This window comes from Aulonocara sp. 'chitande type north' Nkhata Bay, linkage group LG11 (assembly GCF_057382095.1).
Source record: "Aulonocara sp. 'chitande type north' Nkhata Bay isolate Kocher_YH1m ecotype deep benthic linkage group LG11, A_spYH_male_GT1.1, whole genome shotgun sequence".
NCBI lineage: Eukaryota > Metazoa > Chordata > Actinopteri > Cichliformes > Cichlidae > Aulonocara > Aulonocara sp. 'chitande type north' Nkhata Bay.
In genome coordinates this window covers 13,626,401-13,697,374 of record NC_141354.1, presented here as the reverse complement: position 1 = coordinate 13,697,374, position 70,974 = coordinate 13,626,401, and the positions used below count along the sequence as shown (strand labels likewise).

General features: G+C 41.2%; 4 protein-coding genes across 7 annotated transcripts in view; 1 reads left to right on the top strand and 3 right to left on the bottom strand.

The window, feature by feature from the left end:
- The window catches only part of LOC147318612 (uncharacterized), a 4,237-nt gene extending 3,542 nt beyond the window's left edge, over positions 1-695 (bottom strand). The window contains exon 1 of the mRNA XM_086310654.1: positions 1-695. This exon is cut by the window's left edge and continues 354 nt beyond it. The gene's annotated coding sequence lies outside the window, so the exon portion shown is untranslated.
- A 128-nt stretch (positions 696-823) lies between these two features.
- On the bottom strand, positions 824-11,504 carry tbc1d31 (TBC1 domain family, member 31). 2 transcript variants are annotated; one of them, XM_086310651.1, is made up of 23 exons: positions 11,107-11,504; positions 9,054-9,194; positions 8,739-8,854; positions 8,243-8,421; positions 7,912-8,063; positions 7,670-7,829; positions 7,232-7,432; positions 6,936-7,109; positions 6,769-6,863; positions 6,544-6,690; positions 5,936-6,069; positions 5,554-5,687; positions 5,256-5,435; positions 4,930-5,162; positions 4,736-4,808; positions 4,516-4,595; positions 4,289-4,424; positions 3,560-3,634; positions 3,076-3,204; positions 2,807-2,962; positions 1,984-2,053; positions 1,732-1,902; positions 824-1,476 (listed from the first exon to the last, which is right to left on the bottom strand). In XM_086310651.1, exons 1-23 carry the CDS (start codon positions 11,175-11,177, stop codon positions 1,328-1,330), a joined length of 3,156 nt encoding a protein of 1,051 aa, XP_086166777.1. In that variant the 5' UTR covers positions 11,178-11,504; the 3' UTR covers positions 824-1,327. The 2 variants fall into 2 exon arrangements, with proteins under 2 accessions (XP_086166777.1, XP_086166779.1); XM_086310653.1 differs by having other exon boundaries at positions 6,769-6,848.
- A 1,153-nt stretch (positions 11,505-12,657) lies between these two features.
- On the top strand, positions 12,658-18,985 carry derl1 (derlin 1). The gene is made up of 8 exons (XM_086310650.1): positions 12,658-13,006; positions 14,421-14,532; positions 14,645-14,709; positions 15,346-15,372; positions 15,908-16,003; positions 16,176-16,228; positions 16,346-16,456; positions 17,567-18,985. The coding sequence occupies exons 1-8, from the start codon at positions 12,854-12,856 to the stop codon at positions 17,706-17,708; spliced, it is 759 nt and encodes a 252-aa protein (XP_086166776.1). The 5' UTR covers positions 12,658-12,853; the 3' UTR covers positions 17,709-18,985.
- Positions 18,986-21,203: 2,218 nt separating this feature from the next.
- zhx2a (zinc fingers and homeoboxes 2a) lies at positions 21,204-47,367 on the bottom strand. Of its 3 annotated transcripts, none has more exons than XM_086310648.1 (14): positions 46,950-47,367; positions 45,334-45,386; positions 30,846-31,325; positions 29,912-30,628; positions 29,109-29,321; positions 28,771-29,034; positions 28,420-28,635; positions 27,945-28,029; positions 26,899-27,084; positions 24,658-25,061; positions 22,877-23,123; positions 22,587-22,743; positions 22,115-22,234; positions 21,204-21,518 (listed from the first exon to the last, which is right to left on the bottom strand). In XM_086310648.1, the coding sequence occupies exons 3-13, from the start codon at positions 30,942-30,944 to the stop codon at positions 22,117-22,119; spliced, it is 2,706 nt and encodes a 901-aa protein (XP_086166774.1). In that variant the 5' UTR covers positions 30,945-31,325; positions 45,334-45,386; positions 46,950-47,367; the 3' UTR covers positions 21,204-21,518; positions 22,115-22,116. The 3 variants fall into 3 exon arrangements, with proteins under 3 accessions (XP_086166774.1, XP_086166775.1, XP_086166773.1); XM_086310649.1 differs by lacking the exon at positions 45,334-45,386 and adding an exon at positions 34,864-35,024; XM_086310647.1 differs by lacking the exon at positions 45,334-45,386.
- Between the last annotated feature and the right edge of the window lie 23,607 nt (positions 47,368-70,974).

Sequence of the window (70,974 nt, the reverse complement as noted above, 5' to 3'; positions counted from 1 at the left end):
ATCAGTTTCTCTAAGAGAGATCTACTGATTCAGACATGCAGACAGGTAAAGAGAGAAAGGTAGATCCACCCCTGCTGAGGGCAAGATGGTTTCCTAAAACATAATGAGAAGTGACAGGTGAAAAGTGAGTCAGTCAGACTGTGGGTGTAAGACAGTGACCTTCAAGTGTGTAACTGTGAAGGTAAAGATAAAGAAATTTACAGGAAATGATGCAAAGATAGAATAAAAATATTAGCCTGTAAAATTTGAGACATCATTCAAAGAAATTCTGCTTTTAGATGTGATTCTGTGGCTCCAATACCTCCCTGTTTGTGCTTTTGTTTGTTAATTAACTTTGGCAGTGACAACAGGGCAGTGCATGCTTTGCAGTTTCCTTCCCATGGCCTGTGACAGAGTGATGCAGAAGAACAGGTGAGCACAGATAAAACATGGGTGGAGAGATAGAAAGCAGTGAGTGACAGGAATGGAGATCGCTGCCAGTTCAGCTCATGTCAAATAACACCTGGATGCTCACAAGACCAAAAGTGATGACAGTTAATGCCACACCCAGACAGTGAGAAGAGGCCCATAGGTCAGTGTTTTTGCACTTCTGCTTTGGTAGAGTCTAATCTCTAACTCTAATCAAATCATAAATCCTCTCATCTAAATTATAACCCAACCTAAATGCATTCTGAATACAGAAAAGTGTGACTGCAGATATTTAAATTAAAGTTTGTTTTTTAAAAATACATGACTCTGATAAAGAAAGTCATAATGACACAAAGATCAATGCAGATTTTTAAATGTTTTTATGCAAATAGATTTTAAATAAAGCAAATACAAAATACATTAAAGTAAAAAAGGACTCATGTAAGAACTGCACATCTGTTAAAAACATGACAGCAAATTTAAACAGTTTATTCTTCACTATGGACTCTGCAGAAGAAGCGTGTGAGTCCGTTACACACAGTACCGAGAGTATGTCAGATGGTCTTACACACTGCTTAAAGAAAAATAGTCAAAGCTGGTTTTTGAGAGAACCACCCAAACATTACAGGTTGATGCGAGCAACAATGTGCACATGACATGAAGCACAAACAAAGCCAGAAACTGAAATAAACTGTTTCTGTTCTCGACTTGTGTTTTGCTAAAACATGAGTTTTCATGAGGATGAAGAGTGGAAGCTGTTTGACTGCATTTGTACTTTAAGGTGGAGGGATGGATGGCAAAAACATTCTTTGGAAGCAGTTAGCTCATCGGTCTGATTCACTGTCCGTCTGTTCCAGAGGTCTCGAGATAAGAATATGTTTCTGTGACTCTGTGAAGCCAGAGTTTGAGGGAGTTGTGGTCACTGGGAGGACAGTGTGTGGACAGACTGTGAGGAGGCAGAGCTGCCCTCTTTGGCTCTTGCTGCCAGCTTCTGTCTCAGTTCTCTGATTTCCTTCAGCAGTTCTCTCTCACTGCTGTCCAGCTGGGCCCGACCTCGGTCCAGTGAGACTGACAGGAAAAGAAAGAAAGGATTACTGATACAAAAACACATTTGACAAAGGAGGATAGAAGGAAGGCAGCTTCACAGTTTGTAGTTGTGCTCCAACACTTGACAGATTAGTAACAGATTATTATAATCAGATTATAATCGTGCGGTGGTTACAATAGATCATTACTTGAAATACTACCCAGCTTTGGTAAACCGATGGGGAAATACATTTTGCCACTTAATTTTTAAAAAACATGGTGATAACAAGGACTTACAGTTGGTGGAGGTGCTCTCTGAGGGTGAGCTGCTGTTCAGACACAACACCTGACTTCCTGCTGGTCTCGCAGTGGTGAAGGAGTTAGTCCTGACAGGAGTGACGGCACCGTGTCTGTGTAGAGGGTCTCTACTCAAACACGGTGACCTTATCCTCGTCTGCCCCTCACCATCTGATAAACAATAAATACACTGAGATGAGTCTGAATAATAGACTGTGTGTGTGTCTGTGTGTGGCAGTGAGGCGGTAATACCTGTAAATGCTGAAGGGCATGGTTGGTGATGATCCTGTAGCAGAGCTCTGAGAGTCATCACCTCATCCCACTGCAAATTAACAAGCAGTCATTCTTTAAATGAACAATGCTCACATTACATCAGATGATGATGATAACAATCAACTGGGATCACAAAGATTTGTCTTAAGGTCTCACATAAAAGCCCAATAAAAACTCATATATTCTGTCACTTTTCAAGCCGACACATAATAAAAATCAGGGCTGCAGCAAACAGTTATTTTAGTAATCAAGAATTCCACTGGTTATAAATAATATATAAGCACTCTCAAGTACAGTAATGTCAAATAAAGCATACATGCAATCTAAACTAAGGCATAAAATAAAATTCCCATTACTCTATTTTCTTGAAGGGGGGACTTTCTGACATTAGGAGGCAAAAAGAGACTGGATAGATTTGGTGTGTGCTCGTGTGCCCTGTGCTGTGATACCAAGTCATTGTTATGATGTTTTTAATAATAATTCAGTGTCCAGCCTAACAGCCCAAGGTCAGTGGCTTTTTACTGGTATATGTACATTTTATCGGGCTTTATAAAAATCTTTTATTTTTATTTTATGTTTTTTTTTATTTTACTTTATAGAATTATAATCTAAAACAAAATATTTTATTTCTCTATAAATCTGAAAAACAAAAGCCTTGAAATAAATATGGTCTAGTACACCCCATGCCGCCCCTCCCCCATTAATCAGTACTTCAAGTTTTACTCAAGTTTGTAACACAAGTGTATGTACTTCTTAAATGCAGAATGTCTGTATTTTTGCCAGCTCTGCATGTTGTTCTCACCTTCCTTCCTGCCACATCTCCCACAGTGTCCGTCTCTGTCAGTCCCTCTCTCGTCCTGTCCTGCCCAGAGTCCGCCTGCTGCAGGCGTTCCCTCACCTCCCTCCAGTCTGACTCCAGGCCCAGCTGACGTGCCCCTCCGAGGAACTCCTCCCGGCTCTGTGTGTGTGTTTGTGGAGAAATATGATTTAGGTGACTCTACTGCTCCTGTTGAAAAGCCAGATGGACACACGACTTCATGTTTGACAATTACACTGGAATTTGTAACTAGCCTGCATGTCTTCCTCAGCGTTACGCAGCAGCTCTGTGCAACTCTTTCCCTCTCTTTCCGCCGGCCTCGTTCTCCTCTCCACTTGCTCCTCGTCCTCTCGTCCTGCACGCTCCTGCTCTTTCAATAAACGCTGGGACAGTGGTGGAAAAACCATGAAAGAAAAGCAGCAAAACTGATTAGACAGTGGAACTTTTAATAACAGTCACAGTGCTGGGAATTATATAAACATCTGTGAAACCACATTTCACAAGACTTTACCCAAAGCGTAACAGGTCTCATGCTTGAGTGATCTTAATTGAGCATTTAACTGGAAGCTGTAACTGTTTTGGCTATAACCAAAACTTGGTTCGTGAAACACATTTTACTTAGAAATTGTTTTCCAGGTTAATGAGAGTCACTATTGGAAAGAAATGTACTAACACAAAGGGAAGAAGTGCAGAGTGAAGGAGGTGAGGCTGGTAGGGAGTCAGGAGGGTGTTTGTCACCTGTTCAAGTTGTTTCCTTTGAACCTCCATCTCCATCTGTCTGACCTCGAGATCCTGGACTGCTGCAGCTGTCTCCTGGTCATAAAGAGTCATTTGCAGCACAAAATATCAACAAGCACATAAATCTCTGTGACAATACACTGAGTCATTTTGGTGTTCCGGTCCATTACAGGATTTATAATGTGCTAAACTTCCACTATATGAACCAGATTACTAACATAGTGAAGTGTACACATACACATCTAAACATTAACATCCATCCGCTTATCCTTTTCAGGGTCGCGGGGGGTGCTGGAGCCTATCCCAGCTGTCATAGGGCGAGAGGCGGGGTACACCCTGGACAGGTCACCAGTCTGTCACAGGGCTAACACACCTATGGGCAATTTGGATTTATCAATTAACAATTTGGATTTATCAATTAACAATTTGGATTTATCAATTAACAATTTGGATTTATCAATTAACTTGGACTGTGGGAGGAAGCCGGAGTACCCGGGGAGAACCCACGCAAACACGAGGAGAACATGCAAACTCCACACAGAAAGACCCTGCTGGCCTGATGGTGGGATTGAACTCAGGACCTTCTTGCTGTGCGGCAACAGTGCTAACCACTGTGCCACCGTGCTGCCACGTGCTAAACATTACCATCCACAATACACAGAAGAGATAAATCATTGAAACTTGAAATCTACCAGTATATATGTTTTATGTGTAACTTGCTGCATTTACCTTCCTGCTGATCTCCTGGTCTAGTCTTTGTAACTGTGAGGCTCTCAGGTCCTGCTGGTGTTTGAGAAAGCGTCTTCTGGTTGTGTCCAGCAGCTCTAACTCCTTCACCTTGAGCTCTCTCTTCATGGCGGCCAACCTGAACAACACAGCACAGTGTCACCAACCCATTCTCTGAACTCCCGTCATTCATTTAAGTCATACTTCATTTTCAAAGGTGCAACGTGTACTTTGCCCTCTGCTGTGTCAGTCTCTCCTCTTCCTGTGACAGAATGTTTCTGCGCTGTTCTTCTGCTTTCTGCAGCAGCTCCTAAAACAGATTCAATTAAAACAGTAAAAACTGATTCCCTTTATTTCCACTTTATTTTAAGTGTTTGTTTGTGTTGAACGCCGCACAGTCTGAGGATTACAGTAATATACTCCTTTCAGAATTCGGAAAAATTAATCTACCTGTTGTGCATAAAAGGCCTCCTCTTCAGCCTGGCGACGTAAAAAATCTGCACGCATTGCTGACACCTCCTGCCTGAACACACACTTACATGTTATGCCTTCTTCCTCCCTCCTTATATTAAGTTTTAATATTTACTATTACAAAAAACTTTTTTTTTCTTTCTTTCTTTATTATTGTTTTGTTTTAATCTCACCTCTCTCTGAGATACTCCATCTCCTGCAGTCGTATCTTCTCCTTCTCCCTGCTTTGGTATTCCACTATGAATTCTGGGTAATGATTGAACACAGGGTACTGGCCTTTGGTCAGTGGTGTAAAGTCAGAGAGCATGGCCCTGGGATGGATGTCAGCTGGTGTGCTGCTCATGAGTCGGTAGGCCTCCTTTACCATTGCTCCAACATCCATGTTGTTACGATGGTGGAAGAAATACTACAGAAGAGGAGAGACAGAAAAGTTCATTATGTGTCAAAATTTGTGTTCTCCTGGATTAGATTAGATGAGAAAAAATGATGGGAAAAGTACCTCAAAGTCTTGCTTCTGTGAGCAGAGGAGGAGAGGCTCACGGCAACAGATGATGTAAGCCACACAGGCCATCAGCAGAAATGATGGATGGTTGGAGAAAATGTTGTCAAACAGTTTCAGCCACTCATCCCGAGTCAGAACCTCTGAGAAGAAGGTCTCCAGCAGGGGCCACACGAAGAGCTAGAGCAAGCGGGGAGAAGTGTCATAAAAGTGCAGAGAACGTGTGATCCCACTGAGCGCGTGCAATTTTATGGCACATTATCTGACAGCCTCTCTGTGGTTCTGCAGCTTCTGTTACCTGCGAAGTAACGCCACAGTCCACCAGGTGCTGCAGCAGCTCCTTGTCATGATGAGCCAGGACATTCTCTGCCATGTTCAGGATATTCAGTGGAGGGTTGGGGAAATACTCAAACCAGTGCTGGCACCAGTTCACTGCACAACCAAACAACTGAATCAGCAGAGATTCCTGTGAAAGGTTCAGGTTGACTAAAAGAAAAGAGGACTTTTGCATTTGGATCAAATTTATATAGCAATCAGAAGTGTCTGTACACTCTAAGCAGCAGTGTATTTTGACCTCATGCTTGTAGCAGTACCATTCTCAGACTGATCAAGTTTTCAAATGTTTGCCGATGTAATATTGCAAAAACACACAGCGATGATGGAGCTCTGTAAGAAAATACCTATGACAGTGGCCACCACTTCGAAGCAGAGCATCGGATTGTTCTGGAAGAGCTTGACAAAAGGAAAAGCTACCAGAGGAAGGTATTCCACCTCTCCAAAGATGGCTGCCCAGTGAGCTAAAGCAGACAACACCCTGTGAAGAAGACAAAACAAGCAGTCACAATGTTTTTGGGTCCAACTATGCTGTATGCTCATTAAACATACAAATCTGGCGGTGGTGGTTCTTGAGTTAACCCATTAGTGCCCTTTTACACACGGAGGAAAAGTTCCTGTTAAGGTTTCAACATCGAGTCTTCTATAGTTTTCTTGACAGTAAAACTGGGTCAAGATGGACTGAGAGACACCAACACTTGTGTAAGTTTTTGAATTGCCTTTTTGTCCTGTCTCGCACTCTCTTTTCTTTCCCCTCACCCCCAACAGGTTGCGGAGGATGGGAGTTTTTCCTTCCCATTGTCGCCAAGTGTTTGCGTGATTGTTAAGGTTTCTTTCAAATAGGTACTCTATCTTTACCCTCCAAAATAAAGCGCCTCGAGGTGACTGTTGTTGTGACCTGGTTCTAAATAATTAACACTGCATTGAATTGGATTATATGCGTGAGTGTGAGCACCTCTGCAGTCCTCTCAGCAGTTTGTGACTTTTGATGGGGTATTTCTCATGCAGAGTGAGGAAGGCTGAATGTAGGCCTTTGTCTGTCAGACTGCTGTATGCTGCATGATTCTCTGGCAGGCACAGCAAGGACCGCCACACAAACATTCTGCAATGCAAATATAGAAAATTACTTATTATTTTTCTACATGCATGCCTAAATCTTCCTGGTGAAAGTTGTGTTTACCTGTATTTAGCTGGGTATTCTCCAAATGCCTTTAGCAGAGCCACCAGTCTCTTCTTATTTAAACCAGCTGGAAGTTCATTCTGTTCACAAAGAAACTAAATTCAAAACAACCCTTTAGCTTACACAGTCATTACATCCACAAAATGATGTGTGTTCTAGCAGTTTACCTCTTTATCCTCAGCTGTAGTCCCAGCAGGAGGTCTAAGGGTCTTCACTTGTGTGCGTCTGCCTGAACTCTTGGTTGGTCTTTGAACAGCCTCTGACCTTACCTTGACCTTTAGGTTTGAAAAGTCCTGATCAGCTTCACCACCAGAGACTACTGCCACCTGAGAGGGAGGCGGCTGTGGAGAGTGCCAGGGTAAAACAAACAATCAAACACACACACGCGCACACACAAAATTTCCAATCAAGACATGTGGTAACTTTTGGTATGAACCCTATTCATCACATTCTTGCTTGTCACCTTGTTTAATTCCTGCGTGAGACTCTGGACGCTGTAGATATTGACGCTTCCATTATCCATGATCGCCACAATGTGTCGGCCGTTAGGGCTTACTGCCACTGTAGTGATGGATTCATCATGGGAACCCACGTGAAAGAGAAGCTTGCATGTGTGAATGTGGATGAACCGCATCACACCATCCTGGCTCAACACACCCAGTGTCTATAAGACATTAAAGTTATAACCAAAAAGGAAACTGAGAAATTCAGAGGAAATGTACAAATTAACAGCATATAGCCATATTAGTTACATGCCAGTTAATTTTCTCTTCAATGTACAAGATATGAGATTATCTTAAAAAAAAATCTACTTGAGGAATAATTTTTGAGAACGTTATTTTTAACATGAAAACAAGAAAACTGGAAAAAACCTAAACCCTTCTGGTAGTGCTGTTTGTACCTGGCTGGCTCCTCCGTCGAAGCTGTCGGGCAGGAATTCCAGCTGTCTGACAGTTCGAACCTGCGTGGGCATCTGAATCACCCTGAGCAGCTGTTTGGTGTCCAGACACCACAGGTGCAGCAGGTTGGAGCGCCCACCTGCTGCAAGGCTCTTACCGTCACTGCCAACACAGCACAAGTATGCATTAGTTAGAGACTTTTGTAAGGGGCTGTTAATGAGTGGCTGTGAGATGAGAGACCCACCGTGTGACAGCAAAGGCCTTGTAGAAGATTCTGGGTCCACAATCGGGAACAGGGAGCTGGTATTTGCAGAAAAGTGTGTCACTCTCCCACGCAAAGATGGAATCATCACTGAAACAGCTGAGGATGGTGTTGCTGAGAGGCAAGAAAAACACCTGCAATGCAAACAACACCTGACGTGGTCAGTCTACAGTGTGGATGTCCATTCATTTATATCAAATTAGTGCGTCTCGACCTATAGCACCTAGAACAAGCTCCAGCTCACCTGCAACCATTAATTGCCTAAGCAGAAGAAAATGGATGGATAGTTTGCAGAGCATGTCTGCATGCTCACCCTCTGTATGCCTACAGACTGCCTGATGTTGAGCTTTCTCTTCCTTTGGAACGTGTCCAGGTCCCAGAGCTGCGCTGTGTCTGAGGATGTGGTGATTGCATAGCGGCCTGAGCTGTGGACGGAGATGGATGAGACTGCTCCCTCGTGACCTCGCATCCAACTCACCAGCTGCTTAGTGTCTATGTAATTAACCAGAACAAGTTAATTTGTAGTTCAAAAGAAGAACCAAATTACACATTTTGGATTAAAATGACCAGCTGCTACTGGGAGAAATGAAAAAACCCGCAGAGTGCTGGCTGGCTGTGGTTACAATAAAGAAAATCCTTTAAAAATTTTTTGTTAAGAATAAAATTACAATTCAATTTTATTTATATAGCGCCAAATCACAACAACAGTCACCTCAAGGCGCTTTATATTGTACGGTAGACCCTACAATAATTCCGTACAATGAACTACAAATGAAAAACTAAGCAGCACTTTATGTGTGAGGACGTACCTTTGTCGAAGCATTTAATAGTGTAGTCAGCCAAAGCCACGAGGAACTCTGTAGTCCTGCGGAGGCTAAATGCCAAAGAAGTGCACGCCTGTCCTGTTTTCTGCACCAGCCGAAATCTATCAATAAAATAAAATCAAATAAATTTCAAAAGCATCAAAGGTTTTAAGACTCCATTCTGAATATATTTAATATTCTAATTCAAAGGAAGAACATTTATGAATCAAACAATCCTGGTTGATAAAAGTAAATCCTAAACAATACAGAATTCTGTACATTTATATACTAAATAACCAAGTGTCCCTCATAGCCACACACCTGTTTCTACTGATGTCAAAAACATAAATGTTGCCATGGTGATCCCCAGCCAGGAAGGAATCACCAGTGGTGTCGAAGGCCACGTGGAGGAAACGCACCGTCTTGGCCTGCTGAGCAGTGCGGACCACAGTCACTAACACACTGAAAAAGGCAAACAAGGCACCTCATCAGAGACAAAATAGTGTCTGAGTGAATCATCGCTGCTCCCTAGTGGTCACCTAGGAAAAGATCTACTACGATCTCTCTGCACCTGTCTGCATTAACCACCTGAGGTCTTACTTACACAGGTGTGGGATATGAGCTATGTTAACATTACCTTAGGAATAGAACAATTTCTCACTGGCACAGATTCTTTATAAAAGAACTGAAATCGAAATCAAATTTCATCTCTGGGCTCCTTGATGGTGGTGTGAGAGAATGTTAGAAAGAAAATGAGTGAATAGATCATTCTTGCATTATTTAATATTTTCTAAAAACAATAACCTAAAAATGAATGATTAGCAACAAGGATTCGACCTAAATGAAAAGAACAAAATTTGCTTGTTACTAAGTATTATACAAATTTTGCATAAATTTCGTTCACAGCAAAATATGATCAACTAGCACGAGACATTCAAAGCATGTTTTCTGTAAGAGAAAGAATTTAACTACATAATTTAACAACCCCAAGATGACATCTGACGACCTCCCATGAACCCTTAATGACGAGTTATGACACGTTAGTCAAAGATGTGGCGTGACGACCATGTGATGTTTCCAGTTTTTTTTCAAGGGCAGCTGCAGAGGCAGAGACCACCCTCTTTAACTTCTGATGCACACTCACTCGTTCTGTTCTACAACCAAATATGACAGGAAGCAACAAAAGACCTCCAAGGTTTTACTCCTAGTAGGGTTTCAAGGAGTAAAGAGTTAAAGGTTTTTGCAACTTGAAAACAGTCACTGTGCGTACTACAAGAAAATATTTTTGTGTTTCTGTGTGTGGAGTGAAACTAGAACTGAAGCAATGTGCAAAGATAAAGCAGTTCAGAAACAGGTATAAAGATAAGGTTTTCGTTAGGTATAAGAAAGAGAGAGATGTTTGAATGTCAATAAATGTCTCTGGTTAATTAGTTAGAATTCCAGGTTTATTCAGATTTTGCAATCAACACACCAAAATTGGAGGTATTTGGATTTTGTATTTCACACAGTGTATGTAAATGCAAGTAAAAGTGAAATTATAAATATGTATATTGTTGTTATTGAGGTTAATATCAATAAAGAGGCAGGATAAACAATAATGGATTTACTGGCAAAGAGTCGGGTTAAATAAGTGTGCACTTCTTCCCACTCTTTTGGATATGTCAACTAAGTCAGCCAAAGTGAAGCAGTGTATTTTGCATGACTTTCTGTGTACTGCTTCCATGTTCAAAAGAAACTGAACTAAACAGCAAACAAATAAATGCCAGGTCTCTCTTGGAAATGAGATTTTTAATCTCAATGAGATTTTTTACCTGGATAAATAAAGGACTAATAATAAATAATTGCCATAGACAATTTCATCCATGTCTCATCCACGGATGTTTGATTGGGGTGAAATTTGGGGTGAGGTCACAGTGCACTAGTCGCAACATTTTTATATTCATGAAGCCAGTCAGAGACTTGTGAAGAAGATTTTCATTTATTTATTCAAAATTTCCTTTAATTTGATTCACATTCAAACATAAATCATTTGTAAATCTGCGATTTGCTAGAACTACAGTTAAAGTTTCATAGTTTTCTAGGATTACTGCTGCCTTAATGAACTAGTAAAACATAACTAATTCTTTGATTGCAATTAGTAAATAAAATAACTCATCACAACAGTAGTAACGAATCAGTATTCGTTATGTAAATACCAACAGACAGCAAAAATACTTAAAGTAAGAGTGCCAAAATACAGCAATCACGGGAATACAGACTGACAACTTAGAGCGCTATGTGTAATAAAGATGCCCCGCATGTAAATGAGTCCGTGCAGCATCAGCTGCTGACAGTCTGAGAAACTAAAGAAGACTTTTGTGAAAATTAAACCTACCTCTTCCCCGGTGTTGGTTTTCGATGCCAGATTTTACCCTCCTCTTTGTTCCCAATGTCCGTCACCTCCATTTTCAAAAAAGTCCACACAGTTCAGGAGGTAAATTTACAAAACACCGCTTGAGTTAACTTAATGTCACTATGATATAGCATGGCTTCCCCGCTAGCAGGTTAGCCGGCTAATCTTTTTACAGGCGGGGTAAACAGCGGCAAATTTAAAAGAGTAACATTGACGAAGTGCGGTAATGAGAGAAACCGTTAATGCCCTCGATTAAGGCTTAGCAATGTAATTCAGATTTAAGTAGTGCCCTAAAGGTTTAGCTGACCCCCTACGAACAGGTTGTATTCACTTGTTATTGTTTTGTTTATTTTATTGGTTGGGTTTAAGAACAGTTATTTTGTCGCCCAAAATTGACGAAATACGGCAGAAGGCGTGGCCAAGGAACATGAACGCGAGGTTTTTTTTCCACCCCTGTAGATTTCTTTTTCCACAAGACCCAGAAAAAAGTGAATATTAAGTAAATTTTTATTTAAAAATAAAATTGAAAAAATAAATACGTGACGTTTATTTATGTATTAGTGTATATTTGTTTATTTTATATATTTATTCATACATTCATCTACATCTACACAATAAAGCTCCGAGTTTTTCAGTTATTCTTTTTATTATCATAAGTTTTCTTATCTCATATGTCAGACCTCCAAAAGCCATTCTAATACTTAAGTATGTAAGTAAAATATCCAAATCCTTCACCCACTTCTTTAAAGGCAGAGTGAAAGATAAAAGGTAAACTCCAGCAACTGAACCCTGAACTGAACTGATAATTAATTACGATTAACTGATCGCCACCACTTTTTAAAAAAGCATTATTTCGTGCCCAGTTCTCTTCTTGTGGTCTGTTTTTAGATCTCCACAGGGGGCTGCGAGAACGGCGTCGTTCGGCACGCCTCTTTGTGTTGCTGGCTGCCTCTGGATGGTCAAGTGAGCGTGTTTGCAAATTTCACAGGAAGTGCAATAAAATGTAAGGCAAACAGGATATTGTTAGATACTGAAAACACATCCGGTTTAAATGGTTAAATTAAGAGCTTTTTATAAACGAATTTGGTCAATATATGTGCAAGCACACACGGGTTGGCATGTATTTACACTTTATCGTCAACTGTGCACATCCTTAATATTATAAATGACCCCACGAACTGATCATACTGCCTAAGGACCTTTGTAACACTTTTACACAGCGCGAACAGGAATGGTTTCTCTAAAATTCTTCATTTTATGTGTGTATCCAATCACAAGTGCTGTTTTCTGCAACAAGCGTTTAACTTTAAAATGAAAGCATTCCAGTACGCTCAAAAATGCGTAATTTTCCATTATTTGCCTCGGATAAACGTAGTTTGTTAATTGGTAATAATAATTTAAATTATATTTTTGATTTTATTTGTCTCTAGTTCAGTAATAGTCATATAGTAAGTAAATTTTTTTGTTTTGTTTTATCCAGTCTGTGGTAACAGTTGTCGAATTGGGTTTTACTTTGGAAAGCTAAACCGGATGTTTCCTTTCTGATGTCAGTGGCTTCATCGTATTTTGAAGCTAGCTCACCGTGATTAGCCACGTCATGTAAACTTAACAGTGGAGCAGTTGTGATATAAAGACAGGAAGCAGTCGCTGATTTGGGAAGGACTTTAGGGAATTGTTAAAGAAGAAATTTTATTTCAGGTCTCAAAGTTGGCAGTAATCCTATGGAAAGATGTCAGATATCGGGGACTGGTTCAGAAGCATCCCTTTCATCACCCGGTACTGGTTTGCTGCCTCCATTGCTGTTCCCCTTATAGGCAAATTGGGATTGGTTGATATCAGGAATCTCTTGCTATTTCCGGAGATGGTCTTCAGCAGATTTCATGTGAGTGTTTCTTGGTTTTTGGTAACTTGTCTGTCTGTTGGATTAGATAGCGGATAAATGCTGAGTTACTGTCTTTTGGAAACTAGGAGTTAGTTAGCAGGTGGCTAGCACTGCTAACTCAGGAGGCCTGAGTGTGGGGCAACCAATGAGAGGGCGAGACGCAGGAGGGTGGGACTTCCGGATGTTGTCAAAATGCTTGGATATGTAGTGACGCTGAAATGTAAACCAAATATGAAAACAAATACATATTTTTTATAATTTAATTACCAGAGAAGTATAGACATGTTTTATTTTAAAGTATTTGTTGTGGAAATATAAGTTAGTTTTAGTGCGCTCTCGTCCACAAGGTGGAGACATGTATTGCAGGGGATGTTATGAAATTAGGCCCTCAGGCACTGTGAAGGCCTCTAAGTGGGTTCGTGCAAGCTTAGGGCATAGGTGTAAATCAGTAATCAAACACAGCTCAGGGCAAAGGGAATCGGTCAGTGTGATCACTTTAAGTGCTGAAAAGTAGCTACCAAGTAATTCACTTCATATCAGTTCTAGTACTTAACTTAGAAGGACATGTCATGATTTCCACCTTCAGTAATTCGAAATGTATCTCACATCTATAGTTAAGGGATAATCTGAAGAATATTAAATATAAATAATTACAGCATTAATACAGTACTTTGCTATGTACTTTGTTTGCAGTGGTATTACTGTGTTTTCTTAAGTGAAGGAATAAGGTTCTTTTCACTGAACAATCCATGCACCTTCTGGAATTATTGGACTTTCTTGCTGTGGATTATTAATCTTAGGACATGTTGATTAAAACCACAGTTAATTTCATTATGTAGGCAGCCTATTGTATGGCTAATGAAAGAAAGCAAAATAAACTGAAATAAAAGTGTAGTGCAGAGTCAGTATACTATATATAACCCCCTGATCTTTATGAGCCTATAAAATGTCAAGTTATAGTTAAGATGGTCACGCAAGCTGTGTGAAAGCATTGAATATGAGACTCTGTTGATTGAAAAGTTATTAACCTTTTGTCAAGTCCCAAACAACAAAATAAGATTTTTTTTTTTTGTTTGACGGCACAAAAACTGGATAATGGTATGATCAGACACTCCTTTAAATTGTAACTGCATCTTGTCTTTTGCCTCCGGATTAATGGGAATTTAACCATTAATTCCCATTAATTTTTTAAATGTGGTATTGATTCAACTTCTTTTACCAATTTTCAAATATTACTGTGAGGAAACACACACTCTGCAGAGGAATACCACACAGGAAGTAATAATTTGCAACCCACATGAGACTTAATGTGTTACAGACTTGGTGGTGAACATCTGGATGTGCAAACAGGCACAGCGACGCTGATGTCTTACTGATTTTTCTGTTGGGTTAATAACTCTTCTGCTTATTTCAGATCTGGAGACCAGTGACAGCCACTCTTTATTTCCCAATAACCCCTAATACCGGCTTCCTGTACCTGGTCAACCTTTATTTCCTCTACCATTACTCCACTCGGCTAGAGACAGGTAAGCTCACCGGCCTAGGCGGTTTATAAACATACAGTGCTCTTTCTAGCATCTTGTTTTCATTTGTGTCATCATCATCATCTTCGTCCTGATTTTCTTTTTCTTATACCAGGGTCATTTGATGGCAGGCCTGCAGACTATATCTTCATGCTTCTCTTCAACTGGATTTGCATAGTTGTATCCTTTCAAACTGGCAATTCCTGTTTTAAAATCTCACATTTTAATCTACCTAACAGGAAATCATTCTTTCATCATCCAGCTACCTCCCTGTTAGCCTGTTTCCCACTCTACCATTCATTCTGACCCCTCCTGCATTTCTCTTTCATCTTCTCTCTGCCTCTCTCTCGTTCGCTGCAGCAGTGTGCCATGTCAGGGTGGCTCTGTGCCAGCGGCCCAGTGTCAGTCTGCCCCTGCAGAGCAGAGAAACCTAATCTAGGTCACATGCAGCACCAGCAGTACACTCGGGCCCACATCTCAGCTCTCTGTCTTCTTGTGAGAGTTCAGCTCAGATTGGGTGTTTGCTGCTCAGACATTTCTCCTTTATATGGGAAAAGCAGCAAAACTCTACCTCATCCAAACAACATGTTCAGTCTTTGTCAGTTCAGCTAAATGGTGAGAACGGTTAAAAAAAAAAAGTGGGGGTCTCCCATGCCAAGGTCAGATGCCTTGCTCAAGTGGAAATGGCAGAGGTGACTGGCAGCTTCCAAAAACTGGTGTAGGGGATTTGAACTGGCAACCTCCCGGTCCCCAGCTGTTCTAATTGTACAGCTCCAGCTGTGATTCTATTGTTGTCGTCCTTGACTCAACCTGCAGATAACCGGGCTGCTGATAAACATGCAGGTGAGCATCTTCCTCGTCTGTCTCTCTCTCTGCATGTAGACTGCTGTAGCGTCTATATAAAGCATTTGTTTACAACTGTCCTTTGAAATCTTAGGAGTGTTTCATAACACAAGACACCCACTTTAAAAAGGAAAGGTTTACATTTTGGAGAAAAAAAATAAACACTGCAGAGACGCTGCCACCTGCTCCTCTAAAGCTTACTAATTTATGCGGCATTTCACAAAGCGTATCCAGACCATTTCTTTCTGCTCCTGGCCAAGAAGTTGCATTAGGAAAAAAATAAAATTGCACAGATTAAAGAGCAGCGCATTAACTATTAGGTGTGCTAGTACCGGTAAGTGGATTTGACTGTCTTTGGACAGAGCCAGGCTGTTGTGTTGTTTGATGGTATGTGACAATGAACTTGTGGTGGTCGTGGGATGACAATGTGCAGAAAAATGAATCAGACTTACATAAACTAGATGTTTTGCAAACGTACTGTAAAAATACTCCTGGCATGTTGATTGTGACTTGCTGGTTTTGTTCATCTTTTCAGCTGCTGATGATCCCGCTGATTATGTCTGTGTTGTACATCTGGGCTCAGTTCAACAAAGACACCGTGGTGTCCTTCTGGTTTGGAACGCAGTTTAAGGTACGCCCATCAAATGTTGAATGCTCTATCTTCTTGTCAGGTTCACGTTTCACAGAAATATCAGAAAGGATAAAATACACATACCAATGACGTAACTGTGACGGTTTATGCTAACTCAGCATAAATAATTCCAGGATTTTTATGAACACAATTTTCTGCTGCTTTGTTCTAGGCTCATTATCTACCTTGGGTCATTCTGGCGTTCAACTTTATCATCGGAGGATCGTAAGTAACAAATTTAGATCAAAGCCTTTAAATCTGTATTCCAGTCTGGGGAATAACTTGTACTAACTGTGTAATGGTGTTCCTGTGAGTAATCTTCCTCTCTTTGTTCTTGTGCAGATTTGTGAATGAACTGACAGGAAACCTGGTGGGCCATCTCTACTTCTTCCTCATGTTCAAATACCCCATGGACCTGGGAGGACGCGCCTTCCTCTCCACGCCAGAGTTCTTGTACGTTTGTGTGCACGCGCAGCATTTCAGAAGCGCCGTTTTAGTGTTTAAGTGTTATCACTGCATTTACTGAAGTGCACTCAGCTTTAAAACAACACTATGGAGCTTTTTATTAACACATCGCCTGTCACAATCCAGAGTTTAAACTCTCATTTATCTCAGTACACTTGGAGAATCTGCTGCTTTAGCCTTACTTTGTGAGAAGACTTAGTTATTGTGGCTCTTACAGAAAATGTGCATTCCTGCCTAATGAGTCAGTTTTACAGTTTACTTCTTTGCAACTCCAAGACTGTTTTATCAGTTAATGTCATGTTGTAATTGTCACTGGTGGCCACACTGATAACTAACAGGCAAAGTTATATAGTCTTTTCAAACCAGCAGCACAAGGGGTAACCACAACTGTAATGACATGGGGTTTGAAAGTGTTTGTTGCTCGTCCTTGCAAGGTGCAATCATGAAGTCATCTGTGGTTTTGGCTCTTTAGAAGAGCTGCACTGCTTCTAGCAAGGCTCCCATATTTAGATCACTCTCTGAAGGTCCTAATCGGACCATGTGCAAGTGAGCATGACTCAGAGACGCTGAAGGAGATTCAGACATGCACACATGGAAATGGCCAGACTGTCACAGAATGATTCAAATGCAGCAGTGGTGTTGGAAACATTGCTGCACTGCCTGAGGAGATGACCACGAAGGGGAGAGTGGTCCTGTTTAAATTGGGTACTGTTTATTTTTAATGATAGGGTTGTATTTCCACAATTATGAAACCCTCTGTTGCTCGGTTAAAATTTCAAACACAAACTGATATCTAAAGTGTCTTTTAAAAGGGTTGATTTTACCTCTGATTTCCCGTCCAATCACTTATTTGAGTCAAATGTTTGCAAATTAATTTCCCAGTGGAGGGGCTGAGGGTCTGCCACAGAATCATGTAACAACAAAGTCAAGGCAGACAACAAATTATCAAAAAACCGATAACACAGATATGTTTGTGTGGTGTAGCTATGGGTGCTTTTGTCACACTTAAAATTTATAATGCTAATTCTTCTCACCAAAACCAAACAGATTTTGTTGCTTGATTGAGTTCAGAGATCACATTTTAACATCTCTCTGCAGGTACCGGTTCTTTCCTAACAGGAGGGGAGGGGTGTCCGGATTTGGAGTCCCTCCGACCAGGAGGCAAGCTCCCCAGGACAATGCAGGGGGACTCGGAGGACGTCACAACTGGGGGCAAGGTTTCCGACTTGGGGGCGAATGAGAGAGAACTGCACTCTCTCAGCTGCCAGAAGAGCTGGGCAGCTGTTCTCAGATTTAAACGCTTGTTTCATTGAATTTGTTCTTGTTGAATCTTGAGACTTTAAATTTAATTCATGGTTAACTTTAGAAGATGCAACAGGATCAAATTTGAGAAGGCACGCATTTCACTGCCCTGCACAGCAGGACCCGGACTCTGGCTGTAGGCTCTGTTCACTAAGTAAAGTCAGCTCTACTTTTACTACTGGAAATGTGTCCATGTTAGGAAGATAGAAAATTAAATTGTTCTCTTTTTTTTGTTTTGGTGATTATTCTTGACTGCCGCGTCTATTTTCTTCTTTCTTTCTCATCTTCTTCTTACCATCCCTCTTCCGCCTTTCTAACCCACCCTGCCATTGGACTGTCAAGATGAGAGATGTTGCAGCTGCACACCAGCACGCTGTGGATTTCAACTCTTGTGTTCCTCCCCCTCCTCCTCTCACTCTCTGTGATGCCATATCAGATTACATTGTAATTACCAATGCACTGGGAGCGTGCTCCCAGCAGTCCCCTCAGCAGAACATGGGCAAAGCTATTTAGAGAGCACTGTCTCCAGGTCTGATTCTACATTGGTGTGAAATGTTTGTGAGCCTCTGTGGCACAGACCTGGATCTTTTACTGATTTCATCTGAAAAAAAAAATATAGGTAAAGATAGGATCCTGCTCTTTTTTTGTAAATATAGCAATTGTTTATTGAAAGGTTGAGTGAGTCAGTGTGTCATTGTCTTACTTATACAGGAGACAACCATTCAGCCAATCAGGTGCCAACAAGACATATTGGAAATCACCTTAATATAATAAAACACACATTTAGCACTCATTGTCAATATTTATCCATCTGGATATTAACTTGGAAATCATTTGTTCCCTAAATATCAGGAAATAGTCGGGGGAAGCAAAGTAACGTTTACAACAGCCACAAGTAGTAAAGTCAAAACTCTTTGTGCAAAAGTCTTGAATTCCTGATTTCTTTATATTTTGCTAGGAAAGTGGGTGCAGTGATTTATTACAATGTGCAAACATACATGGACATGCTGTATTTAATGCCAAAAAAAAAGAGAGTAGTTGTACAGAACAGACTTCAGGGATGGTTCTCCAGACTTCTTGAAAGGATGTTGAGGTGCGGGCTCTGGCTCTGATGGTGTTCCATTGTGTGTGTTTTTTTTTTATCCAGGTATGATTTTACTGCATTTGTAAGTGTTTTTGTGATCATTATGCTGAAAATGGAGTGATTGCCAATCAGATGCTTTCCGTATTCTGTTACATGAGGATCAACGTACGTTTCTGTGTCCATCAATTCTGACAATATCTCCAAAACCACTGGCTGATGTGCAGCTGCACCCCGTGACAGAGCCTCCACCGTCCTTTACAGATGGCTGTACACACTCACTGTTTTACCTCTCTCCATCATGGCAATGAACAGTTTGAACCAGCAATTAATTTCAAATTTGGATTCATCTCTCCATAGGAACAGTTGCCAGATTTTCAGTTCATTTTTTGCGTAATTCTGCATGTCTCTACCTCGTTTGTTTCCCTTCCCTATAAATGGCTTTTTGACAGCCATCCTTCCACGGAGAACATTTCTGATGAGGTTTCAGTGAACAATAGATGGATCAACTGAAGCCTGGTGAATACGTGGTGCTAGGACCAGCACCAAAACCTCATCCCAACTCTGTAGCATGGTGGAGAGAGTACATTTTGTGGCTGCTGGCCTGGAACATTTGCGATCGCCAAGTGAAACAATTCAAAATTTTGCCAGGAAATGTTACAGAAGACTATCAGAGCAGCAGTCAATCAACTGAAGGTACAACAGAATGGTTAAAGAGGGGGAAAAAAACCTGATCTTGATTTAAATTCTGTGGTATGACTTGATGAGGGTTCTTCAGTCAAAACACTCCAGAAATATTGAAGTGAAACAGGTGTGGGTGGGGTGGGGTTCTTCTAAATTCCTTCGCATCTTTGTACACAAGCTACAGCTACAGACATCCTTTCCCCCAGCCCACACAGTGATAGCCCAGTTCATTTCAATGCAAACCCCCTACAGTCAGGCTGTGTTTGCAATTGTGACTTAGATGAAGATTAGACCACATTTTATGAGCACTGAATGCAGAAATTCTGTTAATGCCAAACCTTCACAAAAGGCTTTAAATTTGGTGTGTGTCATTTACACCGGAAGACCAAGGGAAGGCTTTACAGTTGGTTGTGTTTTTATTGAGTTACAGCAGACTGTAAGTAGAAAATGAAAATACAAGCTGTATTTCATACTAGCAAAAAAGAAAAAAACAAAACAAAATTACAGTATCCCAGATACATAACTGAAAGTGAAACTAAAGCAGTAGCAGCAGCAACAGACATTCAGCCAGCACACAGCCATACACCTGCTGTTAAACCGAGGGTTAACTGAACTTTCTTTGACTGCACAAATATTTAATATTTATTATTAAATATTTATTTCTTTTAATCATTCTTGAAAATGAGTACGAAAAAAAAAGTTGAAGTACATGCAAGTATTTCATGACAGCTTTGGGTGCTGTGACATTCCAAATGTCTGTCTGTACAGAAATCAGCTGAACCCGATCTGGCTTTGATCAGAAGAACCTACGTAATCACCAGCGGTGTGCTCACAGATCGCAGCTGAGCAAAGTGGATACCTGACACGGCTCAAGTAAAGGAGCTTTGATTATTGTGTGCCATGCATTAAAAGGTTTTTCAAAAATATGCTTTTGGCGTTTTCAGGCAAGTTTTTAAAAACACTGGACCGCTAAGCTGAAATCCTCAGCCCGGCTGTGCTCTGCCCACTTCTGAGGCCGACGGGAAACGTCTGATAAGAGAGCTGAAAAGGCAGCACGGTGCGATCGAACAGACACTCCGCCCTCCGCTCGGTGGAGTTAATCAGGAACGTGAACATTCTGTACTGTTTCAGTGTCTTGGACATGCCCCGGGTTCTGACGCAGGAGCGAGCCGATGAGGAAAGATAACAGAGTTTAGGATGTACGGAGCGTTCATGCATCCACCCTAATGCGGTTAGTCTTGGTCTGTGGCTGTTTGTGTTCATTCTCTGGTCTCTCAGCGGTGAAGCTGTAGCTGTGTTCAGTTTGCCCAAAAGAAAAAACAAAAAGATACCATCACTCCTTCTACTTCCTTTGCTCTGACACTTCTGAGTGATTTCCATCTTCTCTACTGTAATTCTACAGAGGGCGAGTTAAGGTGCAGAAGACAAGCAAAAAGTTACAAAAAAGTTCCTAACAGTTTTCATTCAGGCGGTCATGACAATATCTATCACTACCACAGGGAAATATGCAAGTGCCATCAAAGTCTACTCATAATGAGTAGTGATTTTCAAAAAATACGTCTGATCTTCAGCAAATGACAGACTATATCATACAGTTTGATCTCAAAGAACAAAACCAAACCGAACATTCCAGGTTTTTGGGACAACAGTTAGCCTTTTTCTTTAAAAAAAACAACAAAAAAAAACAAAAACGTTTTCTCAGGAAAACTGTACAAACTCTAGTAATACAGAAAATATTTACAGGGCTCTTTTTTTTCTTAAAAAACAAAAAACAAAGAGAGCGAGCACTGTAGTAAGAGCAATGCATCAAGTCCAGCTTTGGCACTCCTCTAAATGTCAGGGTCTACGCTTCCATCAAGTGCTTTAATGGTGCAACTCCACAGTCCCCCAGAATGTTGGGATGACATCACAGGCAGACAATGACATCACTGCTTCCATGTTTGGCCATCTCAGGTCGTCGGTGACTCAGCAGTCAGTGATGTACTGTACAGAACCAGAGACAAAGCCTGAATCAATACTTGTGTTACAGTTCTTCCTTTCGTGTTCAAATTAAATGTGTTTCATCTGCTTCCCCAGATTAGAATTCAATATTTTTATGACAGTTTGCTGTTGTGGACATACAGTAGAAACAGAAATCTATTGTCATCTGCTCCCTTTGCTCTGCCTTCTTGTGACTGTAATGATTTGTGTGTGAACATGTAGTCCATCTCCATGCTAATTGATGGTGTCTGCTATCTTTGTGAAGGACCAATCAGAGGTAATTGCACACTAATAACTTCCTGGATAGCCGGAGGCTGCAGCTGTGGCATCTTAAAAAAGGAGCAGTTCACCATTTATTTAAGCCAAGCTTCACTTGGCATGAATAAATCTCTTAGCACGATCCATGTTTCCTATAGGATGGTTGCAGAGGACTGGAACATATCCCAGCATGAGTGAGAGGCAGCGAGACACCATGAAACCTTTGTGGCAGACTTTGAAGGTGCAATGCTTTCACACATCAGTCTTCTGTTTTTACTGCAACAGATTTAAGCTCACACTGCTAACAAATAAAAAGGGCTGTTTCACCCAGTTCAACTCACCATCAACCAGTGACCCTCCCCGGTTGCTCCAAGGTCAGAATGTCCGTGTCAGTTGCCAACCTTTGTCTTTCCGCTCCTCCTTCACCATCCTCCCCCACAGCCAAGGTCACCTTTACCCACCTGGCAAGAAACCAGACTGAAAGTTTGAACACAAACAGACTGCTTCTGGGAACTGGAAATAAAGAAAAGACTTTCTCTTTAAGCTTTGCACTGATGTTTCTAAGAAATGCAGCATAAACCCTTCATGAAAATCAGTAGCTCGGCACCCACAGCTTAGAGTGTCCATATGATGCGGTACTTCTGGACTGCTCTTGGAAAGGTATCTTAAAATAACTCCTCAGATAGGAGTTTAAAATAAATACATAAATAAAAATCAAATATTGGCAGCAAGTTTCTTCTTTTTTTTTTGTTCTGCCTAACATGACTCTGACAATAGAAGATAAAAGACTTTCTTTGCCTCTTCTTCACTCACCTTCCTTTTTCAGTGGCATTTGAGCTGTTCTGGTCCGGCCTGGTCCGGCTCAGGTCGGTCACACCATCTGCCAGTCTGTCTGTCAACCGCTGGACTTTGTCCTGCTCTGGCTGTTTGGACTGTTCTGGAGTAGATACTTTCTCAACAGCCTTGTCCACTGAACACAGAGATGTAGAATTTGGAAAATGAGCAAAAGAAGCACCAAAACAAGCCAAAGAGTTTCAGACTCTACAAAAAAGTAAAGAAAAGAAAAAAAATGACACTACTCTATGTTCTCCTCCAAAACTTACCTTTTACAGCCTTGATTTCCAAGGAAATGCACTTGTTCTTCTCAGAACTCTGACCGTTCTGTTCCTGGCTTGCTTTCTGCTTCTCTGCAACGCCTTGGAAACCTTCCATCCAGTCGAGAGTTTCGCCGTTCTTCAGTGCAGAGCGGTGGTCCTTGAACCAGCGTACAATGTCAGTGCGTCCAAGACTTGTTTGCACCTCCAGCTGACTGTACTCCTCAGGAGATGGCCACTGGGTCCGGCAAAACGTCTGTCATGGCAAGCAACAAAGATATACGTGGAATTCAAAAATTACAAAGCAAAAACAACATGTTTTATTGGGCCTCTGTGCTCTTGCTTCAAGTTAAACAATTAGCAACTAAATAACTTGTCATACAAATATTAACAATTGGCTTATGGATTATTAAAATCTGGAATGCAGTGTTATACATTAAATGACATGTAAAAATTTGTAAAGAGCACCAATAACCAACCAAAACTAACTACAAAAGCCAACTTAAAAATGCTCACCTGAAAGGAACATGTAAATATATTTTATGTACTTTATAACATTATCCAAAATAAAGCGTTCAAAATGACAATGTATTTGTTCCACCCTGGATAACACATGCAGTGCTGGCACACAGGAAATGATGTCAATATCAATCACAGTATGTCCTTTGCCGATTAGTCACATGACCTTTTCCAGCAGAAAAAGGCAGCAGCCTTGACAAGCAGCGGTGAAATCAGCGGGTTACATGTGCAAGGAGCTCTTTTGTAGACGCAGTATTACTTCTTACACTCCTCACCTCCTCTACAGGACATCACCACTTGGATGACAGTCAATCAGCTCAGTATCAGTGGCAATAAAAGTAAAGTTATTCTTATCAAAAGATCAAAAAGCCTCACTTTCCAGAATAAAACCTTTTGTAATCTCTAGTGGATGATTGTCACTCTAATCCCACATGAGTAACGTCTCGTGCTCAGCTTACTTCCACCTTTGTAACATTTCTAGCCTTCGCCCTTTTCTTTCTTTCTCAAGCCTTGGTTCATAGTCCAGTCACCTCATTTGGATTATTCTAACTGCATTCTTTCTGAGGAGTTCTTTTCTGGGACACCAATTGGCTCCAGATGGTAGAGATCTCTACAACAAGTCTACGGACCATATTACGTCCACCCAGCTCACTCGCTCCCCATTTCTTGGAACTTGTTACGATAGCACCTTCGTCAGCTTGACTCCTTGACAGAGTTCAAATATTAGCTGAAATCCCATTTGGTTCATTTACATATGATCCTGTTTTAGATGTTCTATGTTTAATATTTTTGTTATCCTGACCTTTCAATACTGTTCTTGTTGCTTTGTGTTGAAAGGTGCCCACAAATAAAATTTATTATCATTTATTTTTATTATTGCAACTGCCAGCATTTACAGCAGGCATGTGCAGTGTGTTAATGGTTATGCAACATGTTATTAGGTGTTTTCATGTGGAAGATAATATGTGAACAAAGTGCTAAAAATATACGCATGTTATGTGTGAAAAATTTTCTGTTCCAAATTTGCAGAGTACCGTACGTGAAACTCATCTACGGTATTATCTTGCTGTGTGTTACAGAGTCAATAATGTAGATTTTTTCTATATGATAACCATCCACAATGTTTCACTTCTTTAACATCTCACCAACTAACTTAAAATACCTTTTCCTAAAATTAGGTTTACATTAGTTCATGTTTATACTCTGTTGCATATTCTAACACTCTGCTATGTAATCAGCATAAATGGAAATGTGTCTTTATCAACTCTTACCTCCCTGAGGAGGGCGAGGGAGCGGCTGCTGATGGGAGCTGGGCTCGTGGAGGCTGACAGGATGGGAGGATGTGGAGAAGAGGAGCAGGATGACGTGAGGATGGGAGGCGATGCAGATGAGGGTTGGGTCGGAGGCCGAGGGGAGGAAGCGGCAAGCACAGGGGGGGAGGAAGACGAGGAGGAGGAAAGGACAGGCGGATGCGGAGAGGAGCGGAGAGGCTTCCCGTCCTGCTCTCGATGAGAAGCCCCATTAAGCAGCGCACCCGGCCGCTCTATTCTGTCCTCCGTGTTCTTAGCGGCCATTGTGAGTAAAGTCTTCTCCATGTTGTCCCTCAGTGCCCTGCGCTCCGAAAACCAGCAGTCAACCTCTGTCTTGGACAGCCTGGTCTCCTGGGCCAGCTGATCTGCAGGAGAACAATAGGAGTTCAATAGCTCACAGTTTTATTTATTTAAGTTCTTTTTTTTTTTTTTAAACCTTGGAATTTGGTCTGTCTCTGGGGGTCTTAAAAAATGGCCTCATTAAAAATATTCCTGCTATTCCTGCCAACCAGGCACCCACCAGGGACGAGCCCGTAGCTCCTCTGGGGCGGAAGGGAATTAAGTCGCATGCTGTGAACTAGTAAAGACTGAAGAAAATATTACTTTTTTCTTAAAGAAATTTTAACATTTACATCCTAAATTTAGGACCATGATATAGAACATAACTAACTAGTTGGCTAATACCACTTCACTTTTTAACGAGTACATTAAAAGTTCTGTAATTCACAACATTTTTTGACTGACACAGAGCGCTCTGTGCATAATTAACTCCTGATCTCCAAGGCGACTGTCCTATGTCTCTGATCTGCACATCAAAAAATGTGGAGTCAGATGGTTTAACCACCAAGAAATAAAAGAAAAATTACATTCATTACATGACATCAGTTTCTCAGCAAATTTAGAAAGTTTGCAGATAACTTCTTTGGCTGAAGCCTTCAGTGCTCAAATGTTTCTGTCTACTGCAAGATCTGTGATGTGCGGGGGCTGGCCTGGTGTCTTGCTGTGGTGGGAAGGTTGAAGGTCATTTCCTGGCACTGGCCAGAGCGGGTTCGGTGCTGGATGGGGGATGGATCCACCCCAAGGATGGCATCCAATGGGTTCTGCCAGGTTGGCTTTGGACTGGGTGACCTGCAGCTGGTAGACGTATGGAAAAGCATTTTTCTTTTCAGGCCCTATCTAAGAGCTGCGGCTCTCTACCTTGGGTGGTATGGGTTGCTGTGGGACGTGGATCTATAGGGGCCTCTTTTTCTTTCCCGTGGTCTGCCCCCCTCAGTCACGGTGGAGATCAGGTGGGTACCTTGTGGGGCTGGGTCATATTGTGCCACCGCGGTTATGTCCCAGCACCCTGGTTGTGCTGGCTGGTGTCCTTCCTTTACTGGGCTCTGTGTCTGTTCACTTTCCCTCGGCTCATTTTTCTCACTTTTCCTGGGTGGAAATGGGACATGTTATCTGGCCTTTGCTGCGCTCAACAGGGGCACCAAACCGTGGTGGAGAGCTTCCTGCATGTTTCTAGCTCACCACACCAACATGCCAATATCAACTATGGACTAATTTTCACTGTTGATTTTGACCACTTGGTCAGGTCCTCATCACCACTTTCAGTTGAAATATTTAAACTCTGGTGACCTTGATCTTCATAACATAAATCCCTACTCCACCCATTAATGTTTCTTCTTGTTTCTTCATCTCTGCTTGAAAGTTTTGTTCCTGGGTTTCACTGATTTGTCATGAAAGATGCTAGCTAACTAAAATGTAGGTTAATCTTTCAACAAAGCCTGGTGAAGCTCAAAAAGGCCTAATGAGGTATCAGAAGAACACAAGTTGACAGGACAGATGTCTCCACCTGTAGCTGGTGTTACATATAACATGACAGTTTTATATTCATGAGCAGGACACTTGCCAACACTTTCCTGAAGAAACGCGTTTGTATCATTTTGCTACATCCAGCTTTTCTGTGCAACCACTGGAGTTCATCATTACAAACTAGGGGTGTTGCAAGGCAGTGGGCTTTCTGGGCTTGGGCTTATTGTGATATACGTCACTGATGTTTGTGCAGTACTGCCCGGCAAAATTTAAACGACAAGGCTAATGTAAAACACTCCAACTTGACCAACAGCCTTGTTTTTTATTTTTTTAAATACTTTTCCCTATCATGCACACAGCTATTCCCCCCTGTGAGAGAGACTTTGCTGCAGGCTTTACCTAGCTCTGCCTCTGTTGGAGAGCTACTTTTCTGGAAACTCTCCTCCAGCGCCTTCAGCTGCTCCGACGACTTCCCCTTCACCCTCTCTAACAGTGGAAACTGGCTGGGGACCGCTTTCTTTATTGGGGCATCTTTAGGAAGTGGTGTTACCTCTGCTTTGACCAGCACAGGTGGAGGAGGAACACCTTCAAGTACGACAGAAAGAAATATTTACGGACCAAAACATGCTAGGATATTCTTCTAACACAACACATGTGAGTATTATTTCTGGATGATACAGCACAATGCCTAGAAACGATCCTTAAAGGCCAGCTTTAGAGTATAATTTTCTAATTATGGTGATGTAGCCATTGAAATCCACCTTTTAGTACTAAATGTACTTGTTGCACATAGAGAAAAATGTAGTTCTCTTGCCAAAAAGAGGCAGTTTGTAATGACTTGTCCGTTAGCAGATTAGTATCCAGTCTTCAAAGATATCATTTTCAAATTCTGTAGAATATTAGATAATAACAGAAACTCAAACTAATTTAATTTAGGTGAAAATCAGGTCACAGTCACACCAAATGCGAAAAATGAAATCAGACACTGCAAAATAAAGATATAATCTTGTAATTTTTTATTGCTTATAAAGATAATAAAATACACTATTTTAGTAGGCAATGCTTCAAGCTCATGACGGGTCATATGAATTAGGAAAAAGAATTAGTTTCCACTGGATCATCTCCAAACTTTAAAGCAATGTATTAGTCACTGGAGGACATAAGCACTCTGTTTGAGCTCTTTAAAACATCCCCCCTGTACAATATTCTGACTTCACAATGAATGAAAAAGATTAAAATACTACACTAAATTTAAATGTTGACATGAGCACAAATAATCTATGAAAACAATACAGAGGTCAATATTAGGGATTCCCAAAAAACAGACTGACGTCAGTATGTTGTAATAAAAACATCATAAAACACAAGTTTTAGTATAGCACTTGCCCTTCAGTGCTCTTGTTTTTCACATGTTTCCTTATTGCAGCACTAAATACGTCACATACCTTTGAGATTGAGGAGTCTTTGCTCACTGAACCACTTCTTTATCTCTCCTCTGGATAACCCGGTGGTCTCTATCAGCCTGTAAATCTACCACATGACAAGATACATCAAAGTAATAACTACAGTAATTTTCCCCTCAACTGCATGTTTGGAAATGGACATGTACACAGCAGGGATATGGGATATGGAAAGACCAAAGAGGACTACCTCTTCCCCACATCCATGAATCTTCCCAGAAAAGATTCATGGTTGTAGTGAAGGAGGACATGGAGGGTTAGTGTGACTGATCAGGATGCTATGGATAAGTCAGATAGATCCACTGTGGCAACAACTAAAAGGAGCAGCCAAAAGAAGAAGAAAAAAACAAAAAACAAAAGAACCACCTGGGTGTTTGGGGAAAAAACAACAACTAGAAAATACAAGCAGTGATACCTATCACGGTAGCACAAAAAACTTTTCTCACTCGCTTATTCTTACCTCATCTTCCTCAGGGAAAGGGCACTGTGTGTAGCTGGACCTCAGCACAGACAGCTGCTCTGATGTTTTATTGGGGTCAACGGTGAAACTCAGCACTTTAGATGATGCCAGCTTGGATGTGGCCATCGGGGCAAAGATGGTCTGAATGATGGAGGGCCGTTTACTCTCTGTAGCAACCGAAGGAGAGGCTAAGGGTCGTTTGAGCGACTGCGCCACCTGCAGTAATCATGAAAGAACATTTTCCATGCTCAAAGCTAAGGCAAGTTAAAACAGTTTGGTCAAAGGCAAACTTTACCCCTCCCCTGCTTCTGCTGCCTTAAAGACTGCCATTTTCCACCTAGAGCTTTGTACCTGGTTAGCCACTGTGAGTGCCAGTGGTGCACAAGTAACAGTAGAGCCATTGGCTACAGGAGTCAGCACAAGGCTGGTCTGTCCCAGGAGCTGACAGGGCAGGGACTGCAGGACAGAGGCTGCTGGCTGCATGGGTTTGGAGGGCGTGCTTGAGGTGGACTGGTTGGTAGATGATTGGGAGTTGAGCTGAGGAGTAACCACGGTGAAAGTCTGAGGCACGGAGGATATTGTACCATTGAACATTTTCTTCCTCGCTTCTTCCACCTGTCATTGAAAAACAGACATGTTATACATGTCCCACAACCTGATTGGTACAAAAATAAACACAATTCTCCTACCTCCTCAGGTGACCAGCTGATACCCTGTTTGAGCCGCTGTGTGGTGAACCAGACTTTGATCTGCTCCTCTGGATGTTTTGATGCTGCGGTGAGCCACGAGAGCTCAGCCTGTGTTGGGTAGGGGAACTTGTTGAAGGACGAGATCAGCGTCAGGTTGTCGTCCAATGTGGGGTTGTATTTGGTTGTGTTGAGGGGCACTGCAATCTTCGGCACCTAAAAAAAAGAAAGAAAAAAAAAAAGTGCAATGCAACAATGAGATGCCCTCCTAAGAGTAAGCACTTGGTGACAGTGGGAAGGAAAAAAAAAACTCTATTTTAACAGGAAGAAACCTGCAGAAAACTTAATTCGCCATGTAAGCTATTCTGCTTTTATAGACTGCAGATGAAGATCGTGTTTTTTTGCATGCAATGATAAACTGCACAAAATAAACACTTATCCAAATATCACAAAACTAACTGGGTTATTGAGTGCATGGTTGTAACAAAGCATTAACAGCAAAATCTTCCAACTTTTGTATGGTTCTAGCGATATCGCTCTAACTACTATCTACTAAATATGGAGCTAAGCCCAAGAATTAGAGTTAGCATAGTTAGCATAAATTCTTCAGGAGAAAAAGCTAGCCAGGCTACTAAGCTAACTAATAATTATGTTACATCTTGTATAATTTAAAACAATGACTTTATTTTAAAAAAATTGCTTCAAAATAAAGGTTTTAAATGTGAACAGAATGAAGTTAGTTGTTTCCACTCATGTCCAGGTAAGCTAAGCTAATTCCTGCTTACTGTTCCTCCACTTTTTCCTACCTGGGTATAGTTTAGAGGCCGCTGCAGGGAAGGCATGATGTGAGAAAGGCCGTCTGCTTTAAGGAGAGTCGACTCCGGGATGATGACCGTACCATTCACATTGACAGCTGTGATTGGTTTCTTGGTGAGATCCGCAGTTATTTTTCCCAACTGGGAGTCTGTCCGTTTGTTATCCGATGTCATTATTTTTGGCTTACCGATTTTGACTGTGGTGGGTTTGCTCAGTGGCACAGTGCCGAGTTCGTCCCCTTTGCCGGAAATGGCACCAGAAGTGTTGTAAATGACAGCGTTGTTGCTGCACCCCTCTATCGTCTGTTCTAAGATTGTCTGGTTGTTCATTTTTATACGTTTAAATTTAAAGTTGCTCTCCCCTGGGTGGCACCTCTCGTTGTGTTCCGTCAGGGTGTCAAACTTTTTTGTGTTGAAGTTACAGACAGCACACAGGTACAGGGGGTTAAGGATGACATTTGGGTGGTTTGCGTCTACGTGTTCTTTGAAAGTATTCAAATTCTGGGTAGAAAAGGGGCAGTATTTGCACTCATATCCCCCCTGCTGTCTGCGCTGAGGCTTAGAAACGTCTGGTGGCTCAGCTGCTGGTTTGTCAGGAGCCAAAGGAGGGTCAGAGGCCTTTTCCATTACATCCAAGTCCATGGATTGCTCGGGTTGTGTTGAACTGCTATCCATAGGCACCCCTTGGGTATGGTTCTCTGTTGTTGTCTGGCAGGAGAAGGTACAACAGAATTACATTTTTAAATCTGGATATATCAATTTATCATCTGAATCATGCCCACTGAACTCCAAACAAATCTAATTCTTCCTCCCAACAATTATTCAAATATGGATTACTAAAAGTAATTCAACTAAGTACACCATTAAAAAATAAATAAATAAATAAAACAATACTGAAAACCCACATGCTGTTGGCAGAGCCTACCTCCATGTTCTGAGAGTCCTCCACTTCATCATCCAGCTCCACCATTGTCTGCTCTGGTCGGATCATACAGGGAGTGGAGGCCTTACGTCGACTGGACATGTTGGTGGATGGGTTTGTCCCGGTGCTCGTGTTTGGCCAGGGATGCTATAAAGGAGGCTATGGCTGAAGTTCCAGGATGCAGGACTTGTATGCAAAGACCTTCTTAAGGTGCTGAAGTGCAGTCAGGAGGACTGCCTACTAGAAGAATACAGATATAGATCCCGAGGTAGCAAGCACCGGACAACTTGTGAGACTGGGATCAGAGTCCGAGGAACACTCACCCCCCCCAGAGTAAAATTATTGGCTGGAGAAAGGAGGAGGACAGTAGGCGGTGAAAGTCTGGCAGAGATGGGACTCCTGTAGTGTCATGTAGGCTGGGCTCACTGACAGTGTCAGCTCCAGTGCTGGCTGATCTCCTCGGACTGCATGATAGGACGCTACCTAGATGGCAGAAAGTAGAGAAAAAGCAGTGTATTTTTTATATATGTTTAAAAACATATATTTCCCTTTTCTTTGCATGTACTCTACTTCCTAAAACACATCTATGACACTATGATAACTTTAAAGACAAGGAAATCAAAGCTGAGCTAGAATGACATATTTGTATGCAGACAGCAGCATGTTACAGTTATATCAGCAAGGCATGTGTGGCCTAATGTGTCTACATAAGACGCAGGAATATATGAATAACATGAGTCATACCAGCTTTTCACAGGAATGATTTTAAAGAATTACACCAATAAATAAAATGTGTTGGGCTCTAAAATAAAATAAAATAAAATGTTTTTTCTATAATGTACAATATATGCAATGCACCACAAAGTAAGAACCATAAACATTCCCACAACATCAGTTCCCTTTAAACAGACACACACACAAAAAACCAACATGGGAAAGAAGAAACATGAATATTTTTGAGTTGGCACCAAACTGACCCATGTAGGGGTGCAGCACACCACTGTCCAAAGGAGGTAAAGCCAACTGCTGGGCAGTGAGCAAAAATGGCTCAAAGTAAAAAAGGTGGCTGATACATAAGCACAGCAGAAAGCTTACAGGTGGTCAGAGCAGTACAAAGCTGGCCCTCGAAAGACTGGGAAACAGAAAAAGTCCAACAGTGCTTTGGACTTTTCTGGCCAACTACCTTTTAGAAGCTAGGTGAAGTAAACTAGAAGAGCAAACAACACTATACACTGGAAGACTGATGCATAACTCTGTACTTCTTCATTTTAATTCATATACTGCCAAGTTCAACAACCGCTGGGAACTCAACATGCATGCTACATATTAAAAAAAAAAAAAAAAAAACTCAAACAAAGAATCAGATGATCACCTATGAGCAAACATGGCAATGGTGGAGAGAAAGAGGACATCTATTTATCAGGAAGATACCATTCAGAGGGGTGCAGCTGCAACTGGTATGGGGGTTAAGGGATCAAGGGATATTTAAATCCCACATTAAGTCTTGATGAATGAAATATTCAAGTTGAAATCCTTTACTTATAATTTTTTGAGCAGCATAATCATTTTTTCTTCTTTCAACTGCTTCCTTTTAAAGTTGCCACAGAGGATGAAAATCTTATTATTTCTGATCTGCATATTTGATTTGGCAAATATTTTGTACCTCATGCAACCCTCTAATTTACCAGCAGTACACTGGCTCGTGACCTCCTGTGGGTGGGTTGTCTATACTGCAATTTGGATTAATTATTCACTGATCAGACACATCTCCCTGTGCGTGGCTAATGAAAAATGAATATTGGATCAAACAGCAATTCTCTGAAATGGCAACTGAATAAATACAAATATGTGACAAATTAAAAGAAAATCCGAGATACTATACATCAGCGGTCCCCAACCCCCGGGCCTCGGACCGGTACCGGTCCGTGAGAGTTGAGGCTCAGGTGTGAAATGTATGGTTTTCAGGGTTTTTAAAATCGGTTTTCAGCGTTATTTTGTTATCGTTTTTATCGTTAACTCGGTTTTCCTGGGTCTTTTCACGTGTGTTATGAATAAATCTTCTTTTTTTTTGGTACCGGTACTAGTTTTATTTTGTTGCACTTAAAGGCCGGTCCGTGAAAATAATGTCGGGCGCAAAAAAGGTTGGAGGCCGCTGTTATACATTACACCTGTGTTTTATTCCCTGCAACAGTCTCATTCGGTTCAAGGGCTCTCTGTCCATGGGGTTTGTAGCTCCCTGTGTTTAGTCTACAACAGAGCACAAACCTGGTCTTGTCAGGTGTTGTCCCAGCATCGATTCTGCCTCAAGACTCTGGACAGTTTGAGACCAGTGGACCCAAACAACGCCAGTATAATGCCATCCATAACAGCATGACTGGATCCCCTGACTAAAGGAGCTCACGAGTCCAGTTCTCCAATCTGTCACTCAAGCAACATTTATTTAAATCACACAAACCTGCTATTGTTACAGTCTGTCAGTTTCACTTGGCCTTCATAAGTGGCAGATATATTCAACTAGATGAGATGATTTTTATTTTAAGTTCCACAACAGTGCTCCAGTGTTGTCTATTTATGTAGAGTAAAACTTTTAATCATCACACTTTCATCACTGTGACTCGGCAACACGGCCGGTATGCAAATATATGCAGCTGACAGGTCTGCTGCTGTAAGACAAGTTGTCCTGAGAAATATTGACTAATCATTCATAAATCAGATTGTGCTGCCAAGCGTGAACAGAGTGAGAAACCAGAGATAAAGCAGCTTCTGATCCAAATCTTTTAAAGCTGCGAGCTTCTTTATTTGAGTTTTAGTGGAAATGAGAACTTCATAAAGTAGCAGCAGTTACAAAAAGCTGAAGGACTGAGAGAATAGGAAACTTTTCTTGGGTAATATTGTACTGAGTGGGAAGAGAGAGGAAAAAGAAAAGCTTATCTGACTGAAAAAGTCTATTGATATTCTGGAGGCCTCACGCTGAAGCTTCATACTCATATCCACATGAGTAAAAATCAAATGAGTCGATGCAGCAGCGGTGCTCTTCTATCAACCCGCATAAGCACAGAGGACGAGAAAACCTCTTCCAAATATGAATCCCACGTATACAACACCATTTAAATATTTCATACTTCTATTTACCCAGAAGCATCACATGGCAATTTAATCTGGACAGAAGAACGATAAGTAGTATGATTGTACGATGCAGGGCAGAGCAAGAGCAACAATGTGACTTCAGGGTAATCCATCAGCTGCAAATATTAGGCCTGAACTTCGATCATGCGAGAGTCTCACATACTTTTCCTGGATCTCTCCATCAGCTACACATTAATCAAAAGGCGCGATTCCCCTTCAACACGCCATCATTCGCAAGTCCACTCATTGTCCCGAGATATCTCATCCCCTCAAACGACCCACTGAGGTATCATTAAAATGCAGACTCATTACCATGGTGTCGCTATAGCAACTGTGGAGCTGTAGTCAAGTGGCTGCTACATCCTGACGGAGGCTGTATATACACACACACACCACCCAACTGTGTTTGGTGCTTTTAGAGACAAAAACTAAAATCAATTTCAGGCTCAGTGTTTTGACAGTCTGGGAATTTGCAATCCTGCTGGATCCATACACTGGCACATTTCTTGTATTTTTCTGAGCCATTGTGGAAGGTCAAGTACAGTCAGTGGGAAGGAAAAAAAAAGAAAAAAGAAAACCCACTTTCCAGAATATTGACTTCAAGGCATGAGCAGCACTTTGAAGAGAGTTCTCAGTCTTTTCACCATCCAAAAGCAAAGTAAGCAAACTTACAGTATGGCAGACAGTCTTTACACTACTATGTAAATATGGAGCTATTGTATGCCATGTTATTTCTGGCCATTTAACAAAGAGAAATACTATGGCTGAGCTCATTTAACAAAACGGATATAAAAATACTGCAGTTCTGTTTTTGGCTCAGTTTAAAACCTCCTTGGGATGCTTTTTATGTGGGAAAAAAAAACAAACCATTTGAGCCCTCAAGAGCACCACTTACCATCAGTGTCTCTCACTGGCCTTGCCCAAAATCCAGCACTGTAGCACACATCTGGTAGGGCAGAATGGGAGATGCATCTGTCAGCTGCATCTGAAGAGCCACTTCATATGACCCACTGAACCAGTGCCGCCTCACCGGCCTTGAATGCATTTTTTGGATTTCTGCAGTTACAGTGGGGCAAAAAAGTATTTAGTCAGCCACCGATTGTGCAAGTTCCCCACTTAAAATGATGACAGAGGTCAGTAATTTGCACCAGAGGTACACTTCAACTGTGAGAGACAGAATGTGAGAAAAAAAAAATCCATGAATTCACATGGTAGGATTTGTAAAGAATTTATTCGTAAATTAGGGTGGAAAATAAGTATTTGGTCACCTCAAACAAGGAAAATCTCTGGCTCTCACAGACCTGTAACGTCGTCTGTAAAAAGCTTTTCTGTCCCCCACTCGTTACCTGTATGAATGGCACCTGTTTGAACTCATCATCTGTATAAAAGACACCTGTCCACAGCCTCAAACAGTCAGACTCCAAACTCCGCCATGGCCAAGACCAAAGAGCTTTCGAAGGACACCAGGAAAAGTATTGTAGACCTGCACCAGACTGGGAAGAGTGAATCTACAATAGGCAAGCAGCTTGGTGTGAAAAAAATCAACTGTGGGAGCAATCATCAGAAAATGGAAGACATACAAGACCACTGATAATCTCCCTCGATCTGGGGCTCCACGCAAGATCTCATCCCGTGGGGTCAAAATGATCATGAGAACGGTGAGCAAAGATCCCAGAACCACACGGGGGGACCTGGTGAATGACCTGCAGAGAGCTGGGACCAAAGTAACAAAGGTCACCATCAGTAACACACTACAACGGCAGGGAATCAAATCCTGCAGTGCCAGACGTGTTCCGCTGCTGAAGCCAGTGCATGTCCAGGCCCGTCTGAAGTTTGCCAGAGAGCACATGGATGATACAGCAGAGGATTGGGAGAATGTCATGTGGTCAGATGAAACCAAAGTAGAACTTTTTGGTATAAACTCAACTCGTCGTGTTTGGAGGAAGAAGAATACTGAGTTGCATCCCAAGAACACCATACCTACTGTGAAGCATGGGGGTGGAAACATCATGCTATGGGGCTGTTTTTCTGCCAAGGGGACAGGACGACTGATCCGTGTTAAGGACAGAATGAATGGGGCCATGTATCGTGAGATTTTGAGCCAAAACCTCCTTCCATCAGTGAGAACTTTGAAGATGAAACGGGGCTGGGTCTTCCAACATGACAATGATCCAAAACACACCGCCCGGGCAATAAAGGAGTGGCTCCGTAAGAAGCATTTGAAAGTCCTGGAGTGGCCTAGCCAGTCTCCAGACCTCAACCCCATAGAAAATCTGTGGCGGGAGTTGAAAGTCCGTGTTGCTCGGCGACAGCCCCAAAACATCACTGCTCTCGAGAAGATCTGCATGGAGGAATGGGCCAAAATACCAGCTACTGTGTGTGCAAACCTGGTAAAGACCTATAGTAAACGTTTGACCTCTGTTATTGCCAACAAAGGTTATGTTACAAAGTATTGAGTTGTATTTTTGTTATTGACCAAATACTTATTTTCCACCCTGATTTACGAATAAATTCTTTACAAATCCTACCATGTGGATTCATGGATTTTTTTTTCACATTCTGTCTCTCACAGTTGAAGTGTACCTCTGGTGCAAATTACTGACCTCTGTCATCATTTTAAGTGGGGGAACTTGCACAATCGGTGGCTGACTAAATACTTTTTTGCCCCACTGTAGGTGATTGAGGCACAACAGGGCAGAGGGAGCACTGAGCTTAACCCACACAAGCAGGGTGGATGCAAGTTAAACGCTTTCCTTTACGCAACATCTGTATTTGTATGCTATAGCAATTTCTACGCGCCTCAACAATGACTCAGTGCTTTCAACTCGCTGCTCCAAGCTTCTCAAAAATGTTCACCAAGTCACTGAATGACATCAGGAGGAGTTTGCTTCATAAGTCAGTACTACTGAGTCACCGGTTTTATTAAAAAAAAAAAAACAAAAACAAAAAACACGCCGAGAACAAGTTTGACTCAGACACTGCTCAGAATCTGATAGAAGTCCATCATATTACACAACATAAACACAGACCGCACTGCAGTCTGATTTGTTGCAGTCAAGTTAAACATGTGCGTGGACTGTCTCAAACAAAGAGAAAAGCCTGTGTAAATACTGGTGAACACTGAGGAAACACTGGCACAGACAGCCTCTTCCTCTCTCTACTCTGTCATTTTCAGCAGAGGAGGGAGGGGTTGCACTCCCGCTGGCTACTTGGGAGCCCCAAATCCAATGATGGAAAAGACAAGTACGATTAACAGCCACAGTGCTGAAAAACTGTCTAGGTTTATCTAGATACCTTAATAAACTTTTTAATGGATACTCTAAAGTCTCACGCATTAAAAAAAAAAAAAGTATATGTATATATTATCAGGTGTCCTTGAAAAGAATATGAGGCCTTTCCAGAATGATTACTTGGCTCTAAACACCTCAGCTGCAGAGCTGAACGAAATGTGAACTAGTTGGCTGTCTGAGCTTTCGCCATGGCAACTTTCACTTCATACCAAATACCAAAAATGTTAATCACTCCGTACTCAAACTTGGCTACGGCCACAACCCAGGTGAAACCTTCAGTCTCCCACCTGTTTGTTAGTGTGTCTAACCTCATCAGCCAGTCAGCGTCTGTGTGCAGCGTGAGCTCCGAGCTGGAGTCAAACTCCCGACTGTCTGGATGCTCATTAAACTTGTATGAATACTCAGCCTGGCAGCCCCCTTGCCTGCCTGCCTGGCTGCCGTCTGTCTGTCTGTACTTTCCCGTTGTCTAGCTGTCTGTCTGCTTGGTGCATTATATTAGTGGAGCAGTCTTTCTGAAGAAGCAACATTTTAATGCTGCCAGGCAGCGAATACATTTATCATCCCAGGCAGTAATCAGCGTAAGATACACACTGGCATACATACTGAGGAGGACACAGGGGAAATCAATACAAACCCTGCATACCACTGAGCCTGTCTAATGTATGAAGACAGACATCATGATTTAATATGACAGAAACATAACAGTGGTATAAGGCGGGACATCTATCCAAGCGGTAGCGAGAAGGAAACGACAGTGAGCAGATGAGTCACAGCAGCTCTCTCAACTCAACTCCTATTTCTGGACGTCATTAACATAATCTCAAAGTGGGGTAAAGGATAAAAGTGTCTCAAAGGCCGGACTTGGTCAAGCAGGGCAGCCTTCTGTCGCACAAAAACACCTATCAGGAGTATAAAGCCCACGTGCCAGCTTGTCACTACCTATTAAACTGCTAATAATTCATAGCAATGCTTTATTTTTCTAGAAGTTAGCATTTTTTAATGGATAACTTAAAAAACTGCAATGAATCAAAGTTATAAAGCAAAAACTGATCAGGAGTCTTTTGCAAGACCACACTGGGTCTGAAATGTGAAATGGTTAGCATTGACTCATTGCTCTATACAACCTGAACTAAGATTGAGCTAAACAGCTGGTGGATTTCATTGTTAGCAGAGGAGCAAATACGACTGAGGAAATTGATGTTGTAACACATACATAGTACCAGAGTTTTCAGGCATCCAGTCACAAAGGCACATGAATGGCAACCTCTGCGGTTACCGCACTTGAAGCCATGCATGAAGTACAATCCAACCGGGCACACTGTAGCTCTAAAATAACAAGCAGAGGACAAGAAGGCGGCAGAGAAACCAAAAAACTGCAACTGCACCGACTATAAGAGTGACACGACTTTGCTGATACTTTAACACAGGGAAGAAAGAAAAAAAAAAAAAAGACTCCATGGCTCAGTCACACATCTATCACTAAAACGTATTGCACGCACTGCTCTTTTGGCTTTGCTGTATGGGGCGTGCTCCTCTCTCCCCGTCTTGTTTTGAGAGTTTTCCCTCCTGACTGCTTGTTCCAAGAGTCAGCCACTGCAGTGAGGAGGACAATGCGTACGTCTCACTTGTGTGGTTGAGGAGAAGCACCGTCGCCATTAATACAACGTGTCCCAGTTGGGGCGTGTGTGTGCGTGTGCGTGTACATGTGGGGAGGGGAGAAGAGCAGAATTTCGGACCGTCGCAGAATTAATTTAAATCTCATCACGCGGCTCCTCTAGAGCAAAGCGAAGTACTGCACTGTGTTTGAGGGCTTGGTATGTTCTGCATAGCAACAGAGCAGTGCTACTTTTGCTGGGCTGGTATGAAGACTAATGATGAAAATGGTGATTCTGCCAAAAGGGAATGTGGCCCGTCCTATGCTTCTTAAATGGCATTTTATTGTTACATGTGCCATCTTGGAGTCGTGATTAAAATAGTGGTACAAGGACTACTTTTTTCAAATCTACCTGCCCTACTGTACTCTCTAAGCTACTAAAGTTGATGGGACTGAGCAGGAGTTTTCTTTACTAGAATAGATCAATTCACCAAATCCTGATATGACATCTCCAGGAAACTAGGCTCATCATCCCTGTGGTGACCTCATTACAAGTTCCCCATGCAGTACACAGGAAACGCCGTCCAGCAGGCTACACTGCATTTGATCATGAATCCAGTCCTCCATTTAATCTTGTTCACACATTAAAACTGCGCGAGCACACACACCTGTCTCTTCATTGAACACACACAAGAGCACCGTCTCTCACACACACAAAAGGCAGGCTATAAAAATACCCAAGTGTCACCCACTCTGCACCCGATGGTTGTGTTACTATGGTAACACTGTAACCAACAGAAAATGTGCGTGAGTGTGTGCTTGCATCCAAGAGCAGAGATGCTGCAGAGGTCAATCAGTGTCACGACAGCTGCGATGTGAATAATCCAACTCAATGTTGATTTTTTTTTTTTTTTTTTTTTTAAGGAGTTTCGTCTTTGGAAAAAAAAAAAAAAAAAAAGGGGGGGGGGCGCTAGATCCTAAAAAATAAATATATTTGTATGGCATTGGATCCCACATTACTGGACTCTTATGGGATGCATCTTAAACATATGAGTCACACTATGGTGGGCTATCTTAGATTTTGTGTTGCCTGAAGTGTGACAGAAACTGACTTGTAGCCAACACTATTGTGCAACACGTACACAGTCACAACTTACATGTGGGCAGCTATTGCCACTAGGATTTACTTGGGACCCTAGTCCAGGGGACAGTACCTGAGGCCTGCTAAGCTAGTGTAATGTGTGGCAAGGAGACACTTGAATAATGTAAATTCCACTATCATCATATTTGCCATTAGCTAACTTTACTAGCAGAGCAGCCTGGTGCTTAAGCTTTGCTGACATGACCGAGACGTATGCGTACAGCTGCGAGTCAGACTTGGGATACCAGCAGTTAACTGCAGGCTGAAAGAGTGTAGAAGCTAGTTACAGTATTTATATTTACTTCATAACCATCAGCTCAGTCTTAGGCATTGTTACACAAACAAACTTGGTCTCTGCCATTTCTAGAGTAACGTTTTACCTGTCATTTTATAGGACTGTTGTCATAACATATGTTATAACAATTGTGATGAACACTCGTTGATGAGGTTCCCCTGGCGACCCAAATGATGAGGGCCAAAATGTCATTGAGCACTCATTTGATACAGCAACTACAAGAAGTAAGGAATTGATAGCACATGTGGTGTTGGGTAACCACAAATGGGAAAAAAAAAAAAAGTTTAAAAATATATCTCTCATTAACATTTTTTTTTGTTTAGGCGAATTGGTTCTGTGTTCCTCTTTGCACACTACTCATCCACTGCAACCACACCCACCCCAGCTGTGCACTCTTTTTTCACTCTCCCGTCAGATAAAACTCTTGTACTCCACACACTTTTAAAAGCTTAAACGACATGCCAAACCTTACTATATTAGGCTTTTCCGATCCCTCCGGGAAGGGCAAAAATGTGATTATTCGGTTATATTTAGGGAACAAATTAAGTAGGGCAAAGGTCAAATCAGGTCAACAACAGAACATGAGAGAGATTTTTAAAGCTTTAGTCCAAAGTTTGCCCCAAGTGAAATTGCACTGTAGCGTAATGCGGTGTGATGTTTGCATATAGTATGTCCTCAATATGCAGAGGACACTCTGCCTCCACATTTCTCTAAACTACCTTGCAATGGAGTGTTTCGTGTTTGCCACGAGCCTCGGTGAGCAGTCAATGCTCTGTGCGGATGGATTTCCCACCTGTCAATCTCTGCCTTCCCTGCAGTGGGTGTGGCTTATGTTGTGAACGATCTCCAGCCTTTCCCCATTGGGCTCGGCTGTGCAGAAGGGGTGTGTCTGAGCGTTTCCACTGGTTGACGTGGTGCAGTGCAGAAAGCCTTTTAGCAAGCTCCCTCTTCTCCAAGCACCCTCTCCCTTTCCCTTAAACTTGAAATTCTTGAGGACACAGCCTAATGGTAGCAGGGAAGCCAGTGTGTACACATCCTCAGGCACAAATGGTCTACATGACTGTGTGCAGGAAGATAAAACCCAACTTTTTTTTTTGTTTAACTTCCATGTGGTGGTTGTTAAGTTCAGATTTCACCAGTGGATTTGTTCAGCACAACTTATTTTAAGTTTGACCCTGCGGCAGAAGCTGTGAGAAACAAGACCACTGGCTGATGGATGATGTACACAGGAGGGTAAAATCCTTACACAAGGAAAAAAAAGAATTATTTAAGCCTATTGGTGAATAGCAATGTGGCAATTAAGCAGTGAACACTTTAATAAAATACAATGATCCACTGCTTATAAAATGACTGACTGCAGATATTAATGGTGGGTTCCAGTGTACACAGTTTTCTCCCACACACACCCACCTATCTTGCAGTCTCAATGCTAGACTGTCTCTTGTTTCTCTCTCTCTCACACTGCTTAGACATTCTGGCTCTAGTGTCTCCTTTCTTTTCTTTGTCACCCCTTCTTTCTCTCCGTGTCACCAGTTTTCTCCTCGACACCCTTCATTCAGTTTGAATTTCCAGCATTGTAAACGTACATTCAGTTCCTTATCCGTGACCCGCCCCCTATTCGGCGATAAGATTTTCAAGAGAACGAGCGGGCGACACCATATCAAGTGATCCATTAAGAGATGGGGATTGCCTTAGTGGAAACGTAAAACTGTCAGCGGTTAAGAACGCTGCGACCTTTTGTGTGCTTTACCTGGAAATGTTTCTGCTGTGGGGGAATATTTCAAGGAATTCAACTAGGTCCTGAGCTGACGAATGGCAGCTCTTTTAAGCTGAAATATCGACCTGATGCTAACATGGAGAATTACTTTTACAGGTTAAAATGCGTGTGAGGCTCAAGTCTCCATTGGCTCCAGTTGTCCATCTGCATCACTTTCAGTACGGTAAGTGCTAACCAACGTCTTCTTGTGTACCAAGCTCAGACATCACAAGTCGTCTCTAATACAAGTGTTGATTTCTTGTTTTCCCTAAGTTGTCTCCTCACATCCTCCCTCTCAGCCCCACCTACAGGTGATGAGCTCATCTCTGTGGTTGCCTTAGTCACCTAACAACACGTCTGAGAAGCCGGCGGAAGCACAGCGGAGAGGAGGACCTGAACTGAGAAAACACTGGAACAAAGCACAGCGTAGATGCTGGTGATGTCAGTACTGTGCCAAGCTGAGCACGACAGGCCGTGATGACAGCAACAACCTCCATCCTCCAACCCGTGATGACTCATTCCAGTGTGATGTGTGGTCAGGAAATGCATTCCCAATTAGTGTAAAAGAAAAAAAAAAAAAAGTCTGTGTTAAAAACCCACGACAGGTCTGCTAGTCTCTAAAAAACAGCAGCCGTAGATTGTGGAATACAAGCGTGAGCTAAAGACAAACATAAAAATGTGTGACCATAAATTGATGCTTGTGCACTCACATGCAGTTTATATTATTTCTATCCGGATGCATAAACCTGGAGGGAAAAAAAAACAAAAAAAAAAACAAGCAACGTGGGTTGATGGTTCACTGTTAACATACGGCTGTAAAAAAATAAAAATAAAAAATCAAGCAGACGCCCATCGAGCTACTAAGCGTACATTATGGCAATGACCCCTTTTAACACAAATTTCCCATCATTACACCCTCCAAACTGTCACTGTAAATTGAACAGGCTCTGATGTTATCGTGCTTCAGATTATTGTTTGAGTTAAACAAACTACAACAATCTGCCCGGGGTTAATGTGGAAACCTGTTGCTTACTTCAAATGCTGACAACAGCAGAAAAGAAAGTATATTTTAAAAGTACACATTATATATAGTACTGTGTAAAAGTCTTGATTCACCACATTTGCTTCAGAGGATTTTTGTTTGTTAAGAGATTTAACACTGATCTATGAATTCCAGTAGGCATCCAACTCAAGATATATGAACTATTGTGTGCAAACATAACAGACGACTTATCAAATAACCAATTTTAATAGGTTTCTTTTGTTACTAGCAGCCTGTCACAAAAACATCATTCTGTCCTTTCTTTAGTTGACTTTACTTTTTTTTTTAAAAATATGCCAAAGATAGAAGTCTGAGAGGTGCAAAATAAAATTTTTGCACCAACAAGATGATTCCCAAAGAGCTATTAGCCAAAAACCTGCATGTCTCTCCATGGCGTGTAGTGTTCTGTTGGAGGATAAAAGAAGTGGCAGGCCTAACATCCAGGGCAGCAAATGTAATACGTAATGAAATGCACAGATGCATCTGACGCTTCAGTTGAGCCATCTACTGTTTACTAAAGTCTCATCAGGAATGGTCTTAGTGAAAGGGTGGCTGTCAAGCAACCATACTTAAGGAAGGGAAGGTATGACAAATTACACAAGAGCTGGACTGGGAAGAGAAAAGCAATCCAAAAACCAAGAACAGTTCAATCTGATCAAATATGTTATCTAATCCTAATGTCATTCTCTGCCTTCAAGGAAGCTTAGGGGTCTAAGGGAAAAAAAAAAAAAAAAAAAAAAAAAACCCTCAAGCTGCCGGTCCACTTTCATTTATCGAAAAAAAAAAAAAAAAAAACCATACAGAATTTCTCTATTACAACAACAGCAACAACAAAAAAAAAAAAAAAAAAAAAAAAAAAACCCAAAACCCTGAACTGATAGCTTTCTGCTCCATATTAGCTTATTTGCACTCTGACAATCTCACAAGATTGCTAGCATGATTGGCACATACAACATCTGTGCCAATCCTGATGACTGTCAACAATGAGATATCACACGTCCTCTCTAAAAGTCACATTTGACGAGACTGCGCTCAATTCATTGTCAGAATACAAAAACAATGTTGAAAGATTAAAAGCTAGTTTGGTTGCAGCGTGTGTGTAAGTTTTTTTATTTTTATTTTAAATAAACAAAACATCAGCCTTGACTTTTCCCGCTGTTAACGCACCTTTTGGCTTTGCTTTGATTTGGAACAGCTTGTGTACAGGCTGTCGGGAGTGAATCAAACAAAGATCTTTTTGTTTTCATTCAGTTCCTCGGTTATAATTTGACACCAATTCTTGATGCTCTGATTTTTTTTTTCCCCCTCGTTATTTGAATAACTGTGACAGACTGAGTCTTGTTCATTTTCCACCATCTGACTAGAGCAAACGAATAAAACGCCTCTAGGAACAAATAGAGCGGCTCACTTCCCAGCTGGATGTTTTGGCTGTGACATTCGAAGGGGTCACAGTACATTGAGAAAGACTGTTGAGGAAGCTAGGAAGGAGAGAATAAATAAAATCAGCTTTTAAAAAGAGCAGATTTGTTTTTATGCCAGTTCTTTAAAAACTATAGCAGCATAACGCTTTAATAAATAAACCCAATGATTGTCTGTTTGCTAAAATTCTCCACAGTGTTGTGATGGTGGACCGATGGCTGATGCATCGGACAAGGTAGGACACCGACATCTGTGCATTTCGCTAATCCCTAGAGCTATACCGAGAACACATCCCTTAAAAATAAATAAATAAATTAAACTGTTTCTCACGGGATTAAACACATCTGCCAAACTGTAAAAACAAATCAGTAATGTTGTCCCATATACCTGACTTCAGATGGCAATAGGGATTTTACTGGCTTGTAACAGACTGTTTGTTGAGCAAATTTTCTGGTTTCTTATTAATTTTGGCAGCAACGCTCCCTACACCATTCTGCAATAAAGCAAATTACGATTAAAAAAAGAAAAGAGAAAAAACGAAATGTGATTGTGTACTTCTAATCCAGAAAAGAAGGTATCCGCTCTGATTATTCAGCTACCAATGAAAACGATCCGGCTGTCATTCCAAATTACATAACATCTTCTCTGATTTTGGCAGATCACAAGTGGAAAACCACGCGAAGAACAAAAACACGAGCCAAATGTCTCTTCACACAGAAAGAGCAAGGGTGCGTGGCTTAGTGAGCGGAGCCCAAGTTTATACCCAGAGGAATTGCTGGTAACGCGGCTGACAGGAGGGTTAACTGCACTCTGATCAAAATCACTTACATCTTTAACACAAGAGGGTGGGAGGGGAGGAATCGCTGTTGATCAGAGAAAGCCTAGAAACACAAAACATCAGGTCATCGTAGAGCTGAGGGAACAGCGTGAAATGAACAACACATTTTAAAAATTTACACCAGACAGACAACTGCGGGAATGTTTTCTTTTTTAACCAACTAGTTTTTTCACTTGTAGGGAGTGACCATGCCGACTATACGTGCACTTTTAATTATTATAGACAGTATTTGCAGTGTGGCTTTATATTTAATCTGCGCACTGATAATCAAACCACAAGTGCCACTGGCAGTTGCTGCAGACTGCTGTAACTGAATGTCACCATTAATTTTCCTTATTACAAACACCTCGGTCTGTTATTTGGTAAATAAGAACATTTAACAGTCACCCACATTAATGATTTTTCCCATGTGCTGCATGGAAAATAATAATGATGACTGCCCACATGAATGAAGCGCTAACAGAGCCAACGGCACTGCATTTTACTGCATAGCTGGTAAAGAAATTTAGTGCCAGACTGAGGTATCACCCAACTCTCCTAAAGCACCTCAAATGTTCATAATGAGTATTTATCCAGTAATAAAGATGACAGAGCCAGATCTGAATGCACTGTTATGTGTAAAAATAAATAAACAACGATTAATATAGGAAACATCCTAAATGTATAACTGGGCAATGTGTTAACATTTGTGTTTGGGCATTGTGTCACCTCAGTGTGTACACGCAGGTTACTTCCAAAAACGTACTGGTGGACAGAGAGCACTGACCCCAGCTGAGTGCTACAGAGGCTGCTCACAGTTTGGGCCACGGGCCTCATGACCAAACTTCATATTATTAATAAAAGAGAACCACGCCTGGCTTTTACAGCAGTTTCAGACCCACTGCAACAGCACTGCCTGCCTGCAGTAAGAACCGCGGTCTCGGGAGGGGAGGAGGCATCACCAGGGGTAACGTTACGCCTACATCGCAGAGACGCACGAATCAAAGTCTATAAACAACGTCGGACTCCAAAAGTTACACTCAAACCTCAGCACGCCTGAATGCGAGCTGGTGCACGCCGCTGGTAAGGAGTCCCAACGGTTGTTTCCTCTGGCCAGCCCGAAAACGTGACAGAGGGGCGCAGGGAGGAAAAAAAAAAATACTCTCCCCAAATGTTCCCCCTCTCGCCATCGACGTAACAACATGTCGGCAAAGGACGGCCATGTTTTGCTGGTTATGTCGACACGGGGAGGAGGAAAAGTAGGCACGATGTTCCTCCCGTCTGCCTTCCCCCGCCACGGTCACACAACACACCGAACACACAACTTGAAACGCGGAGGAGGCGAAAACGTCCAATTAAGAAGTTGTCGGGAAACGTTGCGAGAGCACGCAGGTGGAAACGGCAGGGGCAGGCAAAGTTCACGCGGCCAGACAAGTTAAAATATTTATCCAGAGGCGCGTGGGTGTTTTGGGAACCACGCTAAGCCCGAACGAGCCGCGAGAGGGGCGCAAACAAACAACTACACGCAGTTTTAACTTGAGAGACTTTTCGAGGGGGGAGCCGTGGGGAGAAGGAGGGAGATGAGGGAGAGAGAAAAAACACGAAGAAGAGTTTCTCCATTTCTTACCTGCCCACCGTTTTGGCGCGACGCTCAGGTAGTGCGGTACAATCCCAGAGCCGGTGGAGAGCCGACAAACACGCCGAATCTGTTTCAAACACTCTCTCGGCGGCTCGATAACCGAGCAGACAACAGGCGACAGGAAAGAAAAAATTGGCGATCACAAGGAGGATCTACGCCAAAAGCCACATGATCGCCGACGTCAGAGTACGTATTTGCATGCCGTACCGAAGCGCCGGTGCCCGTCCACAGCGGGTCCATGGTGTTACGGCCGTGAAAAGTTTAACGGCAGGCCGGAGAAAGTGAAACAACTCTCCGGGAACACAACAGGAGTGCTAGTGTCTCCATGAAGCAGTCCCGCTGCTCCAAAAATGAATGAACCGAGTCTTCTTGCCGTCAAGTTTCCCCCCGTGCTGATGCCTGCCTCTCTGCTCGGAGCTAATTGAATATTTAAGAAGCTCAGGGGGTGGGCTTTTGCGGCCCTTAAAGTCCCGCCCCCCGCCTGTTACCACGCCCACTCCAGTATCTCCCTGTATGCAACGTGCATGTGATGTGAGGTGTGGGGCTGCTGCTGCAGTGCCTTCTCAGCTGGAGGCTGTCCTGCATTATGCAGACGGGAATCCTGTATTCACCTCTGCCTCTGCAACACGCTTACATCTGGATCCAAGAAGGTTACTCTGAGGTCAGCTCATACTCAGGAGTTTGTGTTGGTAAAATTCTGCCCTGAGGTGACACATGAGGACCAGCTCCCACGCAACAGTGACCTCCACTGGATTCACTTTAGAACTGATATTGACCTTGGATTATCCATGCATGTGTCATTCATGTTTTCTAACTGCATACTGATGGATTCAGGAGAAATATTAAGAAGCTCTGATTCTCTCTGGTATTCACAAAAGTCAGTGTCAAGAAATGTTCGACAATCAGAGATCAGTGGAGGTTAGATAGGCCAGGGTTGGTTGTTACAGAGCAATGACCCTGGAGTTTTCATTGTTTGGCTTAGACACATGAGCAGGATTAAGCCACTGCGAAGCTTGTTGTTGATGTGGAGACACTGAAGAGGTTGATGAAGAATAGAATAGAATAGGCCTTTATTGTCATTGTACATGTACAACAAAATTGTGGGTGCTTCACACCAACTGTGCCGGAATAAAATATAAATAGTAGTAGACAGCAGGAATTAATAGCAAACAATACAAATATATACAAAACAAGAGAAATATATACAAAAACAATAGAAATGCACACATTAGAGAACAAGTTGCAAAGTGCTTGGAAGTAGTGCAAAGATAAAGACTTGGTCTGAATAGGAAAGTATCTGGGATTTTAAAAAAGTAACAAAAATATTTATAGATTTGGGATCTGTAAATGCAGGAGGACACTGAATTCATCCCATCCATCAGTCATCAATTCATTAATCCCAGCTGCCATAAGACGAGAGGCAGAGTACATCCAGGACAGGTCGCCAGTCTGTAGCAGAGCTAACACATAGAGACAGACAACCATTCATAATTAAATTCATACCTATGGCCCAATTTAGAATCACCAGTTAACGTAACCCCACTGAATGCATGTGTTTGGACTGTGGGAGGAACCCGGAGCACCTAGAGAGAACCCATGCAGACACTGGGAGAACGTCCAGACTCTACACTTAAAGACCCCGACCCCAGGGTGGATTTGAACCAACCCAGGACATTTTTGTTGTGCCACCATGCTGCCCCACACTAAATACAGATATTAAAAAATAATAATAATAACAGTGTAGAGAAACAGTTAGCAATTTAGAAGACAACTGCAAAAGGTCACTAAAAGTATCAGTGTGTTGCATACAATGCTACCACTGTTTTGTTGTCTTGGTTAATCCAGTGATGTTTGATCTGGTTTTCTTAGCTCTGTGCACATTGGGCATATTACAGTTTTTGCCCGTTGCTTGAACACTATAAACCCATGCTTAGACTAAAGTAACACAACGTGAAGCTGTTGTTACCATACCTCAAACACATGTACCCCTACCTTAAACAAAAGCGCTGCTTTGCACCCCAGTACCAATCATGCAACACACCTACTCCCTCATGCAACACACATGGTCCTGCATGCTACACTCTATTTCATACATAAGACACTTCGCTCACAAAATGAAATCTCAGGGTGCCATTCGGAAAACACATGTATCCAAAATGCAAAACACATCGGGTAATTGCAACCACTCAAATACACACCTGAAGGCACCTACTTGCAAAACCGAACACCAATTAGCCAACTACAAAAAGCCCTCAGCGTAGCCATTCCAAGAACTTTGCAAGCATGGATGGAGGGAGAGCAAGAGGATATTTACCCCGGTGCCTAGCGGGAGAGGACATTGCTTGCGATGTTGATGAGGTCCTGTGGCCAGACCCTAACAGACGGCGGGATCCATGAGCCCACTTATGCACAATTGTCATGGTTTTTTGTGTTCACAGTATAGTGTTTTTTCTATTGCAGTACTATTGTGTTGTTGTTGTTTTATTTGCTTTACCTGTATTCATGGTACTGCAATGTGCAGTATTGAGTAGGTCTATTTGCGTTTATGGTTGTTTGGAAATGTGTCCCCTGTAAATGTGCCTTCTGAATAAACAATGGGAATCAAGGACTGCAGTGTTTTATGTACAGCAGACTAGTGTGTTCCCCCTGATCTGTGGGTGTTTGCATATGGTGCAGGTATGTGTCATTATGTCAACAGAGTTACATTTTGACAAAGGAATGTTAGGTTTTGACAGCAGAGTTTAGGTTTTGGGAGTAGAGTTCCAATTTGGCACAGATGTGAATGGTATATTTCCCAGTGTTGTGTCATGTTTACTTGTGTGTACAGTTTTGGCACAGCGAGCGGGGTTTTGCAAAATGTGTTCAAGCAGTGGGCAAAAACTGTAATTAACTTGTTGCAGGAGAGCTACTTGTCTGTGGCTACTTATTTGATTGATGGTGTGGTATGCTGATAAGCTAATGGCTTCTATTCAGATTTCAGCCACAAATCATCTTAAATATTAAGGTCAGAAATACCAGCTAAATATAAAAATAGATAAATTGTTATTTATGCAGAAATGGCATGCATTGGATTATATAATTTAGGGCAGTATATGTCCGATATAATTTTTTTCAGTCCCTGATTTCCTGATTAGTCAAGTCATAAAGAGGAAAAACTTGATCAGCAGCTTGTTATTTGCATTTAGAGCAGATAATCTACAAACTCATCTGGCTAAATGAACGCAAATATTTAATCTGAAGGGCTGTCGTGTTTGGCCATTGATTCAAGATTACAGCGCTGGTACTGACACCTCCAGAGGAAGTTCACAATCGTTAATATCAAGGTTTCAGATATGACTAAAAAACTTTAAAAAATAAGGACTTGAGTTTAATGATCAAACTGTCCGCACAGATCCTTTGCCACAAAACAGCCCCACTGTTTGAATGATGCTGGGATCACGCTAGTTCTTAAAGCTAAGTGCCTCTTCACCGGTGTCTTTCCTGCCTAATCTGTACCTACAGTGGTTTAGTTGAGCCTTGATATCGTTAAGGATTTTCTGCTGAAGTAGATGAAATTAATTGACCTGTCACAATATGTCTTGATCTCATGTGGCCCTTGGGGAAATACTGTAAAGCACCATGTTATCAAAATATAACAGGGAGAGGTTTTCTTGCCTACCTGTCAGCATTTTTTTAGAACAGGTCAGTGCAGTCAGATCTTCAACCAGTTGCATTTCTGTTGGGGGCATTTCACACACTCTTTGAATATTTAAAAATGTTTCATTTAGCAAACAAGTGTTTTGGGGTCAAATATATGCAGTGCAGTCTTAAGGTTTTAGTTTTAGTTCATCACGGACATTTTTCTTTATAAAATTAAACAAGAACAGAACAGACATTGACTAGGACAAGCCCACAAGTTCATTAAAGCTTCAGTTGTACACAACTATCTAGGGTCATTGTTAAGAAATACAGAGGTAAGAGCTGCTTACTTTGAGGAGGTTGAAGTCTTGTGCGTTTTTATTGTAGATAATGTCTGCTGAAACACTCGCCAAGGCTTGAGTGGGCCTTAAACTCTTTTTGATAAATGACTTAGCACAAAGGATAAGTAATTGAATTAGAAGACATCTGTTTCTTTGCTAAGAAGAAAGCTCATGCACATAAAATGAGAGTTAACTCACAAGATGTGTTGTGTAACAAAAAAAACAAAAACAAAAAAACGCAATTACATGAAGTTCTCCTGCATGCTGAGCCAGTGGCAAAGTTTTCATAGAAACCTTTGTGTATTCAACACTTTAGATAAGTTCCCTTTAAAAGTGTGGGTAAAATGTGCGTCTCTAACTGTGGTACCGTACTACACTGAGTTCGCTGCTCTTTCATTTGAAGATCTCACTTCCTTCTTTGCTGTAAAATGCTAGCTGAGATGCATATTTATGGTTACATTTTAAGCCTTCCAGCATGATATCTGTCAAGCAGAACAGTTATAATTCTGTGCAAGTTAAATGCATTTTAAATATATAAAATAGAGGTTTATTTATTAAAATAATTGATCATTAAGCAAAATATGCTTGGCACTGTATACCAGCTGAGTAAATTTCATTTGACCAGATTTGATGAGATTTAATGTTTTACATTGTGCTTAGGGAACAAATTTACATGGAAATATTTCAAGTGATCAGACTGCTTAAAATCAAAATTTTAGGCATATATATAATTTTTTTAATTATTTCATCCAAAAGATCTTTTTTTATGCTAATGCACACTGGCAGCTGTATGAAAGGGAATCAGGTATGACAAACTTTATTACGAGAAACTTGATAGAAATATTTTCATCTTCATTTTTTCTGTGTTTTTAATGGTAGAAACAGATGTGCATCAGGACTTGTGTGCAGATCAGAAAATCATTACTCTTCCCAAGATAATCGTGATAGATAAAAATGGTCACTAGATGGTGCCAAATAACTGTAGCATCACGCCTGACTGGCATCGAGCTGTTGTGTTTGGATGTGCACACTGTGAAGACTGGAGGTGCTGCCAGCTAAACAGTGACGTTAACTGTCATTTATATTTTTAAATAAAGATGTCTTTAACATGTTAGTCAGCCAGTATATTTGCGGCCTCAAAGACAACTCCAAATATGACGAACATTTTTAACTTATTACTTATTCCTTTACTTATTCCTGATTCTGACAAGATTAATATCACTGCAGGAACTATAGAGTTGAAAAGAGCTGGGAGAGGTTCAAAGACTGAGAAAGAAAGAGGGAGATGCATTCAAGGAAAGCTGATTTAATAATGATATAGTATTCTGACAGGGTGGTTTGTTGAAATGAAAGTGTCAGCATGTGGCATGTGCACGGAAGCTTGCTCATAGTGATTATGTAACATGGAAAAATCTCTCTTGTGTAGATTCATATATGTAGAGTGATGCTTAAGTTTCAAACAGTGTTTATCTGTTGGATTTTAATTTGTTAGACATTTGATTTTTGACTAATACAAATAATAATAAAGCTAGCCTGTGTGAGTTTTCCAAGTTAATTTTTCCTTTGTAACCAACAGGCTTATTAAAAAGAACACATCATCAGAACAGAAACATTTGTCAGTCTTCAGGCTTTGCTAAAAAAAAAACCACACAAATGTTTCCTGACCAGCTATTGGTAGCTTCCTCTTACACAGCCTAGGGCTAGTGCATGGAGTGACAAGATGATGTGTTCAGACCCAGACGCCTAAGCATTAAAAATCTATATCACAAAGGTCTTAAGACCTTAAAATTGACACAGATTGAACTTGCTTTGGTGGATTCTCCAGCTTAGCATGTTGAAAAAACTGTGCTGAAACAACAATTAAGTTTAAAAATGGTTATTTTCTCTGAGTTTGCCTCCGGTCCAAGTGAAACGTAATATAGAAGGCTGCAGATTGTCATATGGCATACCATTTTACCATCCTCATGCCAGGACACATACAATTTTGACCACTTCTAACACACGTGGTAAGTCTCAGTTTTCCCACTCTGTCATCCCCTCAAATATGCGATCCATTCACAACAGCACCACCAGTGCCACCTCACTAATGTTTTTATCTTTATTATTATTAATTTGTTAGTACCAATAAGTGCTTGGGTTCTTTTGGCTTCCAGAAATAATATAAGCTTGGCCTTTTGGACCTGTTATGCTAAGTTCTTTCTCAACTTTTTTTATTCTTGACTACAAGAGAAGCTTTACATGATCCACGGCTCAAAATAACCCGCATTTATCTTATCTTAGACTGCAGTGCTGCCCCAGAGTTCATCAGCTGTCCTAAACAACTCTGCTCCTCCCTTTAAGCAAACCTTCTTCTGATTGGCTGTCTCTTATAAACACAAGGTATAAACAGCAGCTGGGTGGCTGTTCTATGATCACAGCTTGAGCTGTGTGCTCGGGATACTGGCTCACAGTGACATCATACAGAGCCAAGAAAAGAGAAAAAGAAAATCTTAAAATGTTTAGAGGAGCTTTTGGCTCTCAGGGACTTGCACAGACACTGACCCCATTATTTCAAATTTAGGCCTGGAGTATGAGCATGACCATAACAGTGTACATAAATATGAGAGAAAACATTCAAAAGCATGCTGACTTGTTTAAAAGTCTCAAAAGGTGAGACTGGAGAGTCTTCATTTGTAATGAGCTCTGTGGAGGATGTAGTTAGTGAATGATGTGAATGTGTTTAGATGTTGTCTCCAAGTTGTGCATGTTCTTCCCCTGCGAGAAGTTTTGGCCCATTCACACATTAGACAGCTGTAATATTATCAAGAAGCTGCTTTGGTAACAATACATTCACAGACAGCTGATCCATTGGGAGTTTATAAATCCTGTCAAGGCTCTTCCCACATTACACACACACATCCCGATACAACCATGATACAGGAAATGAAGAGTGGGGATACTATGAAGAGGGAGAGGGAGATGAGAAGGAATGGCAGAAAGATACAAGGAAGAGGAAGGGATGGCTGGGTGGCTAAAGAGAACATGTTCTTACAGCTGCGCTCCCACAGCGTGTTCTGGCAAAGCAGCTTGGTAAAATATCTCAAGAGCTAGACAAGAAGAAATGAGAAACAGGATGCAGAGTTGAGCAGCTAAAAAGTGGAACAGGTAACATTTTTGGAATAAGAGCTATGCATAAATCCTCTGTCGGTGTGTTTTAGGTAGGAATGCATCCTGGATTGTAGTATCAGATGGTCCTGTCTCAGTCTCCGGAGAATCTTAGGATCCCCTTGTTTAGCCTACTGCCAAGATCTAGTTCTTTCTTGTAAAGAGCTTCACTTTCTGTCATCTTAATGATGCAACATATTCAACAGAAAGCATTTTCATAAACTAGAATCCACTGCATCCACGCCAAGTGCTTGTTCACATGCTGATCATGGTCCAGAATTACCAGCTCGTGCACATCTGCTCACCACCTTAGCATCTGTGTGTCTGCATTTTTAAGAGTGGCTGCATAGTTCTTAACTGGAGAACACTAAACGCTTATAAACTGGTGAGCGGACCAAACTGGCAGTAGCAGAGGGCTCACTGCCTGGCAGGAGAGCGACTAATATTTCCTGTCTTTCACGTTTTTTACACCAATCTTCACTAACAAGCTGAAAGAATTTAGACTCCTTATTGGAGAAAATTGTACATACTGCATTCACTTTTAGTCATAGCTTATAAGCAGAACCATTAATATACTCTTAGCTACAGGTCTTTTGAAAATTGTCTTCCTCCACAAATGTTTTCCTTACTCCTTTCACATGTTCTTAGTTATTATTCATCTGTAGCTCTTTTCCACAGCGTGTCTTTGTCCTGTCTTCCTCCCCTCACCTCTTAATGGTCCCAGCAGATGGCTGCCCCTCCCTGAGCTGGGGTCTACCATGGGTTTCTTCCTTTTAAAAGGGAGTTTTTCCTTACCACTGTCGCAAAAGTGATTCCTCATACAGAGTCATATGATTGTCAGGTTTTTTATTATTGTACAGGCTTTATTTTACAATATAAAGTGCCTTGAGGTGACTGTTGTTATGATTTGGCGCTATATAAATAAAATTGAATTGAATTGAATTCTTATTGACAGCAAAACCGTAACGACTACTTGCTCATTTCGCTCGACTTGAGAGCACAATCCAAAGTAGCACAGCGCTGTAAGAAAATCCAGCTTTCTAATGGTCGTGCTGGAGTGCCACTGGAGTGGCCCAGAACGGACTGCACATACAACCTATAACTTGGCCTTCGTAGGTCAAAATATTTATCAAGCATTTTAAAAATTTTTAAAGGAACTACTTAATGTGTTTATAACAATGTGCTTTGGAGGACAGGGCATTTATACCAGAGTAATAAACTTAAGTGGATTTACTTTTAAATGGCAGCAGAAAGAAAATGCGAGAAACCTGGATCCTTCTTTCTACTACATCCTTCAGAGGAACAGAGAGTCTCAGATTTCTTTGGGTTTCAATAGGTGATTATAAGTGAGAATATACAACGGCATTTTCTCAAATGTGTTTTTGAGATTCCCATCTGCTTCTACTAACTTGATGAGGAAAAAAGCCCAAACCCTTACTCTTCTCCTCTTAACAAGCAGGAAACCAGATCGCCGCTCTTCCTCTTCTCTCATGCCCTCTGCTCCTGCCTCTCTTCCCTCTTTGCCCCAGCTTTCTTTAATTTCAAATCCATGTAATTCTTTTGTTTTGGAGGACAAAAACAGCATTCTTTCTAATTGAGAAAATCAGCAGCACAATGCACAAAGCCTGGCACTATTATATTTTCCCAGGGCATACAGAAAAGAGGAAGAGGACCATTTATCCAACGATTTGTCACCCCCATTTCCATTTCTGTGAAATCCTTATCCTTGCGGTTTGGACCACTGTCACTTCACAAAACCATGATATGAAAATATTTACCACAGTGACATGAATTGGGAGGAGACACTTTGAAATTGCTTCCTATGCGTTTTTTTCCCTTCTTCTCTGGAGTCATCAATGGCACAGATGTGTGTGTGTCTGTATGTGTGTGTTTATCTGCACACACGTGCATGTGTAGGTGCCGCCTCTCTGTGCTATACTTGCGTTTCTCAGAGTCTGACAGAGCTACCACTGTAATCATCAAACACACAGATGGTTACAATTAGATATGGCTTTGAGTATCCGAAGGGGAGGGGTTGGGGTTGGGGGTGGGAGCAGAGGGAGAGATAGCAGAGGCAAAGCCGATTAGCTGAAATCACAGGGATAGGTAAGCAGAAAGCGTGATGCAGGGAAACAAGAGAAGATTATGGGCAAAAGATGAAGACAGTGGAGACAATAATGAGAAAAATGATTTTTTTTAGAAAGCAAAAAACAAAGCAAGGGTGCAGACAATGAAAGAGTGGCTCCAAGAAACTTACAGCCACTTATTTATTTTAAGGTGTGAGCAACAAACTGTCTCTTTACTTGTCATCATTTGGCTAAGTGGCACTTCGGGCCCAGATCAGCACAATGAAACCAGTCAGTCTAAACTCTCTTGCTGAACTCTATTGTTGCTCCCTCTCCTTTTCTTTCCTATTCCTGCTCCGGCATACCCATATGTCATCTGCTTCCAGCAAGGTATAGTTATGGCTAATTTATAGTTCCGCAAATTTGTCCGTCTGCATACACGTTTTTGTTAGGACAGGGGGTTCACCCACCTCAGACATGCTCTCGTGCAGGCCAGAAAGAGTCTGACTGACTGTGCATCACTGATGACATAAGCATTTCACGAATGTTGATTGGTTGAGAAACGCGTGGGAATACGGAAGGGATTGACTGAGGAGCTAACTGGGAACAGGAGAACTGTGGAAAAAAAAGCCATAAAAGATCAAACAATACAATATGAACAGCACTAACCATGCTAGATACTTGTCATTGTTTTTAACATTTGGTTACATTCAGCTTTGTGTGTTATAACTTCGTTCTTCTACGCGGCTAGCTGATGGACCAATAACAGCAGAAGCAAGAGTGGCCCGCAGACTGGTTGTTGCACATACTTTGTACACTGCCTCCATGTGGCAGGTAGATGGGCAGTCCCTGGACAGGTGAAGAATGTGAACACGCTACACTGAACCATAAATTTACAAATTTGGAAGATTTCATGAGTACATGTCGAGGCTGTGTAATTCTGCTGGAAAGTGGTCATATTCACTATTTTTGTTGTACAAGTGACAGTGAGGGTCATGTTAAGGTAAAGTATTGCAGTTAACTACACATGAAAGGCAACTTTTCTCACCATCACACACTTGACAAATTGATGCGTTCAGTGAGTGACTGTCAATGACTGTTTGTTGGCTTGGGAAGTGCACGAGAGCAGAATGTACTGCAATCTGCTGCCACAGCAAATATAAGAAGAGTGGTGGAAAACCCGAAGAATACAAGAATGGTTTGTTCAGTGTGTAGTATGGGACACAGCAAAGGACCGGAATAAGGAAGCATAGACATGATAACACGTTACTAAATATAACATCTTTAGCAGGACATATGCTTAAATGTATTTTACATGCAGATAGTTCCAGAAACCTCAGTGGGATTCAGCGCAACGCAAACTAACTGTGTTTCCTAGCTGGAGTAGGAAATCAGGCTCCACACAGAAACAATGCTCTCTTTGTGGCATAGTCAGTGCAGCCATATGGATAGGCCTGACAAAACACAGTTGCATGTCAAAGCATAGAAACCGATCTCATCTACTCTGTAACCATCCACCTTGTTGCTGATTCTTTGTTCCCTCCCTTCAGTGGACGCATTTGTGTGTGCATATATGTGAAACTTATGTCAGTTTCACTGTGTATCTACCTCGTTTATATATGCATGATGCACTTGGCCTCATGGTCTGTAATCAAAGTATACAAGACCAACATTATGTAATCTGTTGCAATGTGCTTCCCATTTCCCCTTTCATTTGGTTGTATACAGCGTGTCAGAGAACCTCTCTCTTGCTTGTCTGGTAGGAACTTAACATGTACCTTGTAGCAGAATTCAGACAGGGCTCTAAACAGCACTGTGGTTGTATTTGGTAAATACACAGCTTATATATTTATATGAAGTTTTTATTGCAGGGCTGGGGACTAAGGCTATAATCACCTAAAGAGCACTACATCTTCTCAGCATTTTTCTCTGTTTTTGCTTGTTTTTGAATAAATATTTTTCACTGAGTCATTTAAGGGTTTCCCTTTTTCACTCTCTCTCTCTTCCTCTCTTCTCTGTTATTTGGAAACCGCAACATTTTTTAGCTTTTTTCCCCCCGTCTGTCTCTGTCATCATTTCATTTTGCTGATTACAGATGTTACAGTATATTGTAGCAAGTGCTTTTCTGTTTCCCTTTTATGTCTTGTAGTTATTGAATGAGCAATGTGTTCGTGTAGTCATTAAAGCATTTCAGGATGCTCAAAAATCCTCTAGTAAGACTAAAAATACTGTAAATTACCGTGGGATACAGATTGAAATCAACACCAAGTTCTGATTCACTGCCTCACATCCTTTCCTTTTCGGTCTCTCCTTACCTGATCTTTCTACCTCTCCGCTCCTTCTCATTTCCTTCCTTTCACTCCCTCTTTGAAAAGCGTCAGTCTTTAATTTGCAGCCAGCATAACACAATAATGGATGTTTTGTTATTAAGCATTAAATAAAAAACAGCTTTCGTGCTCCTCACAGTCTCCCACTTCTTTTGTCTTTGTTAAAACCTAAACACGAGCTTTCCAGCTGAGTGTGTTGCGTGTCAAGGAACGTTAATTGGCTTAAAGTGGCTTAACGACCCTACTGGCTAATGGTGTCCGTTTACAGCCAAGTGAAAAAAACCCAGCAAACGAGTGAATGGGTGCACTGCTGTGACCACAGCCTGAGCCGGTCAACTTGAATCGGGTTCATCTTGGAAGCAGGATATATTCCAGCTTGATTCACTCAGATTTACTAGTTTAATTGAACGTCTGACCCATGGTCATGGGCGCGGGTTAAACAGCTTGCTTGAATAATGGGCTGGAACAGAAGTGAATAGATATGTGATCACTGAAGAGGAAAATTGTTTGAACCCTGAGAACACTGTTTGATGTCCAGTATGGGTTCTGGAGGGCTCCCTGATTTCATGCTGTTTCTTCTTTGTGTTTTGTAACAAATTCAGTTTTGGCTGGTTATTTAAGAGACGGCAAAAGAACCAAAAGTGATGGATACTGCGTACGCTGTTATTCTGGGCCTAAAGTTGTACACGTTTAAATTGTTTCTAACTTGCTGGATGTAATACTTCAGGTTGTTCTTGGTTAATGGTAATTTGCTTCCATCTAAATCACAGTTAAACATGATTATCTCTTAATCTTATCGTGTATTCATGTAGCAAAGACTGAAGAAAACCACTAATGTGGGCATGCAAGGGGAGGGTAGCAAGCTGCTACATGTTTGCTTATTGTCACGAGACAAAATGAGATTTTATTTGCTGCCAGTTAACCATGTCACACAGTCATCTACTGCGATATGGTCAAAAGCCACAGAACATGCAAGTACTGTACATAGATCTTAATTACTAATAGTTACTATTGATTTTCTCTAATTGGTTGCAGATTTTGCACTAGCCGTGGCTGGCATAGTGCTTCATTGTGCAGTTTCAATCAAGTTTAAAAGTGACTAGTGCTGATGTTTACCAATGTAATGCAGTTCTCAGCACTAGTCACTTTAATCTTTGTGTTCTTTACAAGTTCATTGAGGCATACCCGGAAATGTGATGGAACAAGTGGCAGTACTCATCCATCCCTCAAGAACTTACTGCACATCAACTGAAATTATGCATGGATTGAGAAGTTTCTTCACATTCTTGCTACACTTTGACACTTAGATAATTAGAGAGGAATCATCTTATATCTAGCTATCCATGCACGCTTTAGCAAACCAATTAGACAATTGGTAAACTTCAGCATGGAATTGACTATGTGCACGTTAGCATGCTACTTCCGGTGCGGAAACTCCTGTGGGGAGCTTTGTTTCCGGTGTCCTATTCACGCCCTGTTTATGGTCCAAAACAAGTTAAGCAAATGAATGAATCAAGCAGTGATTTACATTTCTATAGATGTCTTGGGCATTTACCCAATATATCTGTAAATGATGTTCATCGACTTGTCGATATTTTTTCCCCGTGCCTCAGAGCAAAAGAGAAAAGGGATTCAAATGTTATATTTCTCAGCTGTCCCTCGTTTATCGCGGGTGTTATGTTCTAAAAATAACCAGCGATAGGTGAAATCAAGTAGCCAATTTTATTTTTTGACGATGCAAAGCGTTTCGTGGACATCGTGGACATACAGTACTGCACTTCAGAGTCACACTGCTAGCGATCGATGCAGCGATTCTGTACTGTACAGGAGAGACGTCACGGAGGAGATCGTCTGCAGCAATCAGGACGCAGGACACAATGTGACGTAAAAAAACCCGTGCAAACTTGCACTAAAAAAATCTGTGAAACAGCGAGGTGAAAAGTGAACCGTGTTATTAGCAAGGGACCACTGTAATTTTGAAGGTAAGTCACAACATACCCTTCGTAAATACTAATGTATAGAAACCGTTACCAGCAATCATTCATTTTTTGTGTGGCTTTTTTCACGGTTTGTTAACATGCTGTGTAGGTGTGTACTTGACTAGCTGATCTCGACATAACGGGGAAACATCTGGTTTGACTATTCTTCACCTGTAGTTTGAATGCTGAACATTTGCCTGTTTAAATCATAAGACCAGTCACTATACAGAGATGTGCTTCTGAATGTGGATGATGTGTCTTCTGCTGCAGTGATGCAGTTCTGCTTGTGTTGAGTGATGTAAACAACTGATCGATCTAAACTCTTTAAACATCAAAATTGATCATTAGATTTTTTATGACACAACAGCGGTGAGTGTTCCCACCTTCTGCTCTTTGTAACTTAACGCGATCTTTCCGTTTTCGAGTTTTGGACATGATTTTGGAGTATATCTTCGCAGTAGCGATTGACGGCAAAGTAAAGCTACCGGAAATGTACAACCCCACATTCAGTCTCAAACCAGGAAGTTAGCATTTTCTCGTGCACAGGGCCTATAAGATGCAGACCCTAAAATGACAACCACAGTATCATCTACTGTTAGAAGATGACCTGTCTCTGTGTTTGGGATTATTTAATGAAGTTGCTATGCATAAATAAATAAACTTTCTCGCTTTGGAAATGTTCATAAATGATTTTACTCCTGTTTTTCTTTTTCTTTACTGCTGAGACTGTGCCTCCATTTGAGTGAGACAAACCTCAACATGAAGAAAAAAAAGGTGTTTGGTGATTTTGGAGAGATGTCTAGTGTTGAAATGAAAACACATATTCAGATTTAGTCTAGTATGCAAAAAAAGAAAAGAAAAAAAAGCTGGTTTTAACAAATATTTGATATTTGTTGACGCCACAAAGGCGGCTTCTGTGACATTAGTTTCAGAAGCATATAACTGTGAGAGACAGAGTCTGACAGATGGGTGAGTCACAAAAGTCTGTTTTTTTTCTGATGTTGTTGCTTTTGAAGGCGTTTCCAATACATGTCTTTTAGTAAGCTGAGCAATGCAGGATGCAGACACTGACAAACAGTCCTTTATTGTTTGTGCCTATTCATTAAGGCCAGGCTATGCACGCAGACTTGAGCAGTGATAAAAGTGAGAGGTAAATGTTAATAGCAAAACTGACAAAAGCGGGCAGACATGAAACTGATGCCTTCAGATGCTGTCAGATTAAACGAAAAGAGTGCATCTCAAAGGGGACTAAAAGAGGCTTTGGGAGCCTCTACAAAATAGTCGTATAATAATCTCAGCAACAAACATATTCAGAATTCGTTCATGCACAAAGCCCCATCCAAGTATTTTTTAAATTAATGTCTACTGCAGTGGCCAATTTGGTGCTGATCTGGTTCCAGATGGACATTTTCTAACATTAAGATAATGAATTGAGAGAATGAAGTGGCCGTGTGGAGATACGTGCTGTTTGGGTGGTTTCTAGTTAGGCTTACTGGTAACCATGCTTTGGTTGCTTGCCAAACTCATGGATGGGCATCTCATCAAAGCAGCAAAACATAAATTATTTTTTTATTTTATTTTATTTTGTTTTACCACTCACCCTTTGGGGGAAATGAATTCTTAAAGATCCATTCCACCAGTAGCCCTGCCCAAAAATGGTCATTGTCTATCATTAATGTTTGATTCGATAACACCAATCATTTGTTTGTGTCAGGAGGTAAAAAAAGAGCATGCACTCCTAAAGGAAACCCTCTTCGCTTTAGGCTGCTTGTTGAAGTTTTCTTGTAAATGTGGCCACAGTTAGTCCCCTCCTCTTCACTTTTTAGTGGCATGTGTGTGTGTGTGTGTGTGTGTGTGTGTGTGTGTGTGTGTGTGTGTGTGTGTGTGTGTGTGTGTGTTCTGGTTTCCTTTCCTCAGATCTATAAAAGCTGGGAGACCATTTGTTAACTGTCAGTCGGTTAACCTCTGTCCCCACTCTAACCCGAAATAAAAACCACTGCATCCATACCAGCTTATACTCTGCTGTACCTTCATCACCTGGAGGCTGGGGCACTTAATGTCAATGGGCAGTGTCTTTGATCTTTAGTGTTTTCTCAACACTGGGTTAGCCTTGTCCACAGGCCATTTTGCAGTTTCTGAATGCTGAAGCACTGAACATTACAATAAAAAGTGATTCACATCCGTGCCTAGTAAAATAAGGATGTCTTGAAGACCTTGTACTCATTACCAAACACATGGAATTCAGATGCATTTCTGGACCAAACCAAATGATGTCACTAGATAGCTAAATAGCTATAACACTAATTGCAAGAGTCTCACCAGTTTCCTCCTTTTGCACGAGCCATTCACAGCTTTCACTTTGATCTCACTTTTCAAACTTTTTAATAATGGCAGCTGCTCTGGAAATGTAAAAATTCGCCTATGTAAAATAACTTTCATATTGTCATTTTGGCTGCTTGAAGTGTGGACAAATAGTACATCACAGAATAGTAAGTGTACCATTAAGGATTTGTTATGTTTTCCGATAAACTAAACAAATCCACCATTATGGTTTTCACGGTACTTAAACAGGAAACATTAAATATAAATCACGTCTATCAGCTGGACTTTAGCCTGGTGCGGTCATCAACAATGGGAGTATTGCTCCAGCACTCATGACTCACTCAAACACAGCATGATAAGTCTCATGTCTTTGACCAATAAAAGATGGTTGGATAATGCATCCGTCTTAAACTTCCTTCGCAGCTGTTCTGTCCCAAACGAAGAGAAAAGTGGAGCTATGCATAAATCTCCAAATCAGACTAGCCAAACAGCTCATAGCTCCAAACTGTAATGTGCAGGAACTCAACACGGAGCTTCTAGAAACTGTACGGTTTCATAAGGACTTTCATGAGATGCATCCATATCATATTATCACATAGAGAGTCTGATGTAATGTAAATAGATACCATAATTTAACTTACTGGTTTGTGAAATTCTGGGTTGAAATCTCCAGGTGAGTGTTTTCACCAACATCACCTTTATGTTTTGAAACTAGATGTGACAATAAAGGGGTGGGTCTGAGTCTGAAACTAGTTGTTAGTTGATGAACACACATAAGCTCTTCTTTAATTCAGTATAACCTGAAATGAGCTGTTAGCCTATAACCTCATCAGGAAAGTGTTTACAAAGGTCAAATCAGAGAGTCGCTTTCCCACACAGTTCTGTTGGACTGGAAGTCTTTAGCAACCACACCTGCTGCCCCTGGTAGCACACTAAGACTGCAGGTTTAAAGCACTTCATTGCTTTCACTTTTTAGACCTGGAAGCCACATACATCTTTTACATTGTCTACAAATAAGGCAATGTCCAAAAAACTGACAGCGTCTTTAAAATTTTTAGTTAAACATTAATAGCCCTGCTACCACTTGGGCTCCGGATAGGCAAAGACAGTATCCCATCTGGTTCACCACTTTGGTTTAGACCTAAAAAAAAGTCATTAAAGGGATTACCAGAAACCTTTGCACAGACATTTGTGATCCCCAGGGTGTTAAGCGCCATTTAATGCAAGAGTGGGCAATCATTTTCCCAAGGGGCCACGTGACAAACTGGGACTGTTGTGGAGGGCCCCACCAGTGTGTGTAAAGAGATTAAAAAAAATTAATACTGAGCATGTTATTGGTGGGGGCCAACAACAACAACAGTCGCAGTTTCTTATGTGGCCCCCGGGGGAAACTAATTGCCCACCCTTGATTTGAGCGATCCCTTAGTCTTTCTTTTTTTACTACACAACAGACATTTTGGTCTTTTAGCAGAAATTTGTGAGCAAATATTGGATGAAGTGTCAATCGGTAATCTAATTACTATCCTACTGACCTCAGCTTTATTTGTTGTTTAGCTCTAATGAGCTATTAGTAATTTAGTGCTAATGCTAACATTTTTAGAATGCTAAGTTTAGCACGCAGGTCAAAGCACAGATGCAGAACAAAACTGCTAACATTATCAATTTTTGACAGAAAGAAAGAAATCCCAGAATTTAAAGATTGCAGTGGACTACAGAACAGATTATGACTTTGTATAAATAATAATAATAATAAAATAAAAAGTCCAAATACAGCATGTGTAATTACTGAATGAGGAAGAGATACAACAGAGAGAAATAAAGGGTGTGATGTCCAACACAGAGGCACAGTGTCAAAGGTCATTCGCAGTAATTAACCCTGGGTGGTCTACTGGTATAGGGACTCCAAATGACTCAATAAGTGCTCATCCTGAGGGGACCCCAGGCCAATTAGAGAAAGTACAAACACCAAGAGTGAGCTTGAGTTAATAACTGGACCATGAGAATATACGTGTATGTGCTCAGGCTGATGTAATCTTGATACCAAAGGTCACGGCAGTTAAAACAACCCATTGGTCCGGCACTTACAGAGTTCATTAACAGAAACACGTGCCTATACACGCATGTGGACAAAGCTGGTTGATATTTTCAGTGTAAGCATGATGACATAGGAAGTGATCATTGACCATCACTGAATTGTACAAAAGCATAATGTATCATTCAAACGTTGTTTTTTTTAAAGGAAATGACATTTTCCCCATTGCATGTGAAAATGGATCACAGTGGAATCTTCTGATCTAATGTGTTGAAATCCCCATAAGTGCTCATTATACCAATGCAGTGACTCGCAGTCCAACCCCTGTGCAGCTCAGTGGGCTTACTGTGGGGGCTTTGTTCAGTCTGTGAGCCTATATTTTAAAACAGACGGTGGGGACTGCCCTGGTGGTGGCCTGTTATGGAAAAAGGCAGCAGGAGGCTAGGTACACACACACACATATGGTGCCTCAAAACGGACATAGATACATGTGCATCCGCGCACGTAGCTGCCGCCCCCTCCCCCCTTGCACACACAGAGCCTCATCAGAAAGGTTACTGGAGGTAATTGTGTCAGAGATGTTTGGTGTAGGAAGCTGAGCAAAGGGGGTAGCTGTAAAGAGAGAACAGAGGGGGCTGAGTAAAAGGGAGGTAGAGAAAGAGGAAGCTGGAGCTAGAGGGGGCTGCAAGCTAATTGGAGCCAAATGGGCAGCAGATGAAGTGGTCTACTATGTAGCCTCAACATTCACACACCCAGATACACATGCACTCTGTCTTCATTGTTCTTTATCTGTCTTTTTCAATATAGTTTTGCATAATTACTTTGTGTTTTATCCCCTTTTCATCTTCCTCTCTTGCTCAGCCCCTCTCCACAACATACAGTGTTGGACTATAAATCACACGGGATAAATATATACGATCACAGGGAGACCATTAACCGTAATGACAAACTTAAATTAACTTATATGGCTGTTGATGCGTTAACAAACAGGCAGGTATATTAAGAATACCAAATACCAAATGCTCCAATGTATTCAACAGAAACTAGCTTTGTATATTTTCGGGTGATGGTGGAAGCCACGGCCAGTATTCACAGACATTCAAAATATCCTCCAACAAAAAGTTGGAGGATATAATGTAAACTTTTGTGTTACATTGCTGCATACAGAATATTAAAGCATGGGGGAAAATAAAATGACTGCAAATGTTCAAATAAGTCTTTTAGCCATAGTGGATCCACACAGACTTTGTGGATTATCTTCGGATGGCTCGTGTGGATTTCTGACTCCTCTTGGTCTTTGACTGGGCTCATTCACACAATAGGCAAATGTGTTAACAACTACACTTCTGGAACACAAATAAAGAGAAAGAAAAAGCTATTCAAATCTTTAGATACAACAGGAAGAGACAACCAAATGCCCTTTCCAGGGACTTTTTGATTTCCACTTTTGATTTTAAAACATTACATTGCAGACTAAACAATCAAAAGGAGTCAGGCAAAAAAGCAACATATCTTATTAAAGACAAGTTAGAAAAACATGACAATATAGAGGAAAACCCTAAGAAGAAACCTAAGAGATTGCTAAATTGAAGACATAAGTAAATACAATAGAGAGATGCTGAAAAATTTGACATGTTTGATTTCCAGTTATGAAACTGTTGTCGAAATAGGGTTTCCTATGAGCTTCAGCTTTCAATAAAGCACTTAGCTTAGTCTTTATCTTAATTCCCAAGTCTTTACTTACATAGTAAATAGCATTACAACAACAGCAAACTGCTCACAGAACCTTATCATCAAATAGATGAGATTACAAAATCCGTTTTACATACATATGTAAGATAACATCGATGTGTTTGACTGTGCACAAATGCATGCGAATATAATGTTCAGTTTATACATCCTTATATCTATAAGTGTTTCAAATAAAATTTTGGAAGAAAGAAAACCTCAGCATAGATAATAATGTGAATAACTGTGTTGATCCAATTAGGTGCTGGCCTGCCGTGTCAAAGCCACTCAGGACACAGAGCACCAGGGGGTGGTTAGAGAAGAAGCAGAGGCCAAACACTAATTAGCCGGCTAGCTTTTAATTCTAGCAGGCTCTGTGTGAAGAGGAAGAACAGATAGGAATAAAGGCACACAATCAGGCACCAGACATACTTCCTCTAACAGAGGCACAGGCACACTGGATGTAGTGAGTGTGTCCGCACAGTATTCACCTGCTGGGATATTTTTGAGAAGCACGCTGTAATCCACCTGTTAATGCTTGACTTAACGATGAAGGTTAACACTGGAGTGCAGCCACCAAATCAAAGAGAACATCTATACAAAATATCCAACTGTGACTAAATGAAAAATGTCACAATTGTATGTAAGAGACCAAATTTAGTTATGTTTGCCTTGTGTGCGCATATGTGTGTGTAAAGGTGTAAGAAGATTAACAAAAGTTTGCTGTGCTGAATGTGCTGACCGCTAACTGCAACTGCAGAGTCCAGAGCAAACCGCTGACTCCGTGCTTATAGTGATGTTATCTATGTGTTAATAGTAAACAGTATAATATATTATCTAAACTCCCCATAAAACATAAATTACCCAAAAGTGCAAAAGCAAGATAAGAATAGAATACACTTAGAAACTGCATTCACGCTAATGATATGTAATTGACCCACTGGTTTAAAGTGTCAGTGTCTCACACTCTCTCGGACTGTCCGAGAGAGTGTGTGGTGCTTTTCCACGCTGGCTTGAGCCACACCTGCCTCCTTCACCTGTTCCTCATCGCTGGCAATCAGCATGAGGGATATTTCAGAACACTCAGAACATTAACCGACTTCTCCTTCTTTTTCAGTGTCACCCCTTCAAAACCATCCACACTTTGTACCGGCCAGATTTCAGATAACATTGTTGTCCCTTCATTTAAAGAGGGTTATTTGTCCACAAGATTGGGGCATTTTACCAATGACTGAGAGAAAGAGTTGCTCCTGTGGTAACTGGAGTATTTGGGTAGGTGCCCTCAAACTGGGCAAGTGGCTAAAGGAGATCCCAGAAACAACATCTGAAATGTCAGTCCAGAACAGTGCAGTCCTAGGGACAGCAAAGATGCTCTACCACAGGTGCAGGATGTCTGGTAGAGTATCTTTGCTCTGGTAGGGGGCCCAAGCTTTAAGGATAAAGAGAGCCCACAGGGGTGACTTAATTAGCTACCAAAACAATTAGACCAAATGTGATAGGGGCATACATTCCATGGAAACATGAGCTTTAATAATTGGGGTTTGTTGGAGTTTATGAATTTTTGCTGTTGGATCCTTAGTCTTTACATTTTGCCACTTCTTAAATATAGTTTCCTTTTAGAGTCTATTAATTATTTGCATCGGATTCTTTCTCCCCTCCGCTCCCCTCCCCAAGTATTCCTCTGAGTGTCAGTGTCTTACTTCTGTGTGTAGTTTGTTACTTTGTGTTTGATGTCGTTAGTTTCTGGCTTGACTTTAGTTTTATGTCTTGTGTGTGATTATCCTGATTATGTTCAGCCATGTCTTTTTTTCCACCTGCCCCAGATTACCTTTATGTGCATGTATAATCTGGTCTTTCCTTTCATTCTTACTGTCTGTTTTTCCTCTGCATGCACATGTTTCCGAGGTTGCTGTAATTTGGGACTCTGATGTCAACCTCAATGAAAGGTTCTGTTTTTTTTTTGTTTACTACAACCTGTTTCTGAGTCCTGCATTTAAATCCTTTAACCTTCAAATCATGACAGGAATTTCTCATGTTGGACTGAGGGAGCTCAGTGGATACAATGTCATAGCTTTATTTTTTAATACACTAAATCTTTTAAAATCAGACTGCAACACGTCCCGCATAAATTTCAATGTATGACAAGCTGTGCGTGAGATCAGTCTGATTATTGCATCAAGTCACAGTCAAAGAGCTGCCTGGGCCCACGTCTAATGAGACTGCATTAAAATGCTTCTTTCTGTATGAACATTTCAGTATAGATAAGTAGTAAAAAAAAGCATTGATCTTACAGGGTTCAGGATGATTTAAACTATGGTTTTTAGGGCCATTTCTTTTATATTACCATTTGAAAGGAAATGTACAGTGTACAGTTGACATTTGGTGTATAGTACAAGTTTAATTTAATTTATCTCATTATCCTTACAATGGAAATACATTTCTTATCTGAACGCATATAATTTATGCAAAAAACAGTAAACTTTCTATTGATATTGGCTATATAAGAAGGAAATCTAATAATCTTTAAGAATTTCTGGGCTTCGTTTTATGGAGTTTCTGTTGTTTTCCAGCTGCTAACCGTCTGAAGATGAAGCAATGGCAGATGCCAGCATATAAATCAGAAATACAATGTCCTATCATCTCCACAGCGATGCCAATAAGAAGTTAAGTGAGTTTCTGGCAAGATTAAACTCTTGTGGGAAAACCTCTTGAAAGTATCATTATTTAGTGTATGAAAAAAAGAAAACAGATGCACTAAATGTGTGGGGCTATGCAGTATCTTTGTCTGTATGTACAGCACTGTGCACAAGTCTTGAGCCACTTCCTTACATTTCGAAATGGGAAGTAGGAGCAGCAGCTTTGTTGAAATGTGTAAACAGACATGGAAATTAGGTTAATATGGTTTGTACATTTCTAACAAGCTTAAAAGTGAACGGCCACCTTTAACTCTACAACGCAGCCTGAACTATCTTAGGAAAGCTTGTAATTTCTTTGTTTTCAGGTATGGTTCTCCAGACTTTTTGAAATATACTCAGAGCTCATCTTTGGATGCTGACTGCCTTTTGTTCTGTTGTCAAGCTGATTCACCGCTGCATTGGGGAGGCCAATCCATGACTGACAGTGTTTAACCCCCCCCCCCCCCCCTCCCTCCCCCCAAAACCTGAAAAATAAAGCTGTTGCCAATTACTTTCCAGATGGTACATGGTGGATCGCAATCTGAAAGTACTTTTCTGTACTTTTTTTTCTCTTGTAATTTTCATCAATTTCAACAAAATCGGCAACACCAAACCATGACAGACCCTCCATGTTTAAAGATTGGTGCAGAGACTCACTGTTGTGCACCTCTTCTGATCTGCTCTGTACGTACTGATAGTGATTTTAACCAAAAGCCTCAAATTTAGATTAATCTTTCCATAAGATCTTTTGGCAGGCCTTGTGTAATTAGGCATAACTCGGATACTGAAAAGTTTTAGCCCTGACATTTCATTTGTCCTTCACTTGTCCAGTTTCCTATTTTTTATTTTGTAAGGAGCTCTCCACACCATGCAGAAATAGAAATATATCTTAGCTAATAGCTATTTGGGAATCAAGATGTTGGTGAAAATATATTTGTTCATTCCTGTCAAACTCTGTTATTGGTGGCATTTTTTAAATAGATTTAATTAAAGAAATGGGTTCAAATGTTCAATTTGCCAAATGTTCCAAAACATTTTCCAAATTGGTCAAAGTATTCAGACCCTCTTCAGCACAGATTTTAACTGACACATGAATTTTATGTTTACAGCATAAATGTGTGTGAAAGAGAGGGAGGCGGGTGGAAGGGGGAAGATGCAAGGAAGAGTTTGGAGACAGTAGCACTTACAAAAAGAAAGGAGGCAGAGCTGGAAGTGGTTGAAGGATGGAGATGCAAACCAGAATGAACAGAAGTAGAAACAAGTGTATCATTGAAGATGAAACACTAAAGATGTGAGACAAATTAGCACCCTTATCCCAGGAAACAATGCCCCACTTCATCTAGTTCATTAAAGGTTTTACTAGTAAAATATTTTCTTGGCCATTCTATGCGATAAAGAGAAACTCCCAGTGGTCACAATGGTCCACATGAACCAAATTGTCCAAGCTAGTTGGAAAATATGGCTTAGTATGTTTTTGTTAAGTGACCCTTAACACATTGCCAAATAGTTCTGTCCAACATTTAAGGCTGCATTTATGTGCGTCACTTGGCTGAAACCTTTGTTTGAGTTCATTGAGGTCACCTCTGCAGGGAGATCTTTAGTGACAGTACCAGTATTAGTGGCTACAAATTTTATTTTATGAAACATGATATATCTCTTCATATTGTGCTTAACGTTAAACAGATATCACTGGTTTTCACATGAGTTGTAAAAAGCTCAGTGTGGGCAAGAGGAATATTGAAAACCTTTTCATTCTTCCGCCTCTTAATTTTCTGTATTTT

Coding starts and splice junctions, on each gene's coding strand:
- tbc1d31 (XM_086310651.1), bottom strand. CDS start 11,177: ATGGAGGTGACGGACATTGGGAACAAAGAGGAGGGTAAAATCTGGCAT. Junction 6,864..6,935: donor CTACAGCTGAGGATAAAGAG/GTAAACTGCTAG, acceptor TTTTGAATTTAG/TTTCTTTGTGAACAGAATGA. Junction 3,635..4,288: donor ACCAGGAGATCAGCAGGAAG/GTAAATGCAGCA, acceptor CTTTATGACCAG/GAGACAGCTGCAGCAGTCCA.
- derl1 (XM_086310650.1), top strand. CDS start 12,854: ATGTCAGATATCGGGGACTGGTTCAGAAGCATCCCTTTCATCACCCGG. Junction 16,004..16,175: donor GGTTTGGAACGCAGTTTAAG/GTACGCCCATCA, acceptor GCTTTGTTCTAG/GCTCATTATCTACCTTGGGT. Junction 16,229..16,345: donor AACTTTATCATCGGAGGATC/GTAAGTAACAAA, acceptor GTTCTTGTGCAG/ATTTGTGAATGAACTGACAG.
- zhx2a (XM_086310648.1), bottom strand. CDS start 30,944: ATGTCCAGTCGACGTAAGGCCTCCACTCCCTGTATGATCCGACCAGAG. Junction 29,322..29,911: donor GGCCTCTAAACTATACCCAG/GTAGGAAAAAGT, acceptor TCTTTTTTTTAG/GTGCCGAAGATTGCAGTGCC. Junction 28,030..28,419: donor CTTTCCCTGAGGAAGATGAG/GTAAGAATAAGC, acceptor GTCATGTGGTAG/ATTTACAGGCTGATAGAGAC.